The sequence below is a fragment of the Schistosoma mansoni genome, chromosome 4, assembly GCF_000237925.1.
Source record: "Schistosoma mansoni strain Puerto Rico chromosome 4, complete genome".
In the NCBI taxonomy this organism is placed as follows: domain Eukaryota; kingdom Metazoa; phylum Platyhelminthes; class Trematoda; order Strigeidida; family Schistosomatidae; genus Schistosoma; species Schistosoma mansoni.
This window is the reverse complement of record NC_031498.1, coordinates 8,610,356-8,672,993: the sequence shown is the minus strand read 5'-3', so window position 1 is coordinate 8,672,993 and position 62,638 is coordinate 8,610,356. Positions and strand designations below refer to the sequence as shown.

The window sequence follows — 62,638 nt, the reverse complement described above, 5'->3', positions numbered from 1 at the left end:
AATAGGATGAAGCTGACACATGCTGTATATCGCGTTCGGAACTTAAAGTACAATACAATGTGATTGGCATTCGCCTGTGAGGGTAGAAGCAGATTGTCAGCAACACCACAACGATGAGTGGAAGCAATATACAACAGTGGTGGCTCTAAATAGAAGCATGTGGGCCTTACGATACACTTTACGAGTGTTCACCAAATACTATTAGACATTAAGTTACCATCAGAACGCCTACCTTAGGTTTTAAGCCCTTACTACTTGACGTGCCGCTTGTTAAAGTCCTCAGTGGCAGCACAACAGTCAGCTTCACTCTACGCGCACATGTGTGACTTAGGACAATTCCACAGTAAGATCATTCGAGCGTTGACATCCTCTTACAGTCACCAACCCATGCCTATATTTGGTTGTAAAACTAGCTACCTCGTATGTGCCATTACCGTATCCTTTGGATGTATTTGGTCGTGCTCAGTGACCACTAATATGTAGTATTATGCTTTCTGTACTGTGATTTACAAATCCGCCACCTCTAATACAGACGTACCTCGGGACAGATCTAAAGAATTCACATCTATGATGAGCAATGTTACACTGGCAACAATTATATCGCGATCAAACTCTTTCTTCATTAAGCTTAGCTCAAATGTCTTATTTATTATTATTATATATTTCTGCAAGGGCAGGTACTCACCATTTTTACAGGCATGGTCTACAGGTCGCAACATATAATGGTTCGCCGTATGCATCCCAAGCAGGGTTGTTCAGTAAATATAATCAATAAAAGTCAATAACAGTTCATTCGTTCAGATATACTGTGTATTCTTCGAAATATTTTCCAAAGGGACATCGCATCCTCGTTACATACCAGATCCAATCACGGAAAAAAATGTATTAGGATTTTGGTCTTGTCAAGTATTTATGCAATGCAATATTTTAAGTTTATAGTTGTTATAGAGTAGACTTGTGGAGCGCTTGGTGCGAACTATGACTTTGGGAAAGCGCCTACATCGAGTTTGCTCCAGATGTCAGAAGTTACATAGCTTCACCATCAGAGTAAGATTCTGAAGAGAGAGAAAAAGAGAAACCAAGGAGCAGCAAGGCATTTGGATATTAACGATAAACAATGCTTAACATTTAGTAGTGGAACAGACAGAGCTATGATAAATTATTAGATTAAATTGATACTAGTATAAAATCCGAACCTTTAAGATCCAAACTAGGTTTGGGTGAAGAATTACTGTCGGGTAAAAGTGTAGTAACACGTGTCCCAATCGAAGTCAGAACAAGGTGATTGGGGTAACAACAGTTCTAAATGTCATCATAAATACAAATGTACAATTTTACCTGAACAAATATTACCACTCGGTTATTCAACCAACAATTGTTTCCACAATAATCGATCTAAATTACAATAACTATACAAACTGATAAGAAATGTAAGAAAATTGCCGAACACATCAAAAAATGAGTGTTATTCTATCCTTTCTGGATAGATCAAATAATTGTTCGTTGCTTTATAACACAACGTGTTTCCAATTCTGGGAAAGTGCTCCAGATCACAACCAAAATGCACGATCCCAGTCAAATCAAGCAACACAATCAAAGAGGGGACAATCAATGTGGCTACCGCCAAGATAAAATATCAATTAAAACAACATAGATGCAGTTCAAGAAGAAACATAAAAACCCAGTGAAAGCAACAGAAAAACTAAGAATACTATTATGAAATGAAACATTACAATCTCAAATGGCATCAAAAAGATTAACAATATGTACAAATAAAGAAACCATTAAAAAAAAGTTGCAAATGTATACATGGAGGGATTTTCACCCACAAAGCCTTCAAAATGGATCTTACAACTAGTTCTTGTTGCTAGAGTGAAATGTGATCAAAGGCACCAGATGAGAGAATGCAGTAATAAAGAACAATGAATTGTTTTATTTATCAAGGTGGAGTAGGCTCGAATGAAGGAAGGGAACTCAAGGTTGGAATGAGGAAGACTGTTTATTAGAACAGAGAGTGCATATAGAGAGTATAGTTTTAAGTAAACTAACAACCATATCCTGTACAGTCTGTTTTTTCTAAGGCTGCAAGTGTTTGCGTAGAAATCCTTTATGGTGTTTTGGGGATCACCCGTTCTAACGTTCAACTGTGCCGATATCGCTTTCTTCCTACTGAATAAAGCGATCTTTCCTTTAATGATTCTCTTCGTACAGACTTGTTCATACTATCTAGTCTGTCTCATAGAGTTTTTCTCTCATCATGTAGTACATTTGCATTTTCCCCATCGATAGTGATTACAGTAAGTGAGCTCCCAACGGGTGATAGTCTCTTCGTCACTATGGTAAGAGACTTATGACGATTACATGTGACTACAGTCTGGTACGAGGATTTTTCAAATGTGCTTACAATCGAGTCTCACCCCTCCAGTTCACATAAGAGCTGAACGGGCAGCTCCTTTTCATCTGGTAACGGACTCACGGAAGGGATTTCAACACTTGCCAATGTCTTAATCAAAGTAAGAAACTTTAAGACTTCATCTAGGAAAATCGCCCTCGTCAGACACCATTCTCTGGACAATTAGAGTGAAGTTGGTTTGCAGCAAAGTTCATATTCTGTCGGTCATAAACTGGTACGTATCTTATGGTACCCTCTCCCAGAGTTGCCAAACTGTGTGCTTTCTTCAGCGTAGAAAAAATGCAATGGTCAAACACACTGTGGACTTTTAACGATCATTTTCAACAGTATGTGGGGGACAAAACAACGAAGCTCTCAGCAAACGGATAACAAAAATTGGAAAACAACAACCGTCACTAGAGTAACGCGACTTACAGTCACCGTGGTTTAAAAGATGTTACTAGCCGCGCTGTTGTGTTCGGGATCTGAATCCACTAAACAGTCTGCTCAACACCCAATTTCACTAATGTTTCTATAGGGGATTCAGAAAAGGTTTCTAGGTTTCCTGTACCACAGGATGTTAAGCTTACCTTCAATCAAATTAACTGCAATGGTTAGACATTCATTAGTGACTTCCAATAATTAAACTACCTTCATGGGTCACAAGGGTGAATGTTCAATAATAATGGTTCATTTGTAGTGTCACGTTCGTCCAAACAGGGTATTTATTACATGTTTATATGTTGCTTGTACGTCTTAAGGCAGTAATGTCCCCAAATACTTTGCGACTCAGTCCATGAGGGTTTTTTCCTCCAAATAATTTACCATCTACAGTTATTGCTTCTTCATTTATAGTTTTGGCCCTTTTAATTTGCTTATGCTATCATATGATGACTCCGAGAATGTTCTAGATATTGTTTTATCAACTGTACTTATCTTGGGCTTAGATATATTGATTGTTCATTCCTGATTTCACATATATGAGTCGGTTGACTCGCCTTATTGTTTGTTGGCATAATATCATCTCTCGTTTTTGATCTATTTTGCATATATTCTATCTATGCTTAGGTACCAGTAGTCTAATCAAATAGATGACTGTTGTGATTGAAACAGTTGTATTATAGCTCTGAACGCTAAGTAAACTTGTTACCGACCGAAGATGCACAATAAACAACAACCGTGACTGCGACAAGTTCATTTGACTACGCAAAAGGTATGTAACTTGAAATCAGCGTCACATTGTGAACAACAAAACAACAAATATGTTTGGGAAATACATAGGGCAGATTAATTCACCAATGATAACTCCCCTCTCGATAATCAGTGCTCCTGAAGAGAAATTTCATGGGTGTAAATTGTCAGTTTTATCACGAATTTAAAACATTATTGGGGACGTTTCATTACCGAACTCTCATCATACGATGGATCAGATTTATACTCATATTTCATGATATTTTTGGGCGATTGACACCCACTATTCCTTCCAAACGGTTTTAAATATGACCAGAGTTGGTTGTCGCAAACAGAATATTAAGAGCCTACTTAGCAGGCTGTAAGATTTAACCGTTCTCGACTTTCCTCCTTCCTATCGTCAACTGCCTACATTCCCAAACCTCTTTTTGCTGTAAACTTTTGGATATACAAATAATTAGATATTAACATATCATATTGCTTCTTTTTTCAACATATTGTCCATTATGTCTGCATCCAACAGAGAAGCTGATATAGATTTCGTTCTGTTGATAACTCTTTAACATTGCCCATCACGGTGTATGACACAGACATGCTAAAAAACAGTTGTATATTCATTTTTGACTGTGTTGATCGGCAGAGTGTATGGTGGTCAAATCCGTCAGTCCAGCTATATTGGTTAAATTGTGTGTCAGTTGCTTGACTAATTCGAGTGTCTTATATGTGAATCCTCCTACTAGCCCCTTTATTTGGCGTTCTATCTATTTATTCATCGATCGTGTTCTACTACCACATTGATCCATTAATACTTGAAACGATCTGAATAATTGACACTCTAGACAGTTTGTATTCATTTCCGTACAGTGCAGATTATACCAGTCTAATACAGTCACGGGTTTTTTCACCACAATATAATTGCCCATTATTCTATTGTCGGTGTTGTTCCTATTACAATAGAATCTCTGATGATTCTGAGTGGCAGTGTCAATATAAATCCAATTCAGTTACAAAAAGGTCTGTTTATGGTGTTAATTCAATACTACTGCTATTCCAGTTCATTTGTGTTCATTCAATCCAACTATATTTTGATTGTTTGTAACTACTGTATATGATGGTGAATTAAATTATCTTAATATATATATATATATATATATATATATATATATTCAAGAACATTTGTACTCTGGTATTTGCTTGATATATTTTTTCTTGATCATCGTTCAAACTGATAACAAGTTTAGCAGTCATTTTATCCCGTTTGATTTTATAAGCGAATGTATTACATAGTAGCTTTCAGTATGACCAGTCATCTACATAAACGTTATATCAGCAGTAACATTGGCCGTTGATGATATCTGAGGACCAAATCGAACACACAGTCACTTGAAGACAGCTTCAACAAAGTATAAAGAATGACGGTCAGTCATCAGAATTTTTACTCTCTTCCCCGTTGCTCCTACAATTCGCTCTGCTCCAATGAGCATACAAACGTCAGCAAAGCCTTAGCATCCAAACTCGAGGGACACACGTTGTATTTCCACTATCTAGGCTAAAAATAACCAAACGGAAGCAAGTGGTTCCATTGCTCTTGTTCCGTTGACTGTATGTTTTTTTCATTTGTGCATATTTAAGTGAGCGCAGCAAGTGTGTTATCTGTTTGTTCTCTGTCAGATTTGAAAAGGGCTAACAAACACGTTTTCCTTGATTTTCAACCGGGTACAGATTAATAATATACAAGTGTCATCCGCCAATCTTCTTTAAATTTCGCGAGATTCTTTGAAATTATCGCGATATTTAGAAATTTACTCTGATCTTAGTTGAATATATCACTTTCTGCTGTTTTTGATCCCATTTTTAGATTTTCCAGTCCGGTTTGCAGACGCTCTGGAGTCACAAGAGGACTCGGAAATATAGGGAAAGTCTTAATCGATACAGTCTCTTGTTAACACATGGTTTTACACTGATGTCAACTGGATATCTTTATTTTAGTTAAATAACTTGGGAGTATGTTGCTTGTTTAATGGAGAACTGATGTGGAAAGAGAAATAAACAGATCATGAGAAGCAAAGGAAGCTTTCTTAAGAGATGTTAATTGACTCACATCAAAGCTTGTTAAATTCTGACATTTAGTATCGTTCCTTTTCTTTTCTACAAATGGTAAGCTTTGGTTTGATGTATGATTCACTGCCATTACTTTTTCTGTTCCATGGCTATTTCAGTTTGAACGTAGCCTCTTTTACTCTAATTTTCTACTGTAATGCCCAGTCTGGACACTTGTATTTTTCTAATTATTTGTACGTTGTACTTATGTTAGTCATCTATTTATCCATGCTTCTTTACATATCAACCTGAATCAAGAATCACGAATAAGTCGGATGGTGTTCCAGTAGATGCGTTTTCTATCTCTCGCTCTCTTGTCTCCCAAACAATCAGGTAGTAGAAAACTTTTCATCTCTCTGCACAAGGCCATTAGTGTCTCAATTTTGACTCACGTGTTTCTAGCCTCAGAGTTGAAGCAGTTAGTCTTTCGTGTCAAAGCCTTAACTTATACTGAGACAAGTTCTCTCCCGTATATTATTGGGTAGACAGAGCAGAGATGTAACAAATTTAGTTATATATCGTTTTCTGGTACGTTTTATCTATCATACGGTGAAACAACTCAAGATACTCCATTCCTCGTCCACAAAAGTAATTTGGACACATTTTTAGCCGCTTTCACGGAATAATTATCATTGTGTAAGATCGATATCGTTTTCTCGTGTTTATTTAGTTCATCTTTCGACGTGTCAGGTTTGATAGTACTTCTGGGCGAATTTAGAGTAAAGAAAAGCTTACTTCTGAAGACTCCAGAAGTCTACAACTATAGTGGATATTAGGATGTAGAGTAACACATATTTCTTCTAACCAAACAATCCATATATAAGAACTTATTATCTTGACTTTTATTTTCGAATTCCACGTGAAAGGCAAATGTATGAATAAGCCTGTACTAGATAGTAGGAATGTCGTTTTGATGAATGCGCATGTACCGTTCGATTATACCTACCGAATGAATGCTGTGGAGAAAGTAGAAAAAATAAGTTGTCTTCATGAATGTGACCAACGAACTATTACGCGTAGGATCCTGAGGCTGTCCATACAATGTGCCTTTGAATTTTTACTGGACGACATTTTACGAAACAATCTAGCGAATATTCAGTTTCAGTTTCAGTTTGGAAAGGACAGGAGGCTTGATGGCCCGTGCTAGTCCTGGCAATGATGGTCTCTCAGCTGATCCAAATTCCTTTTGAAAGTGAGGAAGGATGGAGCCTCAACCACGTGCTGAGGTAATGAATTCCACTTGTTGATGATTCGATGGGAAAGTCGAGTCAGCTGACAAGTAATTCGTTCTGGGCTTGTGAACGTTTTCGGAGTGTCCTCGTAGATTTTCTGTTTTGGAAGACAAGAAAAATGAGGACATACCAGGTGCAAATTGATCACTAAGCAATTTGAGAACTGTAATCAAGTCGCCTCTGATTCTTCTATATGACAGCGGGAGTAGGTTTAGCTTGGTCAGTCTAGTACCATACGGGAGCTTCGCTATTCCGTGAATCAGCTTATTTACTGTTCTCTGAACCTTTTCCAAGAACTCACTGTCTTTTTTAGGCAGGGGCTAGCTTCGTGTATGCAGTACTCAAGTTTAGGACGCACGAACACTGCATACAAAGTCAGAAACGTTTTAGCGTCGAGATGACTAAAAGCCCTACGTATGGACCATAAAGTTTTGAAACGTTTGGTGGCTATTGCACGGCAGTGTGCAGTAGTCTTTAAGTCTTGACTAACGATGACTCCTATGTCATTGTGTGTCTGGACAATAGGTAGCTCAGTGTTATTCATCGTGTATGTATCTGCACCTTGATGACCAATATGCATCACAATACACTTGGAAGTATCTATCGGCAATTGCCAGATTTGGGACCATTCAGATAATTTCTCCAGGTCCTTTAGGAGTTCTAAGCTATCACCCTTAGTTTGTATCGCTCTCCATATCTTGACACCGTCAGCATATAGCAAGACTGATGACGATAGTAGACGAGGGAGGTCGTTTACGTCCAAGAGGAATAACACTGGCCCCAAAACTGTACCCTGGGGGACTCCACTAAGCACAGTTTCCCAGCTAGACAACTTGAAGTTCATCCGTACTCTTTGTTGATGACCAACTAGGAAGTCTTTTATCCACATCAATAAATTGCTTTCAATCCCGACATTCCTTAGCTTATATAACAGCCGGTTGTGTGGAAATTTGCCAAAAGCTTTGCTGAAGTCGACGTATGCTACGTCTACAGGTAACTTTTGGCCCTTAAGAGCGCATCAGCTTTCACGAGCGACTAATAAGTTTGTGAGACAAGAGTAACCTGTTCTAAAACCATGCTGCTTTTCGGAGAGGATCCGCTTTTCATCGAGGTACTTAAACAGCTCTTTCCGAATAATCTTTTCTAAGATTTTAACAACCACACTAGTTAGGCTGATGGGTCGATAATTCTCAGGCTTATGTTTTGTACCTGTTTTGAAGACAGGACTTACCATGGCGTCCTTCCAGTCTTTTGTAGACGACCCTGGGTTACGGATAGATACTTAAAGGGTTCGCAACAAAGTTAGCTAATTCCTTTAGTAACCTAGGATGCAGTTCATCGGGTCCAGTGGATTTACCTATGTCAAGCTTAATTAGCAGACCAAAGACATCGAGTTCTTTAATGGTCACGCTGTCCAGTGTTTGTGTTGGGGGATTTTCATGGACTGGTGAGAAGGGTGTTTCAATGGTATATACAATGCTAAAGTACATGAAGAATACTTGAGCTTTGCCAAAGTCGTCCCCCACTAGTGATTATGCAGTACTGTCTCCCCATAGTGAAGGAACATTTCCTTTTGTCCTTTGGTTTATATAAGAATACAAACGTTTAGGGCATTCTATGGATTCCTTAACAATTTTCTCTTCGTAGAGCTTTCTGGACTTACGGAGGGTCGAGGGACAGGTATTCAGAGCTTTTTGATACTGATATTTTTCCTCATTCGTCCCTAGTAACCTAAATCTATCACAAATTTTCCTTCTTTTACGGAGAAGGATACGAACCTCCCTACCGAACCATGGTGGGGAGTTTCTCGGCCCTCTAGGTGTAGTCCAAGGGATGTGGCGGTCGGTAACTTTTAAGTATGAATTTCGGAATGTGTTTATTTAAAGTTCCCTACAAACGAACAGGCACACTTGAACGGACATGATGGACTACTGAAAATCAATCAACTCAATCAAAAATCAAGGCCAAAAAGCTAAGTGTAAACTGTAACGTCAATTTTGGGCCATTGCTTCTGTTTCAAAGCTGAAAAAGAATAGCAGTTCTGTGATGACTGGTAGTATTGAATTATTGTATAAATCAGGAATCTCAGAAATAACTCAGTTTAACCAAAAAAGTACTAGATGAGCACGGACGAATGTATTGTATTTGGAACCCAAAATCTGGCATTCATCAAGCACCAAGGAATCATTAGTTCACACAAACACCACAAGTTCGTCAAAGTAGAGAAAATAGAACTAACTATTAGGATGATAAGAATCAGTATAACTTAGCCCATAGGCCTTTCAGTAGCAAGGTTACACAACAGCAGCATTAGAGCGCAATATGCTTGTTGGGGGCAATATTCGTTTTTCTTCAACATGGTCTTCCCGTGAGTTTCCTCCACGAGGTTCGATAACACCTCACCACATGACCACGTTGAGGAAAACCAGTGTAACAGTTATGGATGAATCAGGTTCAATGTGACTTTATCCACCGAATTTTATGACCTGAACACAAATCTGCTAGTCCTATTATAAGTAGCAAGTTAATTTTGTTTTAATCAGTGGCGCGCCTCAATACTTAAGCGCGGTTAGTGAAAACCGCTTCAGTTTAGTCTTGTGAAGTACAGACCTGTTGTTCTGCCAAAACAGTTGGTGATGCTCCTATACCTTACTGGTTAACTTCTTCCAGTACCCCGATTTTCGTATTCAGCAATCAAGTTCTTCAAATTTTCGAACATTGACGCTGAAAAATTGATACTACTCATAAGATCTCAACCTGTTCTCCTTACTGCACAAAAGCCCTTGTAATAAACTCACTTCCTTGTTTTGAAAACTTTTGAAATGGTTCGTTGCAGTAGGTTTTTTTATTATTTACAGGATATACCCACCCCAACGATTATGCTGCGTGGTTTGACTTCGTCAACAACGGAACGTGATGTGAGTGCAGATTTACTAGAGTTTTATTGTTTAAGGTTCGACGTACACTTGATAGTGAACACGCAAATTACACTGACGTACGTCTTGTTCGTGACAAGAAAACTGGTAGATGGATTGGATTTGTTGATTTTGTATCAGCAAATGATGCTAAACAGTTTATGCGAGATTGCCAGGTATGGTTCTGATTTTCAAGCTGTGTATTGTCTAGGGAGAAATTGAGATCCGAAAAACGATAATTAGACTTAACTATAGCAACCCTAAAGAAAAGCGTGATGATGAAGTAAGGTCGTCTATTAAAATTAATCCTTTCAGTTCGACGATGCATCACCAACTATTATGCTGCGTGGGATTCCCACTTCCCTTGATCATCGTGATGTACGTATTCTATTAACTCGATTTATTTATAGATTCGTGACGCTCTTGATGATGCTCGCGTGAGTTACTTAGACGTTCGTGTAATCAAGGATAAAACAACGGGTATGTATTTATTTCCTTCCCCGCTTCAGGAAATTATTGGGATATAATAGTTGCTTGTTAATTATAAACTTGCTTTCATCTTTACGTTACTAATAATTGATTAAATTATTCGTATTCCCGAGTGGAAATTAATATTCTGAGGATACGTCTTTTTCTGGATTGTCTGTGTATCGTTATATGCAACAACTTTTTTAACTGTCATCAACTCATTGAACTTCCTAACGGTACTTTACAAGTTCTTCATTATATCTAGTCCTCTAAAAATCCCTATTGTATGAACGTATGTCTGACCACTAGATTGATTTTCTTAGTATCTTGTTTGATCTCCATTCTTATAGTAGTTCTAGCTATTGGTCTTAGCTAATCATAACTCTGCTTCTTGTTACTGTCCAGGTTTCACTTATATCTTCGTGACACATCCATATATTCTGTTGAAATTAGTCATTAATCCCGAAAAGCGTAAAATCAAACAGCAGTGTGAATTCTAATGTAAAAGAACAGGTTAGCAAAGTCCGTCACAATCTTTGAGTGGCAAAAAAATTTTGCACCATGGGTTCCATGTAGTTATTAGTTCTACACTGGATGTCATTTACACGATGATATCCAAGATATCAACATAAGCTTTTATTTCTAAGCTAAGAAACTAAATTAAGAACTTGGTTTCGTTGAAGCGAGTAAAATATTTCGTGAAGTAGATGTCTCATTCGATTTGTGTGATGGCTGTGGTACTGCTCAGGCGCCCAAAACGAAACAGGTGGTTTTCTTGGAGGGACACGTCCCTAACTTTTGACCTAAAGTTCTGACCCACAAGGAAGAGGAGCATTCGTAAGGAGATGCAGTCCCATGGTGGCTAGTGACCAACAGTTGGTTCATACGCCATTTGTTTCCTCAGGATCCTGAAGCCCATGTGCACCATTGTTTTAGAATCAGGGTTTTCCAACTCCCCCAGGTAAACTCTCCGTGTCCACCAATCCGGTTAAAGCTCCGGATATTTACTTTTCGTCTTCTCTATTCCGTAAACAACAGTGATGCCTGTAGAAGGCAGTAAGTAGGACTCCTCTTGCAGAGGCTGTATACGCGTGGCTGTTAGAGCATTTGAAGAGGGAGGTTGACCCCGCCTCCACTCGGCCATACCAGGGCATTTGGGGACAGGTCTTCATTCTTATAGTACAAGTGTGGCGCACATATATTTGGTGCCCCCTTATACCAATATTTATATCTTAAAATAAATAAAATGGTTTCGTTAAAGTCTAATCTTGAAGGTTAATATTTTCTCCAACGTCAAAACTTTTAAATGTTGTACGTTATGAGTGTTGTCCTCATGTGTATAGTGTTTGAAGAAAATATACAAGCTTCTGCGCTCAGGTCTCCAAGTGTTGGTTTTAAATAATCCATCACAGTAAAAAGTAAGGAAAGGAGAGCTTAGTTCGTAACTCGCAGATATTCAACTGTTGTGACGATTAAACCCAAAGCTTTAACGTGAAGATAGTTCATGTAATCACTTAGGCACAATAAATTTCAAACTTAGTTTAGTGCATTTACGGTTTGCAAGTTGAACCTAGATTATGTGGAAAAGGCTATTCTGCACTGTTTCTTTGCCGAACTTCCCAGTTTTCCGAGTCGGGACCTGTAAATCGCATTCCTAATAGTGAATTTTGTCGATTAAGAATTTTTCTCTGCAGTTGCTTTATTCCTGTCTTATTCAAATCTGTTCGCAGGTATATCGAAGGGCTTCGGTTTTGTGGATTTCGCTTCTGTCCATGAAGCAAGACGTTGGATGGACCACCAAAAAGTAATGCATTCACAGTACAGGTTATCTTTGTCAAGTTTCCTAAACATGCTTATCTTCACCTCGTAATTGTCGTATAGTTTGGAATCATGGGCCTAGTCTGTATGAAAGAGCCTTATATAAATGTGTTTTCCTCTTTATTTAGGGTATATTTCGTGTGCGACGCTATGAAATACGACTGATGTACAGCACTCCTCGCAACCAGCTTGATTCACTGATACATCATTCTGGAGATGCCCCCGGGTTACTTGGTCCGTCAAGCTTTATGACTCGTCCTCCTGCGTTGTCAGAAGTCTCCACCGGAGACTGGATCTGTTCAAGGGTGGGTATTATTTAAGTATTTCATCTCACAGTTATTTCGAAATTTAAATTTATCGTGCTGGGAATAACTTCTAAAGTAATAATTCATCCGACCCTTCTACTGGTTAATTCTTATCTAGTGTTCTAGTCACAACTTCAGAAGGCGAGATCAGTGCTATAAATGTCAGTTGCCGAGGTCTCAAGTGCAATCTCTCACAAACTCGGTCGATGGTGTTGATCTCATCGGTACAACTCCATGTAATAGTAAGTAAAACGATACCAAATGTTTAGCATTTTTCACCGTTCTTCCTTTTATATCACTTTCCCTAGGTATGCTCAGTTATTCACAAAACAATTGTTGTGGCATAGAGCAAAAATGTCACAGTGGAATGAAGTGATAAGAGAAAGAAAGGTTATAGAAACAAACGTATAAACAAGAAAAGTATTCGGTATAAAATACTGCGCGATGATGAAGACTATCAAATTCATTTTCGTCCATTTAGAATGTGCTTCTTTATAAAGAATGTTAAACCATATCTGATAATGTCCCAAGTCATTTAATTTGACCATCTTTAGGTCCCCACCCGAAAAATTCGCTACTAGCGATTTAACGTCAGTTACTTGTAATTACCTTTTTAAACTCGTCACAGCGTTTAACACCAAGATGCAACTCCAGAAAATAATGTACAATGAAGAGACAACTAAGGCAAGCCACTGTGGCCCATGTTAAATATGTCATCAACAAATTTATTGACTTCACTATCATACACGTTTTCGGTTCTCGGAAATACTAACACAACGTTCTCGCCGTACGTGAGCAACTTTTAAGAGACCATCTCACAAGTAGACAGACCTTACGACAATTCAGATAGTTATTATAACTCTCTTCGTCCTTCACTACGTGTGGATCGATCTCGTATGTCTCCATCACTCACGCAGACCAGTCGGGTACATCAACCTCTCAATCATTCCTCACTACCTCATCATATTAGTGGATGAAGGCTCCTTTCATCCTCTCATTTCGAAAGTTTTAAAAATATACTCAATGTTTTTAGATGTCGATCGACAAGTCATAAATAACGTAAAATGTCGTACAAATATACATCTGTTTTCCACATCAGAATGAGGTGAAGTTAACTGAATGTATGATAAGAGTCGACGTAGTACTGTAATGAACAAGAACTCAGTTGGGGACAACCAATGTTTTTCAATACAAAGTTACAGAATCTCTCGGTAACATGTGAGAACCATACGCTGAATACTTCATTTGCAATCTTCCATAATTTGCCCTTCACGTTCTATATAATTCTTCCGATTCACAATTCCTTCCTAGTTCCATTTCTGTTTTCTTCAAGCCGACCTTCATAGCCTTCTGCTACCAGGTTTTCAATTTCAGATAGGCGTTACATACTAATTATATCTACCGACATAAGTAACATATACCACAGTAGTAGTGTTTATAGTTGTAACAAAAATTAGACACAATATGACCCAATTAGGAGATGAAATACTAAAACCTAAGGTTTATGGAAAGAGAAAATAATGAATACATCTCCGTCCCAGCGACTGGTTTCGAGTCATTCTATATAAGGTTTGACTCACAGTTTTCACCAAAAATATCCGTCGTCGCTGTGTGGAGGAATCCCACGCTTCGCCTAATATATCAGTGGATTTTGACGATTATGTAAAATCAACGTTTTCAAATACCTTTTTAAGTTAACCTGTAAGGTCCTACTGCTCATTTTGATCCACTTTAGTTACGATGTTTTTCAATACATGACCTCCCATTAATACTGTCGGTGACTAGCAATCAAGGAAAGGCCAGTTGGAATGTTCTTCGGAGTTTATTGGTCTTCGTTCAGATCTAGAAGTGAAGAGTGACGGTACCGCCATCACAGATATGCTCCTAGGAAAAATAGCATTTTGTCTAACTTCACGAACTGATGTACAGAAGATATCATTATTGTGTGTAGTTACTGTTCTGCTCATAGTTAGAGAACGAACGTTCAGTTCCACTTTTTGATTGTGAAATATAGCTTAGTAACATCAAAGTAAACCACTACAAGATCGGTAGGTCACTAAACGAAGTGATTATCACTGATGGAATAAGTCTATATATGCTTGCTTAAAGTTTTCTTTACTGGACAATGCTGCTTAAAGAGAAAAAATGTGTTTAGGACTAACCATATGAATATTTCTCTAGAGATACTTCCTGTTATCTAAATAATCAAATGGAATTCTTATACCTGTAGTTTAGGATCGGTGACACACTCAAAGCCTAGATATAGTATGACAAAAAAGTTTTTGCTTTTCATAATACTTGGTTTTTTAATGTTTCGTGCTATTTATGATTTATTTATTGTTTGAAATATCACTGAATAAATATTTTGGATTTTCAGCTCTCGTCTTGAGATGCTTGGATGCACTAACTACGGAAGATGACATTTGCCAGGTTTTTCAAGATACGGCCGACGTAAAGGTGCGACAGTGTCATGTAATGAGAGATGAAGTAACACATGCTTCCAGGTGCTTTGCTTTTGCGGAGCTTCCCACGGTTGCTGATGCTTACAAAGTCATGGATATAGTAAACAAAGAATTCAAGCTTTTTGAGGTCGGAGGAAAAGCAGTAACAGTCTCGTACGCAAAGAACACTTTCAAGTTAGTCTGATATTTGTCTGACGTTCATGAAGTGTTTCTTATCTAACAAACAATAATTGGTCTCGGCGCTTGTTTTACTTTATAGACCCGATTTTGTCAACAGTAGAGTAGTCCAGTAATTTAAGTATTTGGATTTCAACTGTTGTGCCTCAAGTCTAAACGTTCTGCCTACATTTTTTCGCAAGTGGGTAGCATCTCTTTAAACCTTATGGCAAGTGTGAACCAAAGCTCCGGTTCTTAGATCTACACGTGTATGAGTCGGAATAAGTTTAGTTTAACTAAGTTCAAGAACGTTGCCACTCAACATCGTAACCAGAGTTCTATTTCTGATATCTATATTCACGCTCTTTCAGTATGAAGCTAAATGCTTTTTTGATTGTCCTTATTCTGCTGCAATTAGGTTATATTTTTAAGTTATCGGTTGTGAGTCGGCACTTTTCTGTTAAGGCTTAGATATTGTTGGGATACAGAGTGAGGATTATTAAAAGATTTTTAATACAAAGGCCTGTCTGATGCGGACTAGATGAATCGAATGCTACTACACGACGTCTCAACTATGGTAACTGTCAATGAATAAAGAATACAGAAAAAGACGGTTTTCAAAAGTGCCTTTGTTTAAAGAAAAAACAATTACACAAGTAAACGTCGAAGTATGTATATTTTTTACAACAAGGAAAAACAGGCGTAGATTACGTTACTACACTAAAAATGATTATTAATGAGTATGAAAGGTCACAATAATGCTGATTTCGGTCAGCCATAACATTTCTCAGGTTTCCATTAATTGGAAATGACCTGCATTCACTTCTATAGTCATATGGATTTCCGCTTTTATGAGGCTAAGTTAATAAGTCTATTCGGGTACATGTTGGTTGTGACAAATGTATTAAACATAAGTAGTGAAAATGAGTTTCTGGTTGAGCATGGTACTCATTCTCCGGGTATAAAAAATCACCTTGCCTTACTACCACGTAGTTTCCTCTTAAATGTAGTTTTTTACTTAGTCTAATTTTGGTTCTAGGACTTCATTCCAGTCTATATGTATAAATACCATTCTAGTAAATTGCTTAGAAATAAATTCAAAGAAATCACGCTCATAAGGCAACTAACCGTGAACAGGAACACCACTACTCATCACTTAGTGATACACTTGGATAGCCAGGGATACAAAATTAAAACCCAAATTTATAGTAAACAGCATTGTTTATTAATCTCAGTAATCTCGTTTTCCTGCTGCTGATATTCTCAACTGAATTATTTAGTCTTCATTAGATTATAGGCTTCCTGAAAAGATAAGCAAACATTTTTCGCATGCGCGCTTTTGGTAAGATTTCTAATAGTGATTGTCAGTCAAGCTCATATTTATTTATTTGAACACATAGACATTGGTACCAATGAACATCAAAATATAGATGCGCCACAAAAATAAGGTTGTAAAGTGGTAGAGATAGGGAAGTGGATGTAATAAGAAAGAACAACAGTAAATAGAAACTAGTGTACGAGAGTGAAACACTAATGAGAGGAGCAGTTCAGCTAGGAAAAATACAACCAGAAAGAATTTCAGTTAAAGAAGTTACTCTCACTTTTATGAAGAAAGCAAAGTTACAGCAGGATCTACACTGGCTTGTATTCTGGGCCTTGTCTGATAACGTCTCGAGCCACTGTGTGGCACCATCCCTAGGTCCCCAGGCAGGGAGTCTCAAAAGACCGATAGAAGCCAGTCCTGTACAGATTTTTTATACCACGACACTGAAAAGCTCATAACGCTTGTTTTTTAGATCCTTCAGCAGAACGTATATGGATTTTGTTGTTGACGATCCTTTCAACAGTGCTTGGCCTATTAAACTGTACTTCATACTTGACTTTACAGGGATATACTAATAGTTACTTATTTTCAGGGTGTTCAGTTGCAAATAAATTTTATCTTCGCTAGAAGTAAGGAAGTTAAGAGTTAACATAATGCAAGTCGTTCATATTTGTGTACATTTAGAAATAACTCAATGTATGCTTTTAACCATCTAAAAAAGTTTATGATTAATGATGAGTATCATAATAGTTTATTTCTTTGTTTCCATACTACAATATGTTCAGGTATTGTATAGTCTGATATCTTAATTTTAGTATTTATATATCAAGTATGAATGTCTCACATTTATAAATGATTAAGGTCTGAATGCTTATCAAGATGTGGACACTATATGCTACTTATCTCTAAACAATACTTCTTGAAATAGCATTTACTTTACATTGCAACTCTTGCTAAGTCAAAACCGTTTGACAATCTTGTATAGAATAGATGAAATTTGGCTAGCAGTTGAGTCGACGATTCACGTTTTCTTCTGCTTCAGACTCATCTGTTTGTATCTAGATCTCAGAGTCTATGTTCACTCCAGAACCTGAGCCCGGTTCTTTTGGCTCCAATTCTGAAATCTAGGTACATCCAAATAATTAGTCTCAAACAGGTAGAAGCATGCGTCGTGAATCCCACTATCAGCCACATTCCATTTACTCTACTTGAACTCGTGTCAAAACTGATATATATATATATATATATATATATATATATAAGCAACCTATGCAGTATGCGCATATCATTGAAGGCTGATCAGATTTCAGTCGAAATCTCAATGACGGGATAATTTAAACCATTACAAGTTAAATTAATATTTTCAGTCGTTGAAACTGGTTAAAATCAAATTTTCTATAAGTCTTACCAGGTAATTGTTTATCCCGGTCTTATTACTAAACATACTTTAGTTGTCACGTTTAATTCGATTCTTAAATGCTGAACCATAAATTGAATCAAGTTTTTTTAGATAAGTGCGGTCGTACAATATAGTAAAGCAATGTGCGTAGGTTTTTGACGCATTCAAAATGCTGCTGATTCAAACATCTTTTTTACTCATCATGTGCCATTCCACTTTTCCATTATCATCTTTTAAAGTACTATTATGGCAACACTAAAAACGGAAGGATCATATAATGCCCAGTTAAACAGTAGTCGCAACTTGGCTCTGGATTTAGCGCATGCAGCTATGGCCGCACAAAATAATAACATATCACCTGATACTGTTGCAATGAATGCTGTTGCTGCATCAGCATTACTGAGTCAAACTTCAAACAATGGAGCTGCTGTTGCCCAGGCAGCGATACAACAAAAACAAACTGAACAACATGTTTTATCAGCTCTGACGAAATCTTTGCGTAACCATTCGGAACATACTGTCTCGTCTAACTATGCACCGTCTATGGCAGCACTCGTGGCATCTGGTCAGCAGCTCCCACCTCCTTCGTTCCCGTTCAATGCTGTGACGGCATCTACGACTACATATCGTAAGGCTATATTACCTAATATTTTGGAAAATAATTATGATTAACAAAAACTAGGTTTCGACCTTTGCGATTTGTTCTTTGCGTTATTAGCATCAACCATTTACTTTGTACTTGATTCAAATACCGAAGTATATGGCTATTATTGTTTTTTGCATTTGGTAGTTTATTATTCAAATGTTGTTATTGCCAAATCAGTGTCAAGCTCCATATTGTGGTCTGTTTGCAGTCTTGATAAGTCATTTTTCGTATATTTATAGGTTAACGTATTCACTTAGGTCAGTTTTCCTGAATACCTTAACTTGATAGATTTATTGGTTTACTGATTCGAGGTCTGTAAAGTTTCTCAGTTTATCAAGATATAGAAAAAGTAAAACTAATACTTGGGTTATAATTTTACTGATTATTAAGTGGTATAAAAAATGTCATCATAATTTTGTTCCTTTTTCACGTTGATTAACCACTAAGTAATAGCCAGTATCATGCTTTTCTGACCCTTGGTGTTGAGCGGATTCTCTCAGTGGAGTTGAAATAAAGCTACTAGTCTAAGTTATTTGACATCCCATGAACCTTTTCCTAATTTTGGGCGGTTGATAGGAACCCTTGGACTTTGGTCTCGCCCTAGTTAACACTCATCAGAAAAGCGTAAATATTATGCGGTTATGTTTATATTTTGTGAACGTGTTACTTTACTATGAAAAGCTTTATTCATCCGTCAGTTTTATTGTGCTTATCAATCGATTATATCTTGTCCTATCCGGTCGGTCAGCATTCTGTTTATTTCTTTAACAACTAAACGTGTTCATAACATACCTAACCACAACTAAATTATTTCCACAACCACGTAGGCTTAGGTAAACTGTCTTTAAAATTGGCGCAAACCATGCATTACATCGTAGTCATTGATGTCGTTAGTATGTTGCAGTTGCTGTTTTTTATTTTGACGATTAATTTTAATATGTATTCTAAATGAAAAACTTAAGTAGATAGTGATGATACTCAGCTCATATTGCATTGGTTAATCGATCAGCATTCCTTCGAAAATAATTGGCAGAGTCTTTACATCCTGTCATAAAAGTTTTGCAGTAACTTGTATCGAACATCTCGTTTTTGACACCATGACACTAGTTATTGCTATTGAAGTTAATATGCACGTGATATAGTGTAAATAAGCCCCCAAATAACTCACTGTGTTATATATTTAGCTAATTAATACAGAAGACAACGTATGTTTTGATGCACAATCGTGTTGGTTCCACTTGTGTTTCACAATCAACGTAATAAGAGAAATATAATTATCATTAGGAAAGATATAGGCTTTTTGGTACAACAAAAGTCGATTGAGAACGAACACTTGTGAAGTTTACTAACAAATAAACTGTCTAAAATTTTTATCACAGCATTTCCAGACACATCTAAGTACATATACGATGAGTCTACTCGCTTTTACTATGATCCTGTCACTGGTCTAATGTATGAACCTAACTCAAAATACTTCTACGACCGCGGAAGTCAGCAATATTATTACTGGGATCAAACGAAGAGTACATATCTTCCTGTACCACAAACAAATCCTCAATCCAATTCCGTCGATAATGCGGCTTCCAACTCTCAAACCGATACTTCAGATGCTCCTAAAAACAAAGTAAGTTCAATCCTAATTTTCGTATTCTTAAGTCTTGTGCATATCAAATTAAAACCTGAAAGCAGCTTAAGATTTGACGTTTTAGCTCGTCGTTTCATATTTTTAGCGTTTTACATGAACACACTAAAGGTCACGGGTAGAAACAAATAACAAGTAATCCTAAAAGTGGTGTGTAGGAAACTAAATTTTATCTTTCTCCACGTTTTAGGATGATCGCGGTAAAACAGCTCAACAGATTGCACGAGAAATGGAAAAGTGGGCTAAGAAGATGAATGCTCAGAAAAAAGCGTCATCCAGTGTCGGACAACGCTCTGATGTGATAACAGTGAGTTTACATAAAATAATTACACCTCTGTTCATGTTCATGTGATAGAAAGTCCTAACAGTTTTTTGTAGAATTACTACTTTTTTGTGACACTATTTTTTTTAATTATTTGCAACAAATAATGGTCACCAAAATAAATATGCTCCACCTGAGCAAGAAAATGGAATCATGAATCAACATATGGAAAGAAGGGAGTTTAGTCTAAATAGTGTTTAAAAATAAGTAAACGAGATAAGTTTATGATTATAGATGCAGTTAAGTTAAAAATATGGCCAAGAATAGCGTGCATTCAGTTAAGAACGTTCCCCTCAGTTTTATGAAGAAAACAAGATCTACAAAAAGACCTTAATTAATTCATGTTCGGAATAATCCCTGGATACGTCTCAAGCCACTGAGTCATACTATTTCCAGGACCCAATTTTGAGTGGCTTGATGGACCGACTAATGCTAGTTTAGTTTGTCTAACTTATTACTGTTATTTGTGATATGCTAGTAGTTTTCCTACATTTAATTTTGACAAGGTTGCTATTCTCGACTATAATTTATTTGTTGGAGTCTTATTATTCTCCTTCTTATCCTATTGGTTTTTAAAGAGCGATACCTGAGAATTCCTATTCCGTTTTTCCTTCGTGATTAATTTTTATTTTCGGAAAGCTATGATCATGTTGTTTTAAGGCAAATAGCTGAAGGTGCTGTACTGAATTCCTTGGTCTTGTTATATGCTGTCTGAAACTTCTAATACAATTTGGCTCTGAATTGTGGAGACGCATTTGTCTCTTAAATTTTTAATTTCCATACACCATTTCATTTTTAATTTTTTCGTAATGGAGTTTCAAAGGAGTTTACTCAGTAGTTTATACTCTCCGTTTATTTTAGTCTGAAGCCAGTAGAACAGCAGACACAGGGTACGCAATCTTGGAGGCGTCTTCTAACAATCCACTTACAAGTGACTCACATACACCTGAATCCGCCAGTTTGGTTGCAGAATATGGCGGTGTTGAAGATAGTGACGACTCTGGCCAGGATGAGACACATAGTGAAAAACAAGATTCATTGTTGTCATTCGATGCTGAAGCTGAAACAAAAGTTTCTGAAGAAGAAAACAAGTGAGTTTATGTATCCTGCATATCCATACGTTTATTAATCTATGGTGTAAGTAGGGGATGGCGATAATTAACTGATTACATATCTGACTATTCCAACCTTTGGAAAATGTTGATAATGATGTAGTCCTAATTTAATAAAGAATTCTTTATTTATAACATCTAATTTACTTTTTCCACCTGTTAAATAAGTGCTCCATAATTAAAAAGGTTATCTGCTCTTTACGTTTATAATATGATCATAGTCAATTATTCATTTTTAATTCTAGACTTTTGGATTGGGCCAAGCTCGCTTGTATGTTGTGCTCCCGCGGTTTCAAAGATGCAGCAACTCTTCAAAAACATAGAGCATTTTCTGGCCTCCATTATGAAAATTTGAATAAATTACGCGGAAAATATGGCTTACCAGCAATTCCTGTTCCAACCCCTGTACAAAATCAAGAAGCTTCAACAGCTGTTAATTCACCTAAAAATTCCCTTTCAATAGCATCGTTAATGCAGATTGGTGCTCAAACGGCCAGTAATCATGCGAAATCAGTAGCATCTAGACAAGTTAGTAGTCGGCCAAGCGCATCCGGTCAATATCGTGATCGAGCCAAGGAGCGTCGTGAAAAGTATGGAATACCGTCGCCACCTAGAATGAAGTCTGTTGAAAGTCAACCGTCAGTCGTACAGATAGAACAAGACTCATTCGTTCCTCCACTCCCACCAATTCCGCCTCCACCCCAGTCAGGTATGCGCAAGTTTAGTAACCTTAGTTTTCGATCAGTAAGACTAAGTTTCAAGCGAGATTTTTAGTTATTCGTTTGTCATACCTAATCAGGTATTAGCTAGTTGCTGTGTTTATTTATTTATTTAAACACATACATATTGGTACAAAGGAGCACCAAATACATATGCTGTATAGGAACTACTTTTTATCAACCCTTTATGACAGTGATTTCATGAAAGTAATTTCAAATTTAACTTGTTTTGTGTTGTTCAAGTTTTAAACTTAGTTGTTATTAAAGGTTTACTAACAGCACAAATTGTGACCCTCATCCCCTAAGTCTGGTAAAATTACCTCTCCTGAGATGCATCAACTGCTCAAATTATATCAAGAACCAATGCGTTGAAGACTGTGCTATATAAAGTGAAGTATAAAGCATTCCAGTGGTCAGATTTTTATGTTACAAATGCCTTTCATCGTTACTCCAACTTTAAGGTAATGACTTAGTTTTCTTTGTCCCAACGTACTAGATGAGGCTATTGTGTTTGGTGTCTTTTTGTCCAATAAAACTAAGGCGTAAGGGGTAGGTAAGTTTATGTGGTCGTGTGTAGTAATATATTTTAAAATAGTAGGCAACATATGTAATCCAGTTTATGGATTTTAATAGTTTTATGTCTTATAAACTGTTCATTTTATTTTTGAATTTTCCGCTATCACATTTTCAGTGAAAGGTGTAAAATGTCTTCAGTATTTTTATGGTCAAAAAATGAATTCGTTTGTATAAGGAAATTAATATATGAATTCATAATAGTCATCATTGAATTAGTACCAGAGGGTTTCTTATAAAATTTGTTTTTGAAGAGTCAGCTGGATCCACCTAATTTACGAAGTTGGTTTATCTATGGAAACTTTTCTAGTTAGTTGTTAGCTTATACGACAAACTCATTCAGTCAGTCATACATAACGAAGAATTTGACACGTGTTTATCGGCTGAATTTGCTACACCATATCAACCAGCACAGCGAAATGCCAGAGTAGTACATGTACTAAAAGTATTAATGATAGCAAGAATCAATAGGCATCAAAGATGTGATTCAAGAAAAAAGTATGTGTTCATGAAATAAAAATGTTTTAAGATAGTTAAGAGACTTGGAATTAGGAGTGGACCATTTAAAATAATCTTTTGTTTAGTTACATATATTTATTATTTTCCTTTCTTCGATTGTTTGTATCCTTATAATCTAGAATATTTCCATTTCTTTGTCATTTTATACAAAAATGGTTCTGTCTAACGTAAATTTCAGAAACTTATGAAGATGCTTTTCATAACAACCATGTTACTTCACTGAATCTAACTCTCATAAATTTTTTTTAGCTCCCAACGTTGGGAGTCGGCTTATGGAAAAAATGGGCTGGCAAGCTGGTCAAGGTCTTGGTCGAAGTAATCAAGGACGGACTCAAATAGTTGAAGCTGAATTTAGAGAAGCTGGTGTTGGTCTTGGAATCAAAACATCAAAAAGAGGACCTCAGTCAGACAATTATAAAGATAACGTTAAGCGAGCAATGTTTGCCAGATTCCACGAATTAGAGTAACTACTCTAGGATTGTTTCTTTGTATATAACCGTTTTTTCTGACGTTACTTCTTAACCTGATCTTCTAGCATTTCTGTAAATCTTATCACTTTTGTTCAGTTCCTGGGTTTATTGATTAATCTTAATCTACAACATACTAATCTGTTGAAAAACCTGATTGACTAAAATATAAATCTTGTATAAAATGCAGTTCTTTTGTTTAATACTTTACAGATCTTAATCAAATGAAGGTCTCTGTAACCAACAATTTTGTCATTTCGTTACACAAATGCATATTACTTTCGAAACTCAAATACAAGATCTAATATGGTTAATCATCACAGTTTACTTTTTGAAGTTTCTCTAACCAAAGATGTAGGGTTTTCTCCTCTGCATAATATCTCATAGAATTAATACTTAAATATGTATTTATATACATAAGTAAGCATATTCATGCCCTAGTTAATTTTTTACTGCAGCTCAAAGAAATACGACTAGACACATGAATTCAAAATAAACTTGTGCTTTTTCTCCTAAGGATCCATGATATACTACTTATTTCTTACATCATTTTCTTTAATCTATCTAATGTGCTAGACAGCTTTATGTAACTATGTTGTTCATGCTCATTATTATTATTATCTGATATTAGTTCCCACTCTTCGTGTGACATTTTTTAAGTTATGTTTTTTCTGTGAGCCCCAACTATTAATAAGTAAATAAGAATTCATTTCTGTGAATAAATGATAAAATAGTGGTGTTTCAATAACTTGTTTTCATCTCCAAAAACGATCCGGAATTAAACATGCCATGAACGAATTGGTGCGCTTGAGTAGGGCTGAGCTTCATTAATTGATAATGCAAATCGAATGTACCATTTTCAGCATTTCAATCATAGGAATGTAGATGATAAACATGGACTAGTGTGTTTTCTATTCTTTTTCTTTAAGATTCATTTATGGTCTCCAAATTTATTAAGTCTGAAGTAGTCATCTTTTTTTAATGGGTTTCTTTCATGGCTGAATCCAGTTGACGAACATTTCGTTACTTGTCCAAGGAACTATAATGTCAGCTGTATATTTGTCTTCTTCAAAACTCCATAACTAAGTGCTTAAAACAAAACATTGAAGTTGCTGGGGTATGGTTATTACTGGTAGTTATTCTAAAAAAATTTCTTGTGATTCATAGTTAATTCAATCTAATTATCATTAAGATTTGTCAAAAGGATCCAAAGAATGCCAGTGAACTTTGGAGAAGTTTAGTTTGGTTTGTGTTAGAGTTATTAACTATGCTTCGAAATGCAAAGCTGTTTTGCACGAAAGGTGTACATATTCATGTTTAACTACGAACTATCAGTTGGATATGACGTGTACTACATTTCTCTGGCTATGTGAACAATGTCTACAGAATGACACCACGAAAACTGAGTAGTCAACTCATTCATTATTCCAGCCCTTCCCACTGCTTGGTAAGTGAATTATTGTAGTTGTAAGATAACTGACAGTCAGTTGGAAAATATGACCAGTGAAACTATTATATAATTGCTTTGTAAGAGGTGATTAACTTACAGAGTAAAGTGACTGGGTTGACTTTTAGTAAAACTGTTTAAAGTTTTTATTCAAAGTCAATGTTGTACAAACTGTGCAACAATGAAGAAAATTTATCTCTTCTGAGTAGTAATCAAGTCATAAGCCGTTTTCCTGGAATACGCAGTAATGTAAGGGCTATTAAGTTTGGAATAAGAGATGTCAAATAAATTCAGCATTAATTTATATGAAGTTAAAAATTGGATCGGCTAATTAATATTAGTGTTCCTAGCGATATTTCTACTTTGGAATGAAAAATAGGTTTATTTTGAACGGTCATTTAACAGTGTTGTAACAGTCGACACATAAATACATGTTACCATCTACCTTTCAAGTTCAGAAAACTTTTAAACTCAGTTGATGGATGGTAACAATAATGTTATATACTAGTTACGTTTTGTAATTGTCGACACAATCCATTTGAAAGCGATACATTTTGCAAATTGATAAATAAAATATGATGAATAACTCGTTAAATCATTCCATTGTTTTAATGTCTCATCAAAAAATGTATGAACTGGTACATCGCCTGACGGGTCTGTGATTCATAACTGAAGAACATGATTTCTTGAGATATCAAAAACTGTTTAATCAGTTTTGGCATAATTGCAGGAGATTAAAGTTCATCTGCCTAGTAACCTTTTGTAAATTTGTTTTACGCTTTTATATATAACATTTGAGAATTACGAAAATATTTTCAATGTCTATTATTTTATAGGGTGTTTTTTATTCAATGTATATAAACGATGACATTGTGCTTGGATGTATCTTCAGTTAAGTTTTTTGTGAATTGAATAGGTTTTAAATCAGTCAATTAAAATCTCGGCCAATGGTTCGAGTTATTTAATCATATGTGATTGAATGAAGTGTTTATTCTCATGTATACAGAAAAATTGGAGGTCCGTTATGTTACTTACTTACTTACGCCTGTTACCCCTCGTCGAGGAGCATAGGCCGCTCACCAGCATTCTCCATCCAACTCTGTCCTGAGCCTTCCTTTCCAGTTCTTTCCAGTTGCTATTCATCTTCATATCTGCTTCTATTTCCCGGCGTAGTGTGTTCTTTGGCCTTCCTCTTTTCCGCTTCCCTTCCGGATTCCAAGTTAGGGATTGAGTCGTGATGCACATTTGTGATTTCCTTAATGTATGTCCGATCCACTTCCAACATCTTTTCCTAATTTCCTCTTCAGCTGGAAGCTGGTTTGTCCTCTCCCATAAAACTCTGTTGCTGATAGTATCCGGCCAATGGATGTTGAGTATTTTGCGTAGACAACTATTTATAAATACTTGTACCTTATTGACGGCGGATGTAGTAGTTCTCCACGTTTCAGCTCCGTACAGTAGGACTGTCTTGACGTTCGTATTGAAGATTCTGACTTTGAAATTAATTGACAGTTGTTTTGAGTTCCATATGTTCTTCAATTGTAGAAATGCTGTCCTTGCTTTGCCAATCCTCGCCTTTACATCTACATCCAATCCTCCTTGTTTATCAACGATGCTTCCCAGGTATGTGAATGTTTCCACCTCTTCCAGAGTTTCGCCATCAAGTGTGATTGGGTTGGTGTTCTCAGTGTTGCATTTGAGAATTTTGCTTTTTCCTTTGTGAATGTGGAGGCCTATCGATGCAGAGGCTGCTGCTACATTTGCTGTCTTCATCTGCATTTGTTCGTGTGTATGAGAGAGGAGGGCTAGGTCATCTGCGAAGTCCAAATCATCTAATTGATTCTGAGCTGTCCATTGTATTCCGTATTTCCTTTCAGATGTCGAATTCTTCATAATCCAGTCAATCAATAGAAGGAAGAGGAATGAGGAGAGTAGACAGCCTTGTCTGACTCCGGTCCTTACTGGAAATGCATCTGTCAACTGTCCTCCATTCATGACTTTGCACTGTAGTCCATCGTATGAGTTTTGGATAATGTTGACAATCTTTTCAGGAACTCCATAGTGTTGAAGAAGTTTCCATAATGTTCTCCTGTCCACGCTGTCAAACGCCTTCTCATAGTCAATGAAGTTGACGTATAGTGATGAGTTCCACTCGATTGATTGTTCAACGATGATCCGTAGTGTCGCAATCTGGTCTGTGCACGACCTATCCTTACGGAATCCAGCCTGTTGACCCCTAAGTTCGGCATCTACTGCGTCTTTCATCCGATTCAGCAGCACTCTGTTGAAAACTTTTCCTGGTACTGATAACAAACTGATGCCTCTGTAGTTCTCACATTTGCTCAGATCGCCTTTCTTTGGTATCTTGATGAGATATCCTTCTTTCCAGTCCATTGGCACTTGTTCCTCTTCCCAAATCTTCTTGAATAGAAGGTGAAGCATATTTGCAGTTATTTCAATGTCTGACTTCAGTGCTTCTTCTGGTATATTGTCAGGTCCTGCCGCCTTCCCACTTTTGATTTGTCTGATGGCCATCTTGACTTCTTCTATCGTTGGTGGGGTGACATCTATAGGAAGGTCAGTGTGTGCTGCTTCGATGTTCGGTGGATTCAATGGGGCTGGTCTATTCAGCAGTTCCTCGAGGTATTCTGCCCATCTTTTCATCTGTTCTTGAATCTCAGTGATTGTCTTTCCTTCTTTGTCCGTTATGTATTAATAATTATTCCTAATTCTTGATGAATCATATGTTTAAGATGTTAAAAGCCAGTTTATTTATCTCAATTTTAATTCTATTGAGAATGAGTAGACTTTGACAATTGTGAATTTTTGTTAGTCTACATTTTACTATGAAATAATTTAAGCATTTCATATTGTCTTCTTTACTATTGATTACTTAATAAATATGTGAAGGATACAAATTTTCGTGATTTGACCGATACAGAAAAACACAATCGTGTTGTATATTTAGAAGGTTAATAATAGATTTTCTTGCACTCTTTAACATCAACGATGGGATGGGTCAGACAACTTTTGCAAATGAATTAATGTTGTACCTTTTTAAGTTGTACCATGTCCAATATTATAAAAATTTCCTAAATAGGAAATGTTATAAACATATCTTCATAGAATTAGTAAGGATCGGTGTAATTTAGTTCAATGAATTAAATAAACTTAAATGAGTCTTTTTATCTAAAAATTGCCTTACAGCATAATTTATAATACAGCTAATCTCTTCTTCATATCTCAAATTCAAACGAACAAACAAACAACTGACTACTAGTTAACTTAAATGTTACTTGGAACCAATGGTTGCCAATTCAGTAAAAAATATTTTTCTTATGAATAGTTTCTATTCTATCAACTATGTATTTATTAGAAGGATTTTTGCCCTCGATAGCTATTAATGATGTTAGCTATATTTTCATACCATTAAAGATTGGCTATGACTGCATAGTTTTTGTTGAGGAGCATATTCTACTGTTAATTATTATAGGCACATTTAGTAGAGATGGCAAACGAATATAAATCTAAGAGAATGACCACTGGTGAGTTGACTGACTAGATACTTAACATTACTTTCAGTAAGAAAATTTTCACTCAACTTTGGTGAACTGCAAATTTAGCGTGATTAAAGAAATTCGTACAACCATTTAAACAATTACATTTCTCGCTTTAAATTTGACTGTGAAAGCGTTTGAAAACAGTGGATGCCTATAGATTCTAATCACTCATAACATAGCATAAAAAGGATTAATACTAAGATAGGAATACATTATATAAATGCATAACCATGAACATTGTATACTGTGAAATCAATGTTACATTATGTAACATATTCATATGATCAATAGTAATAGTGTTACGACTATTGAATGACATACGAAACAACACAAGATGCTTCTCAAAACACATTTGCATTCCCCCTGTCCCTAATGCTTAGTTAATAATGTGTGTTATGAATACTAGTACGACATAAAGCTTTGCCGTTCATACAACTGATGCTTAACTTTTTTTGTCCATAAACATATATATTACTACAAAAATTTTGTTCGTTTGCTTTTCAGATATGTTCAACAAACTAGATCGAAAGAGTTTTCAGAGAAGTTTTTGAGTATTTGAGATCATATTAGTAGGTAGTACAGTAATAAAACTAAATTAAAATTAGGATAGATGTATTTATAGTGGAATGTCATTTCTTCAAAAAATCACAAACTTTAAAAATGAGATGCTTCATAGGTTTCATGGCTCTTAGTAGATTTTAGGTTAAAGGAAGTGTTTCCACGAGTGATTTCTTTAACTATATAAGTGTCAAATTATCCTACATGGAACATAGTTTTATTTGTTTCAATTACCAGCTATGTTCTTTCCAAATTTTTAAGTAATTCATCATGAACTGGTCGCAATTCGCTACCCGGGACTAAATGTGGTATTTTCACTAACTGATGATTCTTTTGTACTTGAATGAACGCTGATAACGAATTCTAAGTCTTATACGTTCATTTGTACTTATGTAGTTCAATCTTTCTTAAATAGCACTATTTCGGTAATTCTAAGTTAGCACATTAATTCGAGTACTTCTAATCATCACGGTTGCTCTCCACATACTTCATTGGACAATTCGATGAATTAATACGGCATTTAATGCAGACACGTTAAATGAACGTAAGTGTATACTCATTTTAGAAAAGGAAATCTGACTGAGATTATGACTGCCAAATTAATTTATTTGATTCTATTGGTTAACTTGTGTGTCAGTTGCTTGACTAATTCGAGTGTCTTATATGTGAATCCTCCTACTAGCCCCTTTATTTGGCGTTCTATCTATTTATTCATCGATCGTGTTCTACTACCACATTGATCCATTAATACTTGAAACGATCTGAATAATTGACACTCTAGACAGTTTATATTCATTTCCGTACAGTGCAGATTATACCAGTCTAATACAGTCACGGGTTTTTTCACCACAATATAATTGCCCATTATTCTATTGTCGGTGTTGTTCCTATTACAATAGAATCTCTGATGATTCTGAGTGGCAGTGTCAATATAAATCCAATTCAGTTACAAAAAGGTCTGTTTATGGTGTTAATTCAATACTACTGCTATTCCAGTTCATTTGTGTTCATTCAATCCAACTATATTTTGATTGTTTGTAACTACTGTATATGATATATATATATATATATCAAACGGGATAAAATGATTGTATTACATAGTAACTTTTAGTGCGACCAGTCGTCATACTGATTAACACGCACGGTAAAAGCGTTGCCACCAATACTCACTGTAACTGCCGAAATCTCGGTGTTCGGTCTAAAGGCAGGACTAACGAAATGAAGTTTTTCGATTAGGTCAAACTACATTCTTCTTTATAACATACGAAGCATTTTCGGGTGACTTGTTTTAAATAATCTCAAGACATAAATTCTGTACACAAATTAAACTGTTCTAATTAGAAAAGAAAATAGTTTTTATCAAAAGTATAAAATACCTGAAACAGCATGGTTTGTGCTATACAGTCAACGGTTTTTCTAGCACAAATCAACGTGCATAACAGCCAAAGCAATAGTTGATTAATAAAAGTTCAATACATGTTATAAGAAATACCACTAAATGACCAGCAAACGGAAGATTCGACCGGTATGTTGGTTCACAGAGTCCCTGAGCTAGACTTTGGTGGCTGGAATGAAGGTCACAAAAACGATGTGCGACACTGGCATTGGTTATCATTGCACTACGACAATGCGCTTAACCTGACTACGTCATCCATTACACCTACCGAACAAAAGTCTCCGAGTCTGATGACTGTGAAGTTCAGAAATACAAACGACATACCTAAGGCCCTTCAGGCCTGACATAGCACAAAATATGACCTTTCCAGTCGCATCGGATTTTGTCGAAGTAGATTTATACTGGTAAAGCAACAGCAGGGAAACCCAATGAAGCGTACTCGGGCGTCGGCTGACCCTGATAGGCAACACACGGTACGTGACACATTGACCACGGTCCCACCATTGAGCCACGCTAGACAGGCAAAAACACGTAGTTGTTATTTCCTGTGGAACTGTACGACGCACTTTAAACAACAATCTGCTTAAAAACAAAGAAGACCGTTACTTCTTTAGAGGAGCATCGGATGATAAGTCAAAACACCAAATGCCTCCATAACAATGAAAGAAGACTAAAGGATAAACTGGGAAAAGTCAGAAACCTGTGCTTCCAGCTAGATTTGAAGATCATAGACCCCACTGAAACATAGCTATCGCCCAACATCGCTGACACAGAAATGAGCTCTCAAGGCATAACACTTTTCAGATATGATGTGGTACACAAAACAGTATATGGAGTGACGATATAAATAACGGTAGCTTTGAAGTCATAACACCACACAGTGCCGAATTTACCAAGATGACAAAATTACTCAGGTACGCTCTCACGTTTTCTCACCAATATTCGAAGCCATTTGGAATGTCTTCCCGGCCGAAGTGCCCACGGCCACATCAGTGGATAGTTTTAAGGTGCTATATTTGAAGAGATTACGAGTTCACCTAGTCTGTGAACGGAACGAAGACCCAGATGACACAATGACCAATAAGCTAGCTGTTCCAACATATCTCAGCCCCGCTAACTAGAGAGAGAAGTCCAGGCTCAGAAGATAGGAATGCATGCCACAAGCAGCCAGAAACGTGAATAACAGCAATAAGCACAACGCTAGCATATATATACAGCATTAAAGCGTCCCTCTTGAACTGGCTGTGTCTAGAGCACATCTCTCAGATTGCTACGGCGATCATTTTAGCATAACAGTAACTACCTCCTAACTTTCTTATTATGATCTCCCTTTCTCCTCTTATTTCTTCAATTCTGTCTCCCAAATGCCCTGGTACGGCCGAGAGTAAGAAGAGTCAGCTCTCCCTCTCGAAATGCTCTCACATGGCCACGCGTATATAGCCACTGCCAGGGAAGTACTACGCACTGCATTCCTGCGGCATCACTGTTGTTTACGGAATTGAGAGGTCGAAAAGCGAATGTCCGGCGCCCAGAGGAGTTGGCGAACCCTGGTTTCAAACCAGTGGTGCTCATGGGCTCCAGTATCCGGAGGGAACAAATGGCGTGCGAATCAATCGTTGGTCACCGGCTACCATGGGACTGCATCTCCTCACGTTCCTTCACTGCCTTGTGGGTCAGACCTTTAGGTCGAAGGTTCCGGGTGTGGCCCCCTTAAGAAAACCACCTGCTTCGGTCTGGGCACTCGGGTAGTATCACAGGCCATATACAAATAAAATGAAACGACAATTGCTACTGGAAATACTATTCTCGCTTCAACTAAAATTCAGACAATTCACATTCATTTTTTTGTTATATACTACGTCGCTTATCTACTCCCTTCTATTCTCACTTTGTGTATTCTTATTTTTCAACTTATACAGCAGCTCGCCTATAGTGGAAATCCTGTCCTATCTAAACGGTCTCGAGTCACTGACTGGTCAAAAGTTGAATGTCACCACCGAATACGAATACTAAAACAGTTTTTCTGGAACGACATATACCATTATAACTGACCTCCCTCAACGTTCGCACACGAATGCGGATCGGATAACAGATAGGTTTGGCTATGTCTTTACAAAGTCTTAATATCGATGTCTGTTGCCTACCCGAGACTCGTATTTAAGACTCCAGTAAAGTACTACAAATTCTCTCTCCTTCTATCGCTTCTAAAAGCTTGTTCCACGTGCGTTTATTCGGGGACTCTGTGGCATCTTCTGGTTTTGCTAGCATTGGATTCTCACTAAGCACTAGAGCTGAGTCAGCACTGATCGACTGGATCCCCATTAACAGTCTTTATGAGCTGTTAGATTAGAAAGTTCCATCAAAGTGCGAGTCGTTTATAAAGGTCTGGCATTTAAAGAGTGTTCCAATGTCAGGGAATGAGTCGAGAGTTTTCCCTATCTTTAACAAGGGTTCATGTCGTTTCTGCGAAAACTATCGGCGAATGAGACCACTTTCGATTGCGTCCAAACTACTGGTTTCCATCATGCTTCGTAGATTGTTCAAAACTCGAGAAAAATTGACTAACAAGGAGCAGGCTGGCTTTCGTTTTGGTCGAGGATGCATTGATCATATCATTTCATCCTCCAACAAATGTTATAACACCAACATCGTCTGTGAAAGAAGGGTATGCCTGAGTAGTTTATTAACATTTTGAAGGCCCTATATACTACAAACACCTCTCTCAATTGTTCCGTTCAAGCAGTGGAGTTAGATAGGGTTGTCCAATCTCACCATTCCTCCTCAACTTTGCTATCAATGACGTTCTGGAAACAGCTCTGACGGATGTAGGTGATGACGGTGTGGATCTGTTACTTGCAGAAAGACTTCCCGACCTTGAGTATGTGGATGATATTGTCTTACTGTGCTATGATACCCAGGCCATGCAATCCGCACTTAATCAGTTGGCCAATAAGTGCCCGTAGTTATGGTATGTGCTTTGCACCTTCCAAGTGCAAAGTACTTTTACAAGACTGGCATGACCCTGAACTCACCCTGGGTAGTGAGGAGGTAGAAGTAGTCGAAAAGTTGGTGTATTTGGGTGGCTGCATAATTGCTGGTGGTGGCGCGAGTGATGAGATCAATCCACGTATAGTGAAAGCCAGAGCGGCTTATGCCAATCTGAGCCATCTTTGGCGCCTTCGTGATGTTAGTCTGGCTGTAAAAGGTCGGATCTACAACGCGTCGGTGAGAGCAGTTTGGCTCTATAATTGTGAAACCTAGCCTCTCCGAGTTAAGGATGTTAGGCGACTCTATGTGTTCGATCATCGTCGTCTCTGGAGGATTGCTGACATCCAGTGGCAACATCATGTTAGTAATGCAGAGGTTCGATATCGTGTGTTCGGGCACAGCAACGATAATTCACCTGGTGTCACTATCTTTAAACATCGACTTCGATGGCTTGGACATGTCCCACGAGTGTCGTCCCAGAGAATGTCACGTCGTGCATTATTTGCCGACGCTGGGACCGGTTAGAAAAAGCGGAAAGGTGATCAGTGTATGACATGGTGTCGTGGTATGGAAAAAAGCTGTACAGGACTGGCTTGTGTTAGCTCTTCACAACTCCTTGATTGGGGCCCTAGAGATGGTGCAACACAGTGGCTAGAGACGTTACCAGACATGGCTCAGGATAGAAACCAGTGATGATCCTGAGGTCATTTTCCTTTACTTCCCTCGTAAAAATGAACGTAACTTCTCTAAATGAAAGAATTTTTTCTGCTTTTATTTTTGCTAACTGAACTGCCTCCCGTTATTATTATTTCACTACCATACACTAATTTCTGTTCGTTGTTGTTCTCCTTTTTCTCATACACACTTTACATTATTTATCTCTTCACATTGTGATCGTTTTGCGCGTATGTATTTGGTGTCCCTTTGTACCAATATATATATGTTCAACTAAACAAATAAATCAGTCGAATGTCGAAATAATTGTACGTTCCTTCACGTATATATATTTGTCCGTTAAAAATTTGAGAAGTGTTTTCCCAACGATAGGTTTCGCTTCATTCCTTAGAAAAGAAATTCAAATCTCCGTCAGTCGCCTGAAGTTATCGCTTGTCCGATATCTGATTGTCCCTCTGTGTCACTAATTCAGTTTATTTTATTGTCTTGTAAGCTTAATTCCAAATATTTGGATTAATTTTGAAATAAAATTTTCAATCTCTTTGTCAATGGTATTTCAATGAGGATCAACTATACGTTGTCAAAATCACATCAATTTCGAAATAAAGCATATCTAATCAGTTAACATATCTGCTCGGTAACTATAAATTGATGAGATTAACACTAGAAACTGTTAGGGATTACTTTGTTTTGAGGCGTTAAATGGACACTATAAGCTACAAAAGTAGTTTAATGAATATAACGGTTTTCTATTTTACAAAGATAATTAAAGCCTTGAGGTATTCACAGCTTCCCCAACATCTACAACATTAGTGTTAAATTTGAGAATTTCAGTCATTGAACTATATGCCTTAATATTGAGGGTTGAATGAAACCCGAATGTCTCACAACGAACTACTTTATTATTTGAGAAGCCAATTTATTTTAGTTTCTTCCATTATTGGCGGCCGTCTATGCAACAGTTGTTTTATGTAGGCCACTAATTTGGTTCACAAATTGTTATGTAAAAGCGCATAAATAATGGAGCCAACTAGTCTCTAGTACTTCTTTATTTTCTGTGTAAAACGTCAATGCCACTCATTTTGCGTTGTCCTCGAAATAATATTTGTTTAGCTAAATGGCAGTATCTTCAATTATAATAATCGTTGACAAATGTAAATATGTTTAGCATCTGCGTCCGTTTATCAAATCTCTGATGTTTGTATTAGAAAGTCATTGTAGTGAAGCTCCTAAATCTTAAGTTTATTCACACAAGATGTAGAACTAACTAACTGTCAAAATATGTATTTGTTTGGTCATTTCCTTAACATAAATATTTCGGCGGAACCATTATATGGAATGTTGATAAAACATGTATTTTCTTCTCTGTAGTACGTCATCAAATTAACCCATTCAAAGTATCTCCGTTCCCTACGTAAAAGCATGTTCGTTTTTTTTCTCTTTTTCTCACCAACAGGATGTTGTACTTGTGAATCAGGACAATCCTGAGCTCATTTGTTTGGAGTGTATAGGTCATGTAGAACAAACTATGGCAGCCGTACCTGACCTGGAAACGTATGTACATTTGGGCAAATAAATTGTTAATCTCTGTTAAAACTGTACATATAAGCATTCATTCAAGTGTATAGATAAATGTCTGCGGTTTATCGTCTGCTAGTATTTTTTTCAAAATTATTTCTCAAATGCCTCTCATTCAGTATATCATTGATTTACCTTACAATAAGTATTAAAGATTCCCATTGTGAAAATTAGAACAATTGTTCGCTTGCATGTGTTGTTCTTACAATAAGTGCAAGGAGCTTAGAGTGAAATAATCTCTACTTATTTATTCGTTTCCTTTTCTAAGGTTTTGATGATGGTTAATGATCGACACACTTATAAAGGTTAGTACTTTATACCAGGTTGTGAAATCAACCCTCTATTTTTAAAAGATGAACATACAAAACGAGTGACCTCGTAGTCCAGATTCCAAAGCTCGTGTAGTTAGACTACGTCTACAGGGGACTTTTCATTTTATTTGAGATTACTGATTGGTAATTTAAAGTGGTGTAGTGTAAATGTGTACCAGTCCACACAACTGTGCGAAGTTTGTCAATACTGTGCAAGACTACTATTTTGCCACTTATAATGGATGGAGGGTACCACTCTGTAAAACGTGAAGAAACTAATGCCTTATGTGTTCGCCAGGTTTTATTTATGATTTTAAATGGTACTCACCAAATACAGAATTTTGTACAGAACTTTTGGTTACACTAAGTGGCTCTCCAAAACGATGTAAGCAGAGAATTATTTGATTCCGCACTCAAGCTGTATTAAGTTTCCAACCATATAATTTAACTGAATAGACAATAAGTCCTGTTAAGATAAACTGTTCGTACATATTTAGGTACGTTTGAAAGATCGGCCAAAAGAATGAATCATGTTCAGGTTACACTTAATAATGATATTGTTTATATAATCTTGCTGGTGGTTAAACTCGAAACTTTGTTTTGTGTTACAAAAACTCCAAATAACACCTGTTTAGCATAAAGCATTTATCCAGTTATATTTATTTCTCTAGTGAGAAGCAGTGACCAGTGGAGTTCAAAACCACGTCTGTTGTGAGATAGGAACTCACTGATGACAATTGGTGAATGGTTGCTCAACTTCGTGGATCAGTTGAAGTTAGACATAAACACCGTTGGATGCCAGCTCAGTGGTTTATCGGTTAAGTGCTTCAGCTCGAGACTGGTAGGTCCTGGGTTCGAATCTCACGAGAGCGGGTTCGTGGATGCGCACTGCTGAGGAGTCCCATAATAGGACGGAACGGCCGTCCAGTGTTTCCAGGTTTTCCATGGTGGTCTAGCTTCAATTGACTCACGCTTTCAACTATGAAAAATACTAAATCTCCACAAAACCCCTTCTGATAATTAATATTTCTTAATTATTTTGTTTGTATGAATAAGAAATATAATTAACTTAGCAAGACTGCCTTCATAATCGTTTATCCTATTTCGTCATAACTGACTGATTTTATATAAGTAAATTGAAATCTATCGCAAGCTCTTTGCTTGAGTTAGAACGGTAATGATTTCTCGTTTGGATAGCATGACAGTTAGATTTTAAGCCACTTGTAACGGAATACATTTGCCAGTCGATGGTGTATCGAAATTTACAATAAACACTTAGTTAAAACTCTTATTCCTGTTTAAAAAAATTCTTTGTAAAGAGAGTAGACCCAATTATCATAAATACCATACGTTTGTGTCCGACACTTACAAAACGTTTATTACAAGTCAATTTTATTAGTAAGAACAACAAACTTATAGTGATATTTTGTCCAGTACAATGGTAAGAAAATACAGAAGACCAGTTATTTTACTATCTTTAAAGGTTTGCCAACAAGATTTGGGATTCTTTAGGTCCGTTTTCCGTATCTGAAAATCATAAATTCCAATTTAATTAAAATAAATACATAAGTAAAGTATATCAATAACTGCGACTAGACGAATCACCTAATAAAACTATTTAAGTAGTGGAGTATCGGATGAATTTTCGAGAATAGAATAAGGATTATACCGAAAAGTGAATTAAAAGTTGGGAAAAACGTGATAAGTGTCAGTTTTCAATTACTAAGAATTATAATGGGTTCGGATCTCGCGAGGCGGGATCGTGGATGCGCACTACTGAGGAGTCCCACAATAGGACGAAACGGCCGTCCAGTGCTTCCAGGTTTTCCATTGTGGTCTAGCTTTAATTGACTCATGATCTCTGTTATATCTAGAGCCTTGATTCTTAATATGCCGCGAACTACTTGACTACTTGAACGATAGAACCCGCAAACGTCGCAAAAGAGAGAAGACAAAGACTGGTAAGCAGGAAGTTTATTGCCCCGAACAGTGTCAAAATATAGCACAGAAATCTCGTGTATTTATAGTTTTTGGCTGAAAGTAAATTATCATTTAGGTCAACCAATAAGCACATAGGTATCAAACTAATCCATCCAATGGAGAAGCTCCACGTTGGCATTTCTAGAACATTCCCCTAGCCCTGATTGGATGGAATGTCTGCGGCTCTTCCTGGGCTTCTTAGGGCTTCCAAGAGTCTACTGACGGGCCATCCTTACACCTCCCCCTTTGAAGTCTGTGACGTATGAATTTCTTTTTGGATTTTCTTGAAGCATTGTTGTTGTTCTCGTTTTTCTGTTCATCACCCTTATTGGCTGCGCGCTCTCACTCTTAAGTTTTTCTAGTCGTTGGTTGCGGCCTTCTTTCGGGCCTTTCTCCACCAGAATGTGGAACGGTACTTGTGTGTCTACTGCTGCTGTCCTATGATCCCTTTTTATCTGATTCATATGTCTGGTACATTTTCCGTCCCTTCCACGGACTAAATAAAGTACTTTCCCGATACGCCGTACTATGACACCTGGTTCCCATTTCTGACCGTCTTGATACTTTACAAGTACCTTTTCGCCGCGGTCGTTCGTCTGATACTCTTGTACAGGTTTTCTTCTTTTCTTAGGTGGCGATTTTTTTTCAAATATCCATGGGTTCTTTGCCTGAACTTCTGATTCACCTTCTCCTGCGGCAATGAGTACACCTTCCCCATGTTTTGCCTGGGGACCGATCAACCTTGAGAGTGCATCAGATCTCACCGGACTACATATATGATTAATTGGCTGGTTAGCCAACTGCAACATTTCTATTAGGTCAAGACCAAGCAAATCTAGTCCTGGGCTTTCAGTGAGATATACTTTCACATTCTTCTGTACATTCCCTTTTTTAACTGGGCAGCATATCTCTCCAGCAATATTTAACTTTCCTCCAGATGCACTGTGTGCTAACTGGGTTGTAGGGAGCACCGAGGGTTTGCCAATATGACTCCATGTTTTGCGGCTGATCAGTGAAATATCTGAAGCAGTGTCAAGCTGTAGACGGGCACGGCGTCCATTAATCTCTAAGGTCACATATTTTCTTCGATTATGTTCTGTGCTGGTATGTGCTACCATTATTCTATTGGTTGATGAACAGTTTTTACGTCTTCGGTAATGAACACTCGATGAGCGACGGTGCATCTTCTTCTTACAACATGTTTCTTTATGTCCTTTGAGCTGACATCTAGTGCACCGGTAGTTTTTGTATGGGCAGAACCTTTTGTAATGCAGCTCTCCGCAAAACCAACATGCGGATGGAGGCTTCTTAATGGTTGTGTTCTGCTTTTGCTTCCCACTTACTGCCTGTACATAAGGTAGTCGACCATTATTTTCTACCATTGAAGTGTCATGCTTCAAGTTCACCAGATGCTGACATTCAGTAGTCACCTCTTGAAGGGTGATATTTGGGCACTGTTCAATTTTGCTTAGAATTCTGGTTCTAATGTCGGCGTCTTCTGAAGATTGTAAGCTGCATACGAAAACAAGACATTTGAATTGGTCTTCTGTCATTGCTGATAGTTTAAAGCGCTCACATTCGCGATTTATTATGCTAGCATGTTGCACCCAGTCATCATTGCCGGCTTTTACTATTTTCAAGCACTGATATCGAATATTGAACAAGGAAGACTGTTCACCGAAAATTTGCGACAAAATTTTAACTGTTTCTTCGAATGAAATGTCTCTTGGGTTCTTGGGCAGAATGTAATTAGTATATCGTTCATGTTCAATGGTACCCAGCTTTCGTAGTAGCACCCTGACCTTGGCGGCATCATCAAAAGTTTCTAGGTCGACATTAAATACATCTTCATATTTCTTGTACCAAGATTCGAATGTTACACCAGCAACACCATCAAAATGAAATTCGTGAATGGAATCAATGATACAATCAGCATGCGATTTGGCAGAAACATCTGTAAGTCCATTCTTATTGAGGTTCATCTGCTGGGTTAGTTTTTCGAGTATGCGCATCTGGAATTGTTCAAGCCGTTTTTCATGGCGCTCTAGAAAAGCTTCAAATTGGTCAAAGGTAATAGACATCTTGATAAATTAACCCGTCGCCAGTTGTTATATCTAGAGCCTTGATTCTTAATATGCCGCGAACTACTTGACTACTTGAACGATAGAACCCGCAAACGTCGCAAAAGAGAGAAGACAAAGACTGGTAAGCAGGAAGTTTATTGCCCCGAACAGTGTCAAAATATAGCACAGAAATCTCGTGTATTTATAGTTTTTGGCTGAAAGTAAATTATCATTTAGGTCAACCAATAAGCACATAGGTATCAAACTAATCCATCCAATGGAGAAGCTCCACGTTGGCATTTCTAGAACATTCCCCTAGCCCTGATTGGATGGAATGTCTGCGGCTCTTCCTGGGCTTCTTAGGGCTTCCAAGAGTCTACTGACGGGCCATCCTTACAATCTCAACTATATAAAAGTTATAATGGTTTAAAAATTATTCTACTAACTAAACAAACGTAGTTTTAGATCCAACTTTGTTACAGTTACATATTATTTGTATAATAGCATATTGGATAACCAGACAGACACTAGGATAAAGCCTCAATGCTACTCCTTGTTTGAAAAGCAACCGAAAACTGAAAGGCTTAACAGAAAATTAGGTAAACCAACTTTAAATGCACTTTGTTTTCCTACTAAAGTAACTTGAGTATGAGCTAAATCCGCGGCTTGAAATCATACCAATTTCTAGCCAAGCAGATCATGATTATGAACTAGTAAAAAAATCAGCACCGTGCTCCCTTGATTAAATTTATGGAAGGTTACATGTTCATTAATCGTCAAATAAACCTTTGAAATCCCATCATGTATAATAATGCCAAAACAATACAACAGAACTGCATGTGACTACTCGTTTAGAGGGTTGAAAGGAGCCCGAAACATGAAGCTTGGGTGTTTTTATTTGATGACCATTTTTAAACGACAAACACCATGACATTTCTAAACACTTTTTCCTCGTGAAATTAGCAGCATTGAGAGCTGAGTAGGTAATATCAGTTTGACTATTATTGATTCTGTAATATGATTTAATAGCTGAGATTTTTTTTAAAAGAATTAGTGACTACAGCACATATTCTACAAAACATTTACTTCCCAAAATACGAAAAACAAGTATCTCAACTTGGATGTCATAGAAATAACACAATAGATAGTGGACTGGATTAGAATATTTCTGTGTGCTTACTTAAGGAATACAACCACTGACTAGTAGAGAAATCAAACGACATTGTAGATTCTTAAAGCTTAAGGAATTATTTATTAAGGATTCAGAAATGCTCTATGTTCATCCCTACTCAGAAAACAAGCGGTTGAGTTCTTATAGTTCCACAAGAGAAAAACTCGGGAAAGAACCAAGAGCGACTGTGAAAAGGTTGACAGAATCCGTTTATTGACCACATAATATCTTGACATTTCGAAGCAAATTTGTAGGAACATCCGAGTACACTGTAATCTAATAAATACTTAGTTATCGATGAAATACTTACGCAGAGGTGAATAGAGTACGAAAATATTCATCTGACATAGAATACTTGTTGTAAACGAAAAAAAGACCACCAGAATCGGTATTCAGATAATAAAAGACTGGTTTGATATAGCAACATAACTGCACCTCATTACAGAATGACGGTTAGGAACTTTATCAGCCCAACTACAGCAATTATTTAGTGGTTTAACGATACAAATTGAAATCGGATAATTTTTCGGTATTCTTTAAGATTCTAAGATATCAGATATTTGTTGAAAATAAGATATCTTCAGGTTCTAAAGTAATCAAATATGAAGAATTTCTTGGACTGCAATGAAGCTTTCCATTGCCCACCTTGACTCACGATGATGGCTGGTGTGGCAGGTCTAAAGAACATTAGGAGAGGCCAAATCAAGACGTGGAATTAGTCCATGAAGAAAGTGACTGTTGAATAGGAGCGTGCATATAGGTTCAAACTATTTGTGTGGAATCTATAAGGCAATCATAATCATTTGCTAGAGACCTTGAGTGATATTGTTTAGGATCACCGACAATGACACAGGCCCAATCACTCTTTGTTTTACCTTAGATTCCAGGTTTTTTTATTCCACCAATCTATATTTTCTTTTCACATCACACTTTATACTTAACATTTCTATCAACACTAATATTATTACCATCTCTACTACTCTAGGATTTCCTTTGACAAATTCATCTCGTAATGCTAATATAGGGGTGCGAACTTGAAAAGGTGCATATATATGCCAGGTTCAACGTTGCGTATAACTTATAAATGACTGTCTATTTGTGATGGAAAAGAAGAGTAACAAACTATCACAGTACAACCTTCATATAGCATCACTGGGGTGTTTATAAGATACTCCTATTTTTATGGTTATTATCAGCTCTATTCCTCACTTCGATTAGAAACTATTTTGAATTTGGAATATGTGGGACATTTGACCGAAAAGATTAGGGAGTTGAAAACAATAACGATTCATATCTAATTTCTACTGGTAGAATTCAATGTATGGTGCATTGAATTTATATTTCAATGATTAAGTCACGGGTTCTGTTCTCCGTTTTATCTACTTTTATTTAGGTATCTGGATGACGTCATTGGTCCATATAATACAATGTATCTCGAAGATGAGTACAAAAACAGGTACTTGATAAATTACCGTGATGTGATAGTCAAGCTTGGACATCGTAATAATCTAGTCAAGCCGTACTGGTTGGAACACTTGTTCCTTTAGGTCGGTTGGATAGTGGTAAGACTAAAAGCAGCGTATTAAGATTCAAGGGCGAAGTCATACGGCTGATTGCACTGAGGTGTGACAGTAGTAAATTGTTTCCCTCAAATAACCAGCAACTACGGTGATGGTACCTTATCACAACGGAAAGGGGTCAGAAAAGGTTGATCCTCAAAGTGTCACACTTCAATTTACCTAATAGATTTCCGTCTTTAACGATAAAACCCTTTCAAGTACTGAGCTAGCGTGGAAACATCTCCACAAAAATGCTACGTGATTGACCTTAAGAAGTTGTCCTTTGTGCTCCCAGATCGATAAGATCCTCATTAATTCAGTTTCTTTTTCAGGTGATTAGTTACACTTAGGCGTCTGACAAATATAGGAGTGTATTAGGTAGGCTTCAAAAAGTATTTAATTCAGATTACTTTACAGCTGCTTAACTGATCTTTAACTGGCTGAACCACAGTTCCAAGTAAAAACCGAAAAATGAAACTAGTTCAAATCAAAAATCGGTAGCATGGTTGTACCTATTTTGGAGGGGAATGATACTAGCTTAATGTCTAAGTCAACACGGGAAAGGATGTTTGAACCTGTCACTTGATAATTTGATATCAGACATCTAAGCTAATAAGCCACACATTGGCAAAAATCTTATCATCCAAGCACACAATAATGTACTGGATGCATAGAGAAACGTTACATGGATTGTGAACGTCAGGAATGACCAGTGAGTTGAAACCACTGATTTATAGGCTGTGAACCAAATATCCAAGCTTCTACACTACACACTACCATTGAGTACTAAGGGAAATCTAAATATAAAGGTGAAAACAGCAACTTACTAAGTGAGCAACATGAAACATGGTAAGGAAGGTCCCGAGGTAATATACACAACCAGCATTTGCGTTAATTCCAACAGTGAGGAGACACGCTGTCATTCCCATATGAAAAGCGCCCAAATATAACTTTGTTTTTTCTCCAAACAAAATTGCCGTTGATTTTACGCCTATACGGATGTCATCATCGATATCCTAGAACAGAAACCCTCGTTATAGATTCAACATAAAATAGCAAACTTCAAAGCAAGCTATGAGCACAAACCTGATGTGCATAAATTGTGTCGTATATAATTGTCCAATTGAAGCCACCAAAATAGAGAGGGATTGAAATCAGAGGGTTAACAGAACCTGTGACAGCAGAATAGCCCAGCAAAGCACCCCAGTTGAATGTAAGACCTACACAGAACAAACAAACCTAGTCTTTAAATTTCACATAAAAACAAAAAGGTGCTACCGGTTTACTGGGCGGCAAGTCAAAACACAAAACTAAGTATGCAGAATCGTAAAACTATGGGTCAACACCACATGAATATTCTTAAAATGCAGGAACTATTAGCGCGAAAAAGATTGAAGACATATGCAAAACATCCTCACTTGATGAGAATATATGGTATCGTACGTGCATGTCCAAAACACTGCAGCTAAATACAAGGGAGTGCACACGGAGAAAAGGCAAAAACCATTTATAGCAGAATACCCAAGCCAAACACCCCAGTTCAATGTAAAGCCTGTAAAACCACATAGCAATGAACCTAGGTTAGAAAATGCTACACTGATACTTACCAAGTACAAGCTGCGGCCAGTAGGTAACACGTTTGAACAAAGGATACGTGATGACAGGAACCAATGACAGGATACCAAGAAATACACTTCAAGAAATAACTAAAAAACAATTCAAACCAACCTGTACCAGTTCAATTGCAATAATATTACAAGCGAAGTCGCTAGCTGAACAGCAAGAAACAATAACGCCTGAGGAAAGGTTAATGAACCTGAAGCTAGTGGACGATCCTTTGTGCGTTTGACAAGCATGTCATATTTTTTATCCCACATATCATTTATTGTGCAACCCGCACTTCGCATCAAAATGGAGCCTACGCCGAATAGGGTTAGCATATAAATATCTGGTAAGTGACCCGGTGGTGCAGCTAGAGCAATGCTCCACGTACAAGGAAGGTATAACAGCCACGTGCCTGTTGGTCTAGCGAATCGTCCAAGTTCAAAATATGAATTCAGTAACTGTGAGGATTTGCTTGGTTGAATTTTAGGTGTATTGACATAACAAGACGTGTAGAGAAAACGAGTACATCTATCAGATCCAAACCGCGAGAAACTACGTAACATCTTGTCTGATCTAACGATAAAGTTTAATGTAATCTATTGAGGCATGCTGTATTGAACCGGGAACTGAACCTTCAAATGGATGACCCAAAATTGTTCAAGTAGCTGAAGGATGAGACTATACTATGAATGGACTTCACAATATAGAATAAGAGACTGAAACCTACACAGAATTGAAAAAGTAGATGATCATACAACAGTTTAAATCGACTAGTTAAAAAATTCGCGTGATAAGCACATTAAAGTGGCTACTTTCTTAGTATAGTACATCAAAATTATCCGCCTGAGCTACGAATCTCCATTATTTTGACTGTAGCACAAAGCTTTCGGTATAACAAGGGGTTATTATTATTATTTAAACATATAAACATAGGTACAAGAAGGCACCAAATAGATATGCGCCACATAAATCATTCGATTTGTGTGAGGGCTGTGATACTGCCCGGGTGCCCAGACCGAAGCAGGCGGTTTTCTTAGGTGGGCCACGCCCGAAGCCTTTGACCTAAAGGTCTGACCCACAAGGAAGAGGAGCAACGTAAGGAGATGCAGTACTATGGTAGCTGGTGACCAACAATTGGTTTACACGCCATTTGTTCCCTCCGGATACTGGAGCCCATGTACACCACTGCTTCGGAATCAGGGTTTGCCAACTCCCCTACGTGGATCCTGTGTCCACCAACCCGGTTAAAGCGCCGGACATTCGCTTTTAATCCTCTCAGTTTTGTAAACAACAGTGATGCCGCAGGAAGGCAGTGAGTAGGACTTCTCTGGCAGTGGATGTATACGCGTGGCCGTGTGAGAGCTGAATCTCGGGCGTACCAGAGCATTTGGAGTTCAAGAAGAATGGATCACAAAGTAGGACATTACCAATAAATGAAGATGGGTAAATTGCACAATCAAGTGTATCAAATCTTTTCAGCTATCTCGCTATGTACCACTTACTGAACTTCATTCTAACATGATGCAAGAACTAGTCTCAGCCATTAGTCCTAGTCAGCATTAAGATTGATGAAGTACGCAAACCTGGAATCCAACAGCATATAACGAATGGTGATTTTAGTGGTAGGCATTTTGGAATATGAAGTCTTGTGTCGTGAATCACGCACAAACTAATTATGGGGAAAAGACGAACTGAACGTCAGAAACATACTTCTGATATTGGTGAAAACCCTAAGTTTCCCTAGTCTCGTGGACTTCCCCAAAACACCTTTAAACATAGGGCAAAATCCAAAGCTGGGGGAAATTTAGGAGTTTCCGTCGCATCCCCCAAAAACTCCTAATACAGCTTTCCCCAAATACCCTCAGAATCAGGAGACTGGGCAGTTATTTTACTACAAAAAGTATGAAACTGCTTTTGAATATATTAAAATGGGTTTCAGGTTTACAATCAACACTTACGTGACAAATATGTCAGGCTTTGAACAGCATAGTTTGTACTGTGCACGATGTCATTCGAGGGTGATATCATTGAGAAGTTGATAACTATAGTGAAGAATGAGCAACTAATGGTTAACTTTGCAAGTAACCAATAAAGGGCAAATAAAGGCGCATAAAGGTGAAAATACTCTGTAAAATGATGGAGAAACGCACCTAAATATCTGCTTTTTCGCCTGTCAGAGGGAAATAATGAGGATTTTTCCCTTTACGTCGCTGTTTAAATTTCGCTTAGTTGTCTACTTTTCGGCTAAATACACGCCAAACTAGGTCTGAGTTTCACTTTAGTTTAATGAGTCTCCACAGAAAAACAACTAGTTAGCAAACTTTGTTTATTTGAGTTTGGTAAGCTTAATTTTTTATCTAAGGACGTTCGCAATCGACTATGAAACAGCCTTGTCACATATATCCTTGTTTGATACATCATTCACCATATTTTTTGAATGTAAAGATTACCGGGTTATTTTAGGCATACAAATGATAATGAAAGAGTAATCTGGTGACTACATAATATGTGACCTATCAAACCCACGCACAGGTACTGATAACCTTGACATTTTTAACTTCCCTCTGACACGACCCCATCTTTAAATCATCATTGATCATCTAAATGGGTCAAGTGGTTGTGGACAGAATAAAAGAAGCTTTAGCTTAACGGGCTTCCGTGTCTAGTAGCATTGGATCAACAATACTTTCAAGCAGGAAACTAGGTATATTAACGATAATAGGAAAAAAAGAAATTGGTAAATCATAAAAATATGTTATCCTTAGTCCTTAAGAATAGGTCAAGTTTCCTCCTAGAGGACTCCTGAGAAGTCGCTTGAACTAGCTCGATCGGCAGCGAATTCCAACATCTGACAACTCTTAAGGAGTAGAAGTTGTGTCTACAGTCTGTTCTGCTATGTTGGTTCTCCAGTTTCTGGGTGTTACCCCTGTGGTGACCGGCCAGTCTCGATAAGAACACGATTGGAATAACGGGAACAATTATTATTATTGTAACCAATTGTACCAGAGATTGTTTTACTGTATTTGTTTAACTGTATCAGTTTCACTTCTTGTTTCGCTCTCCGCCTTGTTTGGTTCGAACTTGCTCACTCACTGCTCATTTTGCCTGTACTCTTTGGCACGTCTCGGTATTATTTCGATACCACGAGATCGCCAATAAATATACTTGATCTGGATTAATAAAGCCTTCTGATTTACGAGCTATCAAAGGAACCAAGTCGTTTCTGGGCTCAGTTACGAGACATCTGGATATTAATAATAACGGTTATAATGATAAGCAGCATCAATCCCATCGTTTGGTATTTCACCAATTTTCAGTTTTAGTCACAAACTTCAAACACAGTAAGCACAATGCTCACTACGGTCAGATTGACCAAAATGGGGATGCCAAAGTCAAAGAATAGGACTTTAGGGCAGCCAGATGAAACAGTCGTGTAAATACTGTAGTTCTGTTGACACTCTGAGCGACAGTTAGGGATGCGGCTTGTTATCAGGACAAAATGTTTTTTAAGGGTTACTACATGGTTCCACTTAACCGTCACAGGCTCGATCGCTTAAGTACTAGCTAGCTGACAACATTTAGTTCCTCGTATTTTTATCAAGACCAAGTTTGCTTTGCCTCTGACTGTGGCGTGATTTAGTCTGGAACTACGAATTGAGGGGTGTTTTCACTCTTAACCTTGTTTTCGGTTTTTCGGGAAGAATACTTGGTACTGGGCTGGTCTACCTTACGCCTACTTGAAAGATTTCTTCGCCGACGATTCAGATAAAATCCACCGCATATCAGACCCCATTAGCTTTAGATCTGTCCGACGTTTACACCAAAGTTGTTGAATTTTCCCAGAGACGAATCCTTCACAGTTTTCGGTCTTCCCTCTAAGATAGGGGTCTATTCTCTGTATTTAGTTACTCAAAACACATTTTCACCAGGCATATGGTGTTCTTGAACTTAAAGAACCTGATTTTTGATCAAAATTGACCTACTGAAAGTCTTGTTGATACTGATGAAAGAGCTAGAAACCAGTTTTAACTTGATTTCAAGTTTGAGAATATAAATATAACATGTCTTATCAGAAAGAATTATTTTAGATGAATTACATGAATATGACGACGCCTTGAGTAAAATAAGTTATATGTAAGCTGCTGCTTTATGACAGCTGATAGATTTCATGCCATTATTCTTGAATTTTTACTTAACTAGGCGAAGCGACATTTCTCTCTATCAAAGAGTCTCACTTTTTGTTCTCTCTTTTATATCTAATTACAATAAGTTCATATTGACATCCAAATATATGAGAGATCAGTATTTCTCCCAGTACTTTGTGAATTTGTGGAAAAGCGATAACCTATCACTGTTGCTATATATGAACTCTTTCGTTTGTTAGGTATTTTGCTTTCTTACCTCGACATGGTATATCAAACAGTGATCCAGTTTTTATTCCACATAAGTAATACCCTAATTACCCATACAAAGTTTTACGGCCTTCCGTTGCGAGGAGTAATTTCACGTAGATTCATTTATTGACAGTATAATCTCAAGGTTCGGGGCTGAACGAACGGACTGCGTCGTTAAAATTTCAATCCATATCCCAAATGTAAATTAACGTAGCTATCTCTGGAAGCAAAATTATTGAGGTCCATTTATTTAAATGAGCTACAAAAAAGGCAAATAGTGAACAATAATCAAAGAGACACAACACAGAATTCTAGTAACACAGATATATCTAAACTCAAGGTATTTTCTACAAGATGTTGAGTGGTTAAAGAAAAATGTTGAAGGACAATTAAGGTCACTGCGTCAATACCATTTAGACTATATAGAGCAGAGCTGCAGGCATGGTCATATCATGAATATCTTCTACCATATGTTGAATATCATATTTCAAAGGTAACAATTCATCCATCGTTCAAAGATTCCTGAAAAACGGGAAACCCTGATCCGAAATATCGAGCAGAGTAGGGAGGTTGATGATATGAATTTAACATGTAATCACATAGGTTAGATATCATCTAACTTCTTATGCCGGCGCTGTAGATATTGAGTGTTTTTACCTTTTTATAATCTTGATTGAATTATTCTAGGACTAATTATCCAGTATTGTAAACTAGTTCATTAGTGATTATCACAATCAGCTCAGTAATTTGCTAAAGTGAAAATTTTAATAGTTGAGATCATGAGTCAATTGAAGCCAGACCACCATGGAAAACCTGGAAGCACTGGACGACCGTTTCGTCCCATTGTGGGACTCCTCAGCAGTGCGCATCCACGATTCCGCCTTGCGAGATTCGAACCCAGGACCTACCAGTCTCGCGCCAGAGCAGTTAACCGATTGATCACTGGGCCGGCATCCGATGGTATTAATGTCTAACTTTAACCAATCCACGAAAAACGTGTTGGGATGGAATGTGTTGTTGAGAGATGAGTTGAATACCTGACAGCAAAACATGAAAAAGAAGAATTACCTTTGAAATAAACAAAAAATGAAATACAGCTGGGCATCATCGGTCACGATTTTAAAGTAGTGTTTAAAGACCCAGATAAAGTCGTCACTCTCAAGCACCTCCTATGGGTCTGTCCTGAGTGACGGGTAGTGAGTGACACTGGTTAGACAAAGGGGAAAAAGCCACAAACAGCGTCTTTCTGGTTGATAATTGTTTGGTAGATTTTCATTTTCAGTCACAGAACACTCTACAAATGTCCAAAAGTAAGACTAGACTTAACTCTGATGTGTTAGGCGAAAAACTGATATAATCGGATATTATCGTAAGTAATTTGCTTGTGTCGAATTTCCTTCATCCGATAATTAGTCACGCTCTTAATTTTGAAAAGAACAGAGCATTTATTTGTAGCATCATACTTGATAACTCTACAAGAGTTCAGATCAATAAATTGATAAGAATAGGTGAGAAGACGAGAGAAAAGGTCGAACCCCGACCAAACAGACTTCTTAAAGTAGTCACAGGGTCGGGTGGATTACGAAACCTTACGTTGACTAGTGCTTGAAGTCAAGATAACACCGTTATTCAAGTAACTTCTGATGTCTCTAGGAGATAGGATGAAAACGAAGGCCGTACTAGTTGAACTAGAAAAGCATCAACAAATGGCAAAGAAAACCCCTTCCTAGCGGGTTTTCGAGTAGTCACACCATGGAAACGAATATGAGCAAGACCTGTACGGATATGTCGTTCCCTTTATTAGCTTTATTCATATATCCTCGTAGTCTAGGAAATAGATTTTATGAACTGGGAGTATCAGCCGATGCTTCCGAGACCTGTATAGGTAGAAAGAGTGATTTTCGGAACACCTCAAATATGTGCAACACAAACGCTCGATGTCTTAGGAATAAAATATCTGAGTTAGGCTTGATAATGAGCGAACTAAGTTCCGATATAATTTCATCATAGAAAGGTGGCCCATCGCAGATGAAGAATGTTCTCCAGTCATTGCAGCGTACATCTGTGTTAGAAGTGGTAGGGCTGCAAATCACAACAGAGGAGACATAATATTATGTTAGAGATTACTTCAATGTACAATCAAGTGCATCAAAGGCTCATGCTAATAGTACATGTGAGATAACTTGCTGTACAATTGAATTTAGACATGGGTTAGTAGCTACAGGAAGAATATGCCATACCCCACGTTTTCGTTCCGTATTTTATGCCTAAACCAAGCAAGACCACATCTAGAGTACTGTATCTAAGTAGCTGGTCCATTTCTTATTTAGAATGCCGACATACTTGAGCGTTTTCATCGTTTGGGAACAAAGATATTGAAAAGTCTTTACAAACTTCCTTACGATGAGAGTGCAAAACTCCTGAACCCTTACCCTTATTGTATCGTATCCGGTTTCTGTATCTTGAACACAATGAGAGTGTCAATATGTCCTATTTTTCCCTCTCTCCAGTATCAGTTATCTGTGGGGCCAGAGAAAGAGGATTTAATAACAGAGATCTAATAAACTCAGGGTGGAATTCCATTACTCACATCGAGAGTTCAATAACAGGATCTCTTCTCCTAATTTTTTACGAACGACCTTCCTCAACGGGTGTCGTCCGACTTATGACTTTTCGCTGATGATGTGAAACTCTGGAGAGTAGTTTGCAACCAAGACAACATGCTAGCCCTTCAGGAGGATCTCACTCCACTTCAAAGTCGGATGGACAGCAACGATCTTCAACAATTCAAAGTTTAAAGTAATCCTTCTAAGATATATTGCAGATTATACACTCAACCTAAGTAACTACCAACTAGAGGTATCCCAAGTTGAAAATGATCTAGGAGTGTTGGTACCCTGTGATCTGAAGTCTATCGCTAACTGAGACAAAAATGTCTTTCTAGCAAATTGCGCACTGGTAACGTCAAAGAGTGAATTTTCGGTTAGTTCGGTGGTAGGACTCTCCATTTAATGTTCGACAGTTTTGTTCGACCCCGTATAGAGTATGGAAACATAATGTATCCTCCCTCACTCCAAAATGATGAGGGTACATTGGGACGTATCCAACGATGAGCCACGAAATCAGTTCGTAGACTCAAATATACTGTAATTTACTAATATTTTTTTCTCTTTCATCTTTAAATTTACTTCGGTTCCTACCAGGAGGTATCGGTGATCCACCGCTGCCAGATAAGGGAGCTCGTTAAGCGAAAGCTTCTTCTATTATGTCCAGAACCATTTGATCCATTTGAGTAATCAATGACTGGAATGCCTTAACCGAACAAGTAGTGTCAGCTTCATCAGTAAACATTTCCAAGGAGAAGTTGGATATTCACTGGAGAACGAGCTGCAAGGATTAAAACAGGTTTACCGACCTAATTTTTTACTACTGAGGACTGCGACTGAAGATGCCAAAAGTCTCCCTTTTTTCGAAAACTAGTGACTTCTCAAGGTCGTTCGGCATTTGAGTTCTCACCAGGGGTTTGCTAGTTCCTTGCTAGGTTGTTACCCCTTGCTGCCGTCTTGCAAAAGTCAGTCCAACATCGGGCAGTTTTATTGGCCGAAAATGAATCCCTTCTGGTGTTTATGCACAAGAGACACTTGGTCATCAACATTTTGTACCTCGGTCGAGGGACCACAAACTCCTAACTTTGGGACAAAATTGACCAAATTTAGGTAAACCCTGAGTAAAAATTCTAAACCTGGGTAAATTTCGGGTTTCCCTTGTCTCATCTCCGCCAAATTCACACAGGTTTAGGATCTTCACTCAATTTACCGATAAACCCTCTATGCAGGGAACTCCTCCAAAAACGTCTACACGCATTAAGAAAATCCTATGAGCTGCTAATAAGAATTGATCGCCGATGGAGCGTTTATCCATCGAACTTTCATCACCAGTGAGGCTTGCTTAGATATATCAATCAAAACTTAGCGACATCGATGTCGTTCTTCAGGTTAAAGTAACTGACCAGTACTACAGTTTCACTTGATGTGTGGATCCACTAGTATTTAGTTACCTTCTTGATCACATGCTAGAAACTAAAGCACTTAGTAAATAAGTGGACGATAGTTCACTCATATATTGAGGACTGACCGTATCAAAACACGTATTCACTTTTCTTCTCAAGAAGTTGAGTCAGTTTTAGTATATGCAAACAACGATGTCAGAAATGTATAGTTTCATTCTTTACAACGAGCATACTTCGATGAATGACAGACATTTCGATCAGCTGTTTATCAACGAGCTGATATTGAGACGTTCATTACGTTTACTGTCTGCTACAGCGTCTTAATCATTGACGTCTCTTCATACGAAATCGAAGCAATAATGTCACGATTTTGTGTGAGGGACAGCGATACTATTCAGATACCCAGACTAAAAAATATGGTTTTATCGCGAAATCTAATAGCTTCAAACCTAGTGCTCTAACCACCAATGCACATCTTAAGTGTGTTAATCCATAAGCCTTGTATTTTCATGGATTGGGTAGTCCTTAGCAGCTAAATGCAACGTCGTTTCAATTCAATCCGGGTTGAACAGAAAAGACGAGTCCATAATAGTCAGTGTGTATAGTAGATCAATTACATCCATCTTCAGGCTGCTTTTATAAAGGCCTTTTGACGAATATTTTTGCCCATAGTTTTTCATATAAGCTGCGATGTCGGAGACAATTTTAGATCATTTATATTTGTTTACATTTCAGATTTTGGTCAATTCATCTAACATTCGTATTTCTTTTGATTTTTAACCACAAAAATATTTGGGACTTCGGCCCCCACCTAACAATCAATTATCTGTTACATTATGAACTATTATGAGCTCAACATTGAGGTAAGTAATTTACAATAGGTAGATGTAGACAAAATTGCGGTCTAGATTTCTTGTATAGGCCACTGAGTAGGATTGTGTCATATGTTAATGATAATTTGCACTTAACATCCATTACGTCATGATTGGTTACGTAAAAACATCCTTCATTGTCCACTTAGGTTACATGTTACCTAAGTCAGTCAGTCACAGCGTAGAACTTCGTACGTACGTACATCAGTTCGAGCTGCCATACCACATTAGTACAGAGATGCAGTTGTCGATTCAAATTCCATAGTGGTAGAAGTAGTAAGAGTATAAGCAGTAATCCGAAAGATTAGGGTTTGAAGATGTTATTGAAGGAGTATAATACAGTGAAATAAATTTGAAAAGAGAAAAAGGATAGGGACATGAGAAATTCAGAGAATTAAAATTTGGTAGAACACAAATAGTGGATGCACCTTCGCCATTGCAAACGATTTTTAGTCATGTCATTCAAAATCGTTTGTTACCTAAATATCTATTCAAATCGATAACGGTTTCTGTAAGTTGGAAAGAATGGTGAGATCATAATTTGAGATGTATAAAGGAGCTTTAGTAAATCATAGGCTTCTGAATGTACTGCATAACAGACCAACCAAATTATAGTATCCTTGTTGGACACCTCAACATAGCAGTGGGTTGAGTGCCAGAAAATTTACCCATGTAGTTGGTTTCAGATCCTGACTCTGCTACACCTACTTCATTTTGAGTAGCCGGGTGCTATTATGACTGCTAACAAGAAATGTATAAAAGCTCAATACATAAAAGATGAACTTGGTAAGTGAACTCAGTCTTACTTCTTTTCACAAGTATTTTCCATTATCCCTGTTAGTTTTAAGTAAGCGTATTTCCCAACTAGTTTGAATAAAGGTAATTTATTGAAATACTGATTTAAAAGAACTAAGGTCTCTTCTCATCAGTGCAATAAATTTAATCTTTATAGTTACTGAGATAAGTCTTAGTGTTGTCTTCCAGATTTAGACGTAGTTTAACTGAGATATAAAGCGGTTCACTGAGATAAACATAACATGTAAGCTCAAACTCTGAAAACCCAATCGTGTTAGCTTTTAACTGTAAAGATTCCGGTGATCTAGAAATCAACTGCAAGAAATAACCTGTTGTAAACGACAGTTGGAATGTGTATTTCGAGTAACTGCATTAAATTGTACAAGTGCGTTGGATTAAGGTTGATGAAACCATGACTTTCCGATAAAATCTATCCATAGTTCTCTAATAATCAAATAAGATTTTGATTGTCTTAGGTAACTAACTACATACTGCTGTCATTTATTTTTCCGTGATTACACAAAGTTTTAGCATCTTTAGGTGAGTCAGTCATATTCAACGAAGGACCTGACGCCTGCCTAGGTTCAAGTTGCCGTATCACATTAACGCAACGAGATAAAATTATCAAAATAAATCCCAGAGTGGTAGAAGTAGTAGTAATTGTAGTATTAGAAAAGGTCAGGTATAGAAAAGAGAAAAAAGGTACAGGGAAATTTAAGGAATAATTGAAAACAAAGAATGGATGCACGTACGGTATTGCGAACGATCGTAGGTCATATCACCGAAAATCTCCAACCATTAGTTACGTTAATCTTGCGGACCTCAACCAAGCTGTCTGCACCTACGTATATGGTTCAGTTCATTTGTTAATGACTTCATGAATTGGTCCCTCAGGTAACATATAAAGATGAAATCTTGAAATATTTGAAATCAAGAGTTACTTTTCATAAACAGACAAATTATCTAGTGGTCTTTCATTTTAAACGAACTTTGTGAGGACTCAGATCACTATACTGACTTTAAAATTTTCAGTGAGAATGATGAATTATTTGTTGAACAATCGCGGTAAAGATACTAAGTTTATTTGGGATTTACCGGCTCAATTATCTGAGTGAAATATCTAATTAGTTATTAAATATCGAGTACACAACACCGTAGTCTTCTCTGAAATACTACATCTACAGTCTCAAAAAAGCGTTCCTGGATTAGGGATATTTTATCGCTTTCCCAATGCCCACTGGGGTTTAATGAAAAATCCTTGGATGCCTAATGGCTTTATGCGTCATCCCTGAAAGGGTCACATAAGATTTTGCCTGTCTTGGGGGAAAGGTTTTAAATATTGTCGTTTACATGATGTGATTAAGTAGACTTGTGCCAAACAATTTATAATTTGTCGGATTTTTGATACATACTATATACATATTAATGTTGTGCATCTCTTATCTGGGAGGTTTGTGAACACAAAGTTTATGGGAAGAAATGACTTAAGGTAAATAATGCACTGTCTAAACAATGTTCGCAAGTCTCTTTTATTAGAAATTCTAGGCACCTTGAAGTAGATTACACTTCCTTACTACCATAATTGAGGTAAAAGTAGAAAATAAATTACATTCTCAGAAGTATATTTTCGTAGCTATTTAACTTCGAAATATTGGTTATTATGTGTTCACTAAATACCCTGTCAGCAGTGCTTATTATTATTATGATCATTATCATGGAACGGTGACATTATGTCCTAAACATTCGAAGTTTAGTTATTACCTGAGTGTAAAACCTTGGGTCATCTACTTCTTAAGTATCCAGGCGTTGTCTTCATATCTCATTCAATATGCTTTAACTATTTAATAGGATAACCATTTCTATCATGGGATTGTACTTTTTTAAATGCCTAGTCCAATAACATTAGTTATTGGTTAGGGTGCGAATATTTCCAAACTGATATTTGTAATCACACAGAGAAATGATGTCAGTTGACAAGATATTTCTGTCTGATTTTTGAAGAGACATGTTTCTTGGTTAGATTTCTAACAATGACATACTTTAAAATCGATCGCAGTTATCCCTACATAGATATTTTCTGTTCGAATTTAGGACTGATTTTCAATCTGTTTTTCTTGCTCATCATGATATCGTTTTTGTGTAGTTGGTTTCCTCCTGCTTCAGTTCGGGCACCTGGGCAGTATCACAGCCCTCACACAAATCAAATGAGATTTGTGCGGCGCATATATATCTGGTGCCCCCTTGTACCAACATTTATGTGTTTGAATAAATAAAAATAGTTGGTTTCCCACTTGTGCTGTTTAGTGTTGTGGAAACCTATACTGGGTTATACATTTGATGCATACTTCTAGTTGGGTAACTTGTCCCAGTTTTTTAAGTTACGTATCATTCAGTTAACTCTTAGTAATATTTCGGATTCTTTTTTATACATAATGGCTTGCTCTCAGTTCTAAATATGTTGTGCTAACTTTCACTACTGAGGTGGCTCCAGGATCGGTAGTAACGGCTCAGATATATTCACTCTATCGATAGACCTAAATACTGATTAGAAATTTTTTCCTATTCTATGGATTCATTCTTTGAGGATCATATTTCCTGTACCTGATGTTTTACTGCCATTGGTGCTATTACCACTATTATTACTACTATCGTTGCTTCTACTACTTTAATATTCATGTTGATAATTTAGTCCCGTTACGCTGATGTGATATTGAAAATTAGGCTAGTGCACATTTTTGTCAGTTTCTATGTTGATTATATGCATGCGTTTGTGCTGGGTCTAATTAAAAACATCAATTTCAAACATAGAAAATTTAGGATCTTAATAAAAAGAATAAAAACGATTATATTACTCGATGGCTATCAGGAAAATAAGGTCCCCAGTGTTACCTCATTATGTTACCGAGTAGACTTTTCAATCAATGGGACGTTGGTCCCGTAGAGAAAGCCCTTTGTTTAAGCTTGGGCGTCTGTAAAGCGTCACAGACCTAACTTTATACATCGTATTTCTTATTATCAATTTGTTTTAAATGATGTAGTCTTACTATAACTAATTTTATTCCAGCCCTTTTACAGATTTGGTGGATTCCTCAAGTCTAGGAAAGGTTGTTTACAATGGCAGTGAGTTGGCTGTTTTAAGCTCGTTGTTAGATAACACATCTAAGTATGGACATGCAAAATTAAAAATATTCATTCGGAATCTCAATTTACCTCCATCACATCCCATACGTAAGAGTCTTTGGTCACAGCTTTTATCCACCAAATATTCCATAAATTTACAGGTTAGTGCTCTAGTGTTCTTTTGTAAAGTTCATCTTCAAATATTTGTTTATTATAAATTATAAATTATGAAGTATTCCATAGTTCTACCTAATTTTTTCTCGTAAATGGTCTACTATCCTATCTCCAACAGTGTTTTTGCTTGGGAACCGGGTTTGCAATTGTTATTTTTTCTAGATGTATTGTACTCCTTTTGTCGTAACGTCATTTATAATTACACCGACTAAATTAGAATTTGTCTGGAACTTCGTGCCTTACTTCTGCAATGCGGACTTAATGCTTTCACCACACACTGACAGTGATGCCTAGGTATCAATAACCGAACACCTTCAACTTCCACATTTCATTTTTAAGTGCCTAATTCCCGTAGTTATAGGGTGGGGAAGGGAGGACTGCTGCACGACATGATCATTTTGTGGATAGTTAGATACTACACCAGTGTTACATGTAACGTAAGCGAGCAGATACAAAACAAACCAACTAAACTGTGTAATAAGTAAATTAATCTACAGACCTAACCGTTTCACTAAATTCTCTAAATAAGTACAGGCACAAATCATTCTGAAACCATTGTTTTGCACTTAACAGGTTGGGAATATTTGCTAAACAATCTCAAATGTTTACGTAATACATGTGAAAGACCATGTATGTATTCACTGTATTCACTTGAACGATATCATCTGGATATACTAGGTCTATTGAAGTGTCTGGAAAAAAGATGGATCTTAGCAAAGTTGGAGTTAAAACATGTTAGGTCCATTTGTTCGCTCACAACAAAGGACAAAACTAATGACTGTAAACATTATTGACGACTAGGGGTTCTACTTAATGATAGCGAAGCTAAGAACGTATTTCAGGAACAACTAGAAAAACTATTGGGCAACCATCTAAGTCGTGCCCACCCCGAGGCAGCGTGGAATGACTTCCACCAGTATTCGCAGCGAGACTGACTGAAGTCTTAGGTAGAATCTGAGAACTAAACGTAATTCCATCTACCTGGTCCCAATCACTGATTGTGCCAGTCTGGAGATAAGAGAGTTATTAGGAGGTTTAGGAAGGATTTGAATGTGACCAACTTGGTCTCGTGTGCTGTTACGGGTATGAGGGTTAATATCACTTCCCGGCTGCCCACACCGTGGAAGGGTATTTCTTGAGGTACCTGAAAAGGAAGTTGGATTAATGTTAGTCTTAACGACCTGGGAGCGTGACCGCAGAGTCCAAGGGATAACTGCTTAAGGCCGGTCGCTCATGGCCTTTTTGTGGGGGATTTTTGACTTGTTAGCTCCGTTCTTCAAAGGGCCTTACCACCGGAGACGGAAATCCGTGAGGCAAGGTGAGGCGTGACATTTTTAGGGTCGACCTTTTCTAACCCCACCCCTCCTTATGGGAAGGCAGCATCGCTGCAGATGCTGGTTGTCCGAGGAAAACACCTTACTGCTGTTACACCCCTCTACAACCAGCATTACGACTTCGCCCTCAGACCTTGAGTTACTGCTTTTAGTCTTACCGTTCTCCAATCGACCTGTCTGGCGTGGTAGAACCTACAGGAACATATGTTCCAGCCAATATAACCCGGTTGGGTCATCACAATAGGCAAGCCCAACCACCACGCCAAGGTAGCAGCTACGGTCGGGAGAGATATCCGTCTACCGATCCAAGGACGGGTTTACTGCACAGCAGTTCGTTCCATCCTACTTTATGGCAGTGAAACATGGCCGGCAAGAGTAGAGGATATTTGTAGGCTACTAGTATTCTATCATAGGTGTCTTCGAATCACTGCTCGTATATCCTGAGACCACCGAGTAAGTAATGCAGTTGTTAGGAAACGGGTACTAGGTAAGGATGGAAAATCGATTGATGAAGTAGTAAAACTTCATCAGTTGAGATAGCTGGGACACGTGTTACGTATGCCCAACCACCGACTGCCCGCCCCGACGAGCAATGCTTTATGGTGTAGGAGCAGGTTGGAAAAAAGCTAGGGGCGGCCAGACCAAAACGTGGCATAAATCCATGAAGTCACTGACAAGTGGACTGAGCCATGTTGGTAGGTGTAAATCCCCTGGTTGGGATCCGCGAGATGATAGCAACCGATGGTTAGAGACCTTGAATGACATGGCTCAAAATCGCTTGCAGTGGCGAAGGTGCATCCACTATTTGTGTTCTGCCAAATTCTAATCTTCTGAATTCTTTATGTCTCTATCTTTTTTCTCTTTCCAAATTTATTTCACTGGACTGTACTCCTTCAATAACATCTTCAAACCCTAATCTTTCAGATTACTGCTTATACTCTTACTACTTCTACCACTATGGAATTTGAATCGACATCTGCATCTCTGTACTAATGTGGTATGGCAGCTCAAACTGATGTACGTACGTACGAAGTTCTACATTGTGACTGACTGACTGATTGACAACTATTACTAATTGCAATTACCTCGGAGAACAATGTTTCATTAGTCCTTGTACCACTGCATGAGTCTATATGGAGTGGCTTGAATAACACAAGTTTTCTGAGACTCCCCTCAAAGCTGGACACTATCATTTAACTGTTCTTTCTACCACTGCAGTTACTTGTCTTTAGTCCACTGTGAATAATGCACGTACGTTCCAATTTGATAATACCAGCCTGATTTCACGAAACCACTAATCTTATCTCGTAGTATGACTATGTGGATAGTTTTTCATATCAGTTTCCTGGTCATCACTTTTATCATATGAAAGTATTTATGCAGCAAATGATCAAAACAACAGTTTATTTTATCACATAATACAACGCAAACACTTCAAGGATGTTATCTAAATGTTTTAGAGAATGATGCACTTGTATTTTTTTAACACTGTATGATCATCAATATCATTACCTATTCTGGTAATTAATTTTCTAAATATTTGGATAGATACAAGCTTTTCTCACTGGATGTCTTCTGAGTAGTATCGGACAAATTGACTGATCATTTTCCACTTAATAGCGACAATTACTGGTAGTTAGCTAGTCATAGTCAACGTGAAGCCTGTGAGAAATATGTGTTATCCCAAGTTGCTATATCACGTTAAGATGACAAAATAAAATCAAAATAAACAGCATCATTGTGAACGATTTTGAGCCATATCATCTAGTCTCTAGCTACTGATCATGTTTATTGCAAGGACCCCGACCATTTAGTCTAAATATGCCAGCATAGCTCAGATCGACAGTCTGATGCCACATCATCGTTTGGCCACTCCAAACTTTCTTCTAGCATACTCCTACACCAGCAATCATTGTCTATCAAAGTAAACGATGGTTAAGCATATACAATATATGTCCCATCCACCTCAATCGGGGAGGATTTACAACGTTATCAACTGATATGCTATCTTTACATGGTGTCCCGAGTCTAACTTGAACATTGCTCACTCTGTCGTTCCACGATACGTGGCCGGTTGGAAATATTATTTAAGTGAATATAATACTTCTAATTTTTTTAACATGATCAGAAAATTATAACAACAAGTTTACCATATGCCCAAGTGTTTTGTTACTCGTTTATCCTCAATTCATCTTAGTAGTTGCGAATTTCCTCTAACAGTGTGGTCCATATATTATGGTTTTTTACCCTTACTTTAATAATGGAAGATAATCTGAAGTGTGCTTAATGAAGAACACTTCATATATCAATCATGCGTTTCAACCAGGAGTAAAATCAAATGTTTTCCCCAACCAGCTTTTTTTAATTCTTCATATGTATTAAGTGACACTCCTTTCAATAGATCATGAATAACTTTAGATCAATTTACGTTGATATATCCTAACAGTACAATGGTAGTTTACAAACATTCATAATAAAAGGGGTTAATAATGGAGGCCTATCAGAGTAAAGTAATGAGTATGCCAAATTTTGTATGAATGTTTAGTGATATCGTAGCATTCACTCATAGTTTTTCTAGTGTATAAGCATTTTCCTACATTTCTATGGAGTCCAGGCCATTTTTTTTGTAGTTCTATGGATAGTTACTTTGCTGCAGTCTAGATTCTTTAAAACTTACATATCGTTTCTAACTCATCATGTTTAGTGCAAATGATAAAGTAGTTATTACGTATCTAAAACATATCCCGATTATCTCACTACATAGCATCATCAGTTGATTTTCATCGCTCATATAATACACCACACTTAATTTATTGGATAAACAGTTCCTGTAGGTGGAAGTGATCATGTATGTACATCCAGTTGAAAAGTCCCAATGAAGACGGAACGCACGTCCTGGACTGAACTGCTAGTCACTACCCTTTTCTCCTTATAATAATTATTTGTTTATCGATATGAATCTTTTTGTATTGATAACTTTCATCTTGTTGCATGTTATTGATTTTACTTAGATTTCCGATTCAAGCATCCATAGTAATGATATTTCAACAACCAATGTTACAAACATTGGTGGTTCATCATTATTGGCTGGTTACGAGTTTTCTAATCAAATGTTATTGCCAACTTTTTTCTTAAATACACTTGGTCAAAATTGTTTACGGACAATATTACACAATATTTTTATTGACCGCCCAGAACTTGTTTATGCTCCACAGCTATGGCCGTTGACAGCATTATTTCTACACTATATGCCTATTACAGTTGTACGTAAATGTATACTCACCTTA

At 37.3% G+C, this 62,638-nt stretch overlaps 3 protein-coding genes across 4 annotated transcripts in view; 2 read left to right on the top strand and 1 right to left on the bottom strand.

Moving 5' to 3' along the window:
* Window positions 1-9,737: 9,737 nt before the first annotated feature.
* Window positions 9,738-23,949, top strand: Smp_126850.1 (putative rna binding protein; the record flags this gene model as incomplete). 2 transcript variants are annotated; one of them, XM_018796725.1, is made up of 16 exons in its annotated part: window positions 9,738-9,740; window positions 9,774-9,833; window positions 9,869-10,006; window positions 10,042-10,113; window positions 10,146-10,208; window positions 10,241-10,310; window positions 12,029-12,102; window positions 12,245-12,421; window positions 12,540-12,663; window positions 14,799-15,057; window positions 18,002-18,390; window positions 19,788-20,032; window positions 20,241-20,398; window positions 21,248-21,463; window positions 21,730-22,193; window positions 23,545-23,949. In XM_018796725.1, 16 exons carry the CDS (start codon window positions 9,738-9,740, stop codon window positions 23,760-23,762), a joined length of 2,730 nt encoding a protein of 909 aa, XP_018651838.1. In that variant the 3' UTR covers window positions 23,763-23,949. The 2 variants fall into 2 exon arrangements, with proteins under 2 accessions (XP_018651838.1, XP_018651839.1); XM_018796726.1 differs by lacking the exon at window positions 23,545-23,949 and having other exon boundaries at window positions 21,730-22,698.
* A 20,090-nt stretch (window positions 23,950-44,039) lies between these two features.
* On the bottom strand, window positions 44,040-45,216 carry Smp_202500 (uncharacterized protein; the record flags this gene model as incomplete). The annotated part of the gene is made up of 2 exons (XM_018796724.1): window positions 44,040-44,064; window positions 44,777-45,216. 2 exons carry the CDS (start codon window positions 45,214-45,216, stop codon window positions 44,040-44,042), a joined length of 465 nt encoding a protein of 154 aa, XP_018651837.1.
* An 8,686-nt stretch (window positions 45,217-53,902) lies between these two features.
* Window positions 53,903-62,638, top strand: part of Smp_207050 (rab-gap/tbc-related) — a gene marked incomplete at both ends in the record, with an annotated part of 12,769 nt that continues 4,033 nt past the window's right edge. The window contains 3 exons of the mRNA XM_018796723.1: window positions 53,903-53,919; window positions 57,788-58,004; window positions 62,363-62,638. The exon at window positions 62,363-62,638 is cut by the window's right edge and continues 300 nt beyond it. Of these exons, the coding sequence (XP_018651836.1) occupies window positions 53,903-53,919; window positions 57,788-58,004; window positions 62,363-62,638 (510 nt within the window). The remainder of the gene's footprint in view (window positions 53,920-57,787; window positions 58,005-62,362) is intronic.